Genomic DNA, 72,089 nt, shown 5'->3' with positions numbered 1-72,089 from the left:
ACAAGCTGAGACAGACTGTTGTAGCTGTTATCAGTCTGTCCCTCAAGCCTTAGTAAGGCGATTTTCATTCTCATATATAGTCTTCTCATTCTAAGGATAGAGAGCCAAAACAAAAGCTGCTACTATGTACTATATGACTTGTTAAAGTACAGATTTCTCAGTGCAATATATATCCAAAGAGTGGAGCTCACAGAATAGCAGCCATCTTCGTTCATGGTCCGGACACGCCCCCCCATCTTTTATTTTTCAACTGTTAATAGCTACATTTATACCTCAACAAACAATATCTCCTAGAAAGTTATAGTATTGTTATACAAAAAAAAATCTGTTATATGATACTTTCACATAAATTAATGTGTATTTGTATTTCTAGAAGTCGGGATATGATTTTATCTCATTTTTTTTTTATAAATGATTATGAATGCTAGAATTTGTACATACTGTATATCTTTGCACATACTTGTATATATATATATATATATATATATATATATATATATATATATATATATATATGTGTGTGTGTGTTATGTCAGAAATCTTTTGCAAACATATTTACATGTCCCTAAATTCCTTTTTTTGTTCTAAACAATGTTGTCTTTCATATCTCTGTGTTTATTTAAACCACTATATTTAGACACCCCTGACAATTTCCATGATTTTCATTTATAAATAATTGGGTGTTTGGATCAGCAATTTCATTTTGATTTATCAAATAACTGAAGGACACAGTAATACTTCAGTAGTGAAATGAGGTTTATTGGATTAATAGAAAATGTGCAATATGCCTCAAAACGAAATTAGACAGGTGCATTAATTTGGGCACCCAAACAGAAATATTGCATCAATATTTAGTAGAGCCTCCTTTAGCAGAAACAGCCTCTAGACGCTTCATATAGCCTGTAATGAGTGTCTGGATTCTGGATGAAGGTATTTTGGACCATTCCTCCTTGCAAAACATCCCCAGTTCAGTTAGGTTTGATGGTTGCTGAGCATGGACAGCCCGCTTTAAATCAACCCACAGATTTTCAATGATATTCAGGTCTGGGGACTGGGATGGCCATTCCAGAACATTGTACTTGTTCCTCTGCATAAATGCCAGAGTAGATTTTGAGCAGTGTTTTGGGTCATTGTCTTTTTGAAATATCCAGTTTCGGCGTAACTTTAACTTTTTGACTGATTCCTCAAAATTATTCTCAAGTATCTGCTGATATTGAGTGGAATCCATGTGACCCTCAACTTTAACAAGATTCCCAGTACTGGCACTGGCCACACAGCCCCACAGCATGATGGAACATCCACCAAATGTTACTGTGGCTAGCAAGTGTTTGTCTTGGAACGCTGTGTTCTTTTGCCGCCATGCATAAAGCCCCTTGTTATGACCAAATAACTCAATCTTTGTTTCATCAGTCCACAGCACCTTCTTCCAAAATGAAGCTGGCTTGTCCAAATGTGCGTTTGCATACCTCAAGCGACTCTTTTTGTGGCGTGTGTGCAGAAAAAGCTTCTTCCGCATCACTCTCCCATATGCTGAATTGTTGAACGATGCACAGTGACACCATCTGCAGCAAGATGATGTTGTAGGTCTTTGTAGGTGGGCTGTGGGCTGTTTTTGACTGTTCTCACAATCCTTTGCCTTTGCCTCTCCGATATTTTACTTCTGGCCTTAACAAGAACTGTGCCTGTGGTCTTCCATTTCCTCATTATGTTCCTCACAGTGGACACTGACAGCTTCAATCTCTGCTATAGCTTTTTGTAACCTTTCCCTAAACTATAATGTTGAACAATCTTTGTTTTCAGGTCATTTGAGAGTTATTTTGAGGCCCCCATGTTGCCACTCTTCAGCGGAGAGTCAAAGAGAACAACAACTTGCAATTGGCCACCTTAAATACTTTTTCTCATGATTGGATGCACCTGTCTATGAAGTTCAAGGCTTAATGGGCTCACCAAACCAATTGTGTGTTCCAATTAATCAGTGCTAGGTAATTACAGGTATTCAAATCAACAAAATGACAAGGGTGCCCAAATGTATGCACCTGTCTAATTTCGTTTTGATGCATATTGCACATTTTCTGTTAAACCAATAAACCTCATTTTACTACTGAAATATTACTGTGTCCTTCAGTTATTTGATAAATCAAAATGAAATTGCTGATCCAAACACCCAATCATTTATAAATGAAAATCATGGAAATTGTCAGGGGTGCCTAAACTTTTGCATACGACTGTATATAGTGTAAATGTATTATTATTCTGAGCAGGCATAATTGCAAATATAACATGTAATCAGGGTATCATATGTATTTATTTGCAATCAATGGGTATTTTAAGAGCTGGGCCAGTTTTCTCTCTGTACCTGTGTAACCCCTGCTGATTCCAATCTAGTTTTAAAAACACCCCTTCACAGGTGTTATAAAATGGGCTAGCATATAAGATGACATTTCTTACTGAAAAAGAAATTCAAGAGAAGAAAGAAATACACTGAAAATAGCATGACAGTAAAGAGGTGATTTTATTTCTGCTGTATCTGAATCACGACAGTTTAATGTTAGGTGGGCTATCCCTTTGAGCTATCAGTTTAAGATTATATTGAATCAAACATCAAATTGAATTTTAAAATCCTTGTCTAAAATATTATACTGTGTGTCCTAATGTCAGCATCAATGTTTATCTTTAATTCTAAATTCACATATACATACTTTCAAAGTATAATACACAATGTAACAAATGGCACTTACAAGTTCTGATGAGTGATCAATGACACAAATATCGAGCATTTTGATTCGTTAGTGATAGTTTAAAATGTATATTTGAATCAGATTGGCTGATGTCATAAATCATGTGAGTGATTATGATATTCCAATCAAAAGTGGTTAAAAAATTCACTAGTGTGTGGGTTGTTTAGGAGAGTTTGCGTCATAATTGGTGCGAAAAGTGTTGCGTCAAAATTGGTGCAAAGTGGGTGGAGAGTGGGACTTGTATTACATGGCTTAAACATGGTGCACATAGATTTTCACAAAAAAATAAAAAGGAAGTTAGCTATATTATCTCTATATCTATTAGTGCAACAAGTTTTAGGCAAAACTTTTTAACAAATTTGTATAAATAATATTGACCCCTTGCTTTGTAATGAGACAAATTTGTAGCATAATCCATATGTAGTAATGTATTTTTCAGTTTTATCCCTATATCACTAGTGCATCGAATGTGGAGCAATGATATTGTTTGATTTATAAAGCGTATACAATTTTAATAGAGTTTCTAATTTACTTTTATTATGTAATATACTTCATTCTCTTGCAGCATCGAACATAAGCTTTCTGTGTTTTCAGACTCCCATTAAGTTCTATGGCATCCGCGACCTCAATCGGAATAGATGCAAGCGTACCTGTTAAATGTTTGATAAATTGGGAAAAGTGTCAAATAGAGTCTAATGTGAATTCGAAACATTTGTAATGACGCACGGATTGAGATTGCAGGATCGTATTTTACTTCACAAATTTCAACATTTGCCGATCTTGATGATTTGATAACTACGGGGGATCAATCTCACAACAAATACGACGCGGAATTCAAACGTATTTTCAGTTGACGCTTTGATAAATTTACCCCTATTTGTTTTCTTTCTGTTTCATCTCCTTGTAGGCTCTAACAAATAAAACATCAGAAGGTGAATGACCTTATTCACCTCACTTCTCTCATCATCAAGACAATGTTTGTCCAAATGTTTTCTACATTTCTCCTGCCTTTTTTTGTTTTTAATCTCCAGAACTTTCACATAAAAAAAGGAAATATTATGTTGTTAGTTACTTAACTCTATGGCCTCTAGTTATCAAGCCGTCAACCGCAAATACGCTTGAATTCCGCAGCGTATTTGTGGCGAGCCTGATTCGCCTTAGTTATCAAACCCTACAGACTGGCAAAAGTAGAATATAGTGACGTAACATACGATCCGCCGGACTCAGTCCGACACAGATCGATGCTTACGTCACTACAGATGTTCCGAACGCAAGTTTGGCACAATCTGACTACTTTTGGAAGTTATGAAATACCTACCAGGTACGCTCGCCACTTTTCCGGCCCAGCGTACCTGGGCCGGAAAAGTGGCTTGCATTCTATTCTATGGTCTGCTGCTCATCGCCCCGTACTTGGTGCGCTGCATTTTGACAGCTTTTTTGATAATTTTGGAGAAGTATTAAGGTCCGCGGCAGCGATGTTAGGCGAACTTAGGCGAGTGTATTGGTGCCGTCGAATGCAGGTAAGTTGACGGCTTGTTAAATAGAGGCCTATGGCTTTCAGATTGGTCCATTTCTTCAGAGCAATTTTTCATTGGCCAGCAATAAATTTAAATCTATTTTTAATTAATTTTATTCTATACGTATTTTTTGTATTTTATTTTATTTATTATTTGAATTTAGATGAAGATTACTTTTTGTTTAAAAAAACAAAGAGAGAGAAAAAAAATTAAAAGAATCAGTAGTTTATCATTTTGCTTGATATGGAATTTTCAGCTCCCAGTGACATAAAGAATAACCCTCTGCTGTCAAATGAGCCATCAACCAGACAGAGAAATGTGTGCAAAACCCATCTTAGCTGATATCTTCTGTTATCTTGTCATAACTGACAGTTCTTAAAATATACAATTATTTTTTTTTATTATTTCTATGATATTCCTATCTACTAGCATAGTGTGGTTTGTACATAAATCTACTATGTCTGTTGTTTTTCAAATAGAAACATATTATTTCTCAAAAATACTAATACATGAATGAATGAAAATTTAGTAGGCTGAAAAAAAGGAATTGTAAATAATTGCATAATTAACGAAGAATACTTAACTGAAATTTAGTGTAAAAAAAAGAAAATTTTGGTAATATAATATATATGGTTTGCTCACATTGCCAGAGCACAATCCATAGCGATACCATTTTTAATTCCATATTACAAGTGGAAGGTAAAATGTAAGGTAAAATGTAAGCTCTTGAGCGAAAGGTGCACTAATATCTGGAGGTCAGAGAAGTACTATTATTTATTAATTAAATGTATGAAATACTCCATGCAATTTTTATGGGGAGTACATTGTGTCAATATAACTATATGGCAACTGTTTTTTTTTCTTCTTTATGGGTAATCGGAAATAAATATTCAAGATTATTGTGGGGATTTTTATTTCTTTCATACAGGTGGTAAGAGTCCACAATCCATTACTCCTGGGAATTACCCTTATTTACCACTTAGTTACCCTTAGTTACCACTAGGAGACAAATATTCCCAAATCCCCAGAGCTCTATAAAACCCCTCCCACCTCACTGGTAACTCAGTCTTGTCTTTGCCTCCGCTGGAAGAAGGGGAAGAAGGAAGATGTGCATTTGAGCAGAGGCCCATTTCCCCTCAGAGAGCAATTCTTGATGGAGGGATGTATTTTGTGTATGGGTAGTGGCATATTTTCTTTCATACAGGCCATGAGAGTCCATGATCTATTACTCCTGGGAATTACTCTTCTCTACCACTAGGAGTCAAAGATTTTCAAACCCCAAGAGCCCTATAAAACCCCTCCCACCTCACACATACCTCAGTCTTTACTTTGCCTCTACTGGAGGTGGTTGAAGAATGAAGATGTGCATTATTTAAAGAGAGGGGTTTGCAGTCTATATTAACACCCGATTTCCCCTCAGAGTGCAGTGCATGTTAGAGGGATGTATGTGGGGTATGGTTTTTGATCTTTCTTTCTCCTCATGTGAAATGTTTCATAAATGTTCCATAGTTGGTCGCAGGGACTTGTCTTTTGCCTCTCTTTATGAATCTACAATATACTCCTATTCCTTAACCTCTGCTGATATGTTTCAGTATTGGTTTGGCTGTCTGCGGCTTGTTTTCTAGTGGATGAGTGTCTATTGGTAAGTATCATTTCATAACATTTAGACACTCTATAGCTATGTTATGGGAACTTTTTAAGTTTTAATATATATATATATATATATATATATATATATATATATATATATATATATATATATATGTTTGCTAATATATATGGCCCTGGGACGGAATCCTTTACCATTTTCCCTTTGCGGTTTTGTTAAGTTTGTATTTCGCGCCACAGGCTTTTGGTTTATGCACATCAAGGTTGCACATGTCCCTTTTGTTTTATACTGTTTTGTCTTCAGATTGTGAAGTTTCCTCTGGTGACGAGGGATCTTCAACTGATGTTGAACCTGATATTTCTTTTTTTTTTGTTTAAAGTTGAACATAATTGTTCTCTTTTAAAAGAGGTCTTAATTACTTTTCCATATTCCTGATGCTGTCTCTGACTTGATTTCTAAGGAATGGTCTAAGCCAGGTAATTAATTTACTACTTCTGCAAAGTTTAAAACGTTATATCCTTTACCTGCTGCTAATATCAATTTATGGGAAACTGTTCCCATGCTGGATGGGGTTATTTCCACTGTGGCTAAACATACTACTATTCCTTTGGAAGACAGTACTTCTTTTAAAGACCTTTAGATAGAAATTAGAGTCTTTTCATTGAAGGGACTTTTTACAAGCAGGGTATTTGCTCAGGACAGCTATTTATATTGCTGATGTGGCTGCAGTTTCAACTTACTGGTTGTCTAGTCTTTAAGAACAGTGTTCTGATGATACTGCTAATCTTTTCGTTTTACTCAAAAGTGCCAATTCCTTTATTTGTGATGCTGTATTTGATATTATAAAAAATAATGTCAAAAGCATGTCTTTGGCAGTCCTTGCCAAGAGGGCCTTATGGCTTAAATTCTGGTCTGCTGATATGGTGTCAAATTCCAGATGATTATCTTTTTCCTTTCATGGAAAGAAGTTGCTTGGTTGTGATTTAGATTCTATTATATCTACTGTTACTGGTGTTAAAGATCTTTTCTTCCTGATGACAAAAGTCCAGAGTGAAATCTAAAGCCTCTATTTGTTTTTGCTCCTTTCGTCAGAATAAGGAACAAAAGATTGACTCCTCAGAAGCAAGGCACCTCTGGCTCAGTCTGGAGACCTAGTGCTAACTGGAACAAGTCAAAGCAGGGTAGGAAATCTATCCCTACTACCAAATCTGCATGAAGGTGCAGCCTGTGATCCAGAAATTCTGGTAGGACAGATTAAGCCTCTTTCAGGAGGTTTGGTTTTAGTCTGTTCCAGATACCTGGGTTCTGAATATAGTTATTTGATTCCTCAAACAAAGGTAACTTTTTGGAGTTTCCAAATATATTCAGTCTCCATGAGTCTCTCTAGCAAAGCAGAGAAGGTTAAAATTGGTGTCATCTTGTCTGAACCTTCAGTCTATGGGGTTGATTTATTATATGCCAGGCAGACATGATTTGCTGTAGCTAATCATGTCTTCCTGACATCACTAAATGCTGACAGCATAGGCCGTCAGCATTTAACATTGCACACGCATTTCTGCACATTCACAGCCAATTTGCTGCTAGCAGGGGTGTCAATCATCCCGACCATATCAGATTGGGATGATTGCAGTCTGCCACCCAAAAGGTCTCACAACCGCTGCTTCTTAACTTCAGTTTCCAGTGAGCCAGAAACTTCGGGCGGACACAGCAGCATCTGCTACTTGTTAAATCTGGCCCTCTGTCTTTCCCCTCGGTTGTTCTTTGTAAGGAAATTCTAGGTCTTATAATTGCAGCTTCAGATTCAAATTCTCTCATCGGTAGAAATCAATTCTTGTCTAGTTTTTGCGATTCAAATTCCAGTACTTGAAAAAGTATAAAGCGACCACAGTAGTCTGTGACATGGTCCAGCCCCCCTGTACTGTATATAGTGGTACTGTATAGTGACACTGTTTACCCCCCCCCCCCATGTAGTAACAAGGTCTGTAATTTGCTGGTTCCACAAACATACACAGACACACATACATGCATAAATACACACACAGTCACATACATACACACACACACCAATGGGTTAAACACTAACCCATGTAGTCAGAGACACTAGTGAAGCATAACATCACACTCACATGATATCAGTGCAGGCAGTGGCAGGTCAACGTTTTTTATTGAATTTTTTTTTAAGCTGGGCCCCCACCCTCAGGGGCCTAGTTGCAGTTGCGTACTCTGCACCCCCTGTAGTTCCGCCCCTGCAATTTACTCTAAGGATCACAAGATCCTCAGAAAACTTTGAGATTATAAAATTGTAAAAATGTACTAACATCTTACTGCATATGTTGCCCCAGGGTTGGAACTACCATTCCCTTTTTTATATTTGCCTACAAAAACTAAATATATATATAGATATATATATATATATAATTTTTTTTTAAATATTTCATGCAACTGTTTTTCTGCCAAAAGTGATCGTATTAAAAAAATCATTAACTTTTTAATTATTATTATTATTATTTTTTTGCATTGTAGGGATCCCTCATCAACCTTCCCACCTCCATGACCACCCCTAAACAGCTCTCTAACCCTCCCCCTCTAACTAGTAGCAGCCATACCAGGTACTGGCAGCTGCTGCCAGTACCCAGTTTATAGTAATTGTTCTTTTTTTTTTGTTGAAATCATTTTTATTACATTTTAAATATTTTTAAATTACCAAAAATAGTGCATCACAATATTGTTACAGTGTAAACATTAAATTCAATAAACAGAGAAATCAGTTTATGTCCTCCTTTGGGGTGTCTCTTATGAAGATGGTTACGATGCAGTCTCAATAAGCAGGGTAAGGAATGATGAAACATGTTATAGGTCTTACAAGCATATTATCAGTGATAACACTATTTCTGCCTGGGCCCTTACTTTTAATTCAGACGATGTGATCCTGCTATTTTCATGATTTTTTTAAATTATTTCTGTAGTGTAGCAATCCCCCCTAACCTTCCCCCTCCAAGTGATTGTTAATAAGGACCCCATCACCCCTATTATAACCCATTTCTGTAGCATAGGAAACCCAACCCTCCCTAACCAAATATTTATTTCTGTAATGTAGGGAACCCACCCCTTCCTCCCCCTTTGGCGATGCGCCACTTGCCTTCCTCCCTCCAACAGCATCTCCGCCCTTTATGCTACTTCAAGATACTTTCATAAGGAAGGTATCTTAAGTTTTTATTACAACTGAGTAATATAAGCAGGAAACTGTAATTTTCTCTTTGATAGTGTGCACATTTTGTTAAGTCATGCCTACAATTTAACAAATCGGGAGCATCATTAAGTAATTCCTTGTTTGCTAAATTAGAGCACCTAAATCTCACTGATATTCTTACAGTAAAGAAGATATAACTTACATTTAAACAATAAACTTGGAGCACCATTAGGCAAAGTATTGAGCTCCTCTGATATAGATAGATTGTTATGTATAGTTACAGTGAAGGTAAACAATAACTAATCAAATGCCATATATTTAATCTTTGCAATTAACAAAAATATATGTGTACCTTTTTGTTTTTAATCCATCCGTGAAAGGGTTACATTAGTGCATATAGTAATGATTCTATTGCAATGCTATGCCGGCCCACTTGTTTTTTTATGACAATTGAATATCCAATCAACGTGTGTGTCATATGACAATCTTGAAGTTCAGCCCCTTTAAAGCCCTTAGAAAGCCAATGTAGAGATTGGAGATGACTGCTCTATACATCACAGCCCAGCCAAAAGAGGAAATGAAGGGGGGGGGGCGGCGGCGGAAGAAAAGACAACAACAATTAGGATTATAAACCTTTTATTAAAATATATATACACTCTTTTTAAAAAAAAATAATTGTGGTTTTACTTGCAAACTAATATATTTTCCTTTACAACATTCGTATAGTCTGACATTTACCATCACTTTAAGGCCCTAATTAACAAAAAAGGCCCCATGAACACAATTTACTAAATTGTGGGCAAAATTTGCTAAAGAATGTGCACTACTTGATAAAAAAAAAATCATGGCCACTCTGGGACTCTTTAACTTTTAACAAAAGACTGATTTGTTAATTCTTGTTATTGTAAAATATCCAAAACACTGATATTTTAAATTTAAAGCTATATGTTACTTTGAGATGAAGACTGCAGTATTTGTCACTCACTCTACTCCACAAAATAACCCTAATACACAAAGAACAGAAATAGACTAAAGAAAATATAAGTGCATCATCTCATTGCTTAAATACAGTTCAAACAGTAGTAGTGCTGCTGGCAATAGCATCTTAGTAAACGAATGACCTAGTTATGTCTACATGTATTCATCTAGAGGCTGTTACACGCCGTCTTCATATCTTCATTATTATTATACTAATTTAAATGCTACAATTTATAAATTTAAAACAAATTTATGTACAGTATATATAAAATTGACACAGCATTGCAGGTTTTTGATTAGAGCATCCTACAACACAAAAAAAATCTCCAGCTAAAGGGTGATTTATTATATAAAACCAATGTAAGGCAAGTAAAATGCAATTACTAGAAATAAAAAAACAAATCGACTTCTAATTACATGTGAAAGTCCATCTGTTAGCTGTCTGGTCTTCCCGGGTTTGCTTTCTGTAGAATGGTGTCTTCAGCTTGCTGTTGTGGCTCCTACTGAAGGAAATGGTGCACAACGTTTGGCTATGTGATCTCGTGCTGCCCGTATTTCCGCTCCAACATTCTCACTGGTAAGCAATCACCTCTTAGGCCACCTCTACGCGTTTCATTTGCTTATCTGCAAATTTTTCCTCTTAAAAAAGTTAGCAGATTAAGTGAACAAAAACATGTAGACGGGGCTGGACTCTTAACCTAAGAGGGGGTTACTTACCCGTGAGCTCTTCAGAGCAGAGCTACGGGCAGCACAAAATTACATAGCTGAAAGTTATGCACATTTCCCGCAGCAGGATCCGCAACTGCAACCTGAGGATGAAACTGTACAGAAAGCACAAGATCAGAAACATAACTGAGAGACTTTTACATGTGATGAGAAGTCGATTTATTTTTTATTTCTAGTAAGTGCATTTTGTTTGCCTTTTACTGGTTCTTTTTGTGTTGTAGGATAAAATCTAGTAAGCACTGGTTTTCAGAAACGACCAAGTGGAGTATAAGATGCCAAAACGGGGAACTTCTCTATCCCTGCGGGGTCTGATGAACTGTATCTTACATCTGTATATGTGCTGGTGACTTTTTATTATTATTATTAGTATTAAATTCCTTTATTTTCTAAATGTTTTCTTACCATATGAGAGTTTTAGTTTATTGATTTTGGTAACAAATGATTTGACATGAACTTATATTTATGTTGAATGTGGTATTTTGAGTTATATAACATTCTAAATTCCCTTGGGGTGTAGCGCTTTAACAATAGCAGTTTTTCTCTTTTTGATCATCTCTTAGTAGTATTTATGTGTTATTGAGAACCCAAATCAATTTCAAGTATTCCAATACAACCATTGACTATACATTTTATATTTCAAACCATTGACTATACAAATATAAAAATTAACCATTAAAGGGACAATAAAGTCAAAATTTGATTTTCATGGTTTAGAATTGTAAACAACTTTCCAATTTACATCTATTTTCTTATTTGCTTCTTTCTCTTGTTATCCTTTGTTGAAAAACATACCTGGGTAGGCCCAGGAGCTAGCTGCTGACTGGTGGCTGCACATGTGTGCCTCTTGCTCACCCAATAAGCTCAGCTAGCTAGCTAGCAGTAATACATTGCTGAATAGCTGCATCTGAATCTACTGCTTTTCAACAAAGGATACTAAAGAAAAAATCAAATTAGATAATAGGCGTAAATTGGAAAGTTGTGTAAATTGTATGTATCTTAACCATGAAAATTTAATTTTTACCTTTCTGTTCCTTTAATGTCATGTTAACTGTTTAAAAGTTGCATAACGAATATGAAAAATACCTCAGCAAAAATATAGAGCTCCCTCTCTGTATTGTGCATGCTAAACTGAAGTGCATGTTACAGCTTATCAAGAAGACAACAATATCACTGTTCTGGGAAACTGCACCACTTCTGCACAGGGTGCAAGAATACTAAAATTCCAAGATGGCGACACCCAGTGTGAAGATGCGGAATTTCACTTTCCAGCACAATTGAATTGTTATGCAGGGGTTAAACACACAGTTATATACAAGCAATAGTGCATTCATAGAATGTTGTAAAATAGAGCATTTTTTTTTATACTTTTATATCCCTTTAAGCTTAGTTATGTGGTACAACATAAGGTTAAAGAATAAAAAAAAAGATTTTAATCAGCGACTTATGGTGCTCTATAAAGTTGTCATCTCGGATTTTCTGGAGTACAAGTGAACAAGTGCCATCAAGCATGACCTGTGCCTGACAGTGAGGTAGGTCATCCCTATTGCTTCATTTTAATTAGGTGAAATGGGGTTAATTCCAATGTAGTTGGCTGCTTTTGTTTGACTTTTTTTCAGCTCCTTTTTTTTTTATATCAGAGTGATCACTATACAAATGATAACACCATTCTCGTGATGGAAAAAATATCAGAAACTATACAATGTATGGACAGCATCACCTTCATCAATCACAATCTCCAACCAACCACAAGTTATCAACAGCAAAATTTACACATTGAATTCAACAGCCATTTGATAACCACTCAGCACCCAAAGGTTGACCGATAACACAGATTGGATAAATTATAACGATGTTAGCGACCAATCTGGAAAACAAAATGGCTCTGCCTATACCAACAATGATAACGCAACTTTTTGAATTGCACAGAATGAAAAAAAATAATATGGAATAAGTTATCATCATCAATTAAATGTATAAAAACAGACTTGTGGCATATAGACAGGAGACTGTCAGGAGAGACTGATGGACCAGCAGAATCAGTGATCTGGTTAGTTGGTGAAAGCAGCTGGGCAGTTTTATTTATTTATTGTGGAAAATAGGGTTTGTATATCAAATATCCTGTGAGTTATTAAGCTCATCTGAGTTAAACTCAGTAAGATTGGATTGGTTAAAGGGACAGTCTACATCTTAGTCATCTTAAAGAGACAGTCTAGTCAAAGTTAAACTTTAATGATTCCAACAGTGCATGCTATTTTAAACAACTTTCCAATTTACTTTTCTTATCAAATTTGCTTTGCTCTCTTGGTATTCATTGTGAAATGCTAAGCCTAGGTAAGCTTAAATGCTAATTTCTAAGCAGTTGAGCTGCCTCGTATCTCAGTGCATTTTTACAGTTTTTCACAGTTAGACACTGCTAGTTCATGAGTGTCATATTAGATAAACATTGTGCTCACTCCCATGGGGTTATTTATGAGTCCGCACTGATTGGCTAAAATGCATGTCTGTCAAAAGAACTGAGATAAGGGGCAAGTCTGCAGAGGCTTATATACAAGGTAATCAGAGGTAAAAAGTATAATAATATAACAGTGTTGGTTATTTAAAATTGGGGAATAGGTAATTAAAGGGATTATCTGTCTTTTTAACCCCTTAATGACCGAGGACGTACGCCATACGTCCTCAGAAAAAAGGCAGTTAACGCCTGAGGACGTATGGCGTACGTCCTCGGTTTGGAAAGCAGCTGGAAGCGATCCTCATCGCTTCCAGCTGCTTTCCGGTTATTGCAGGATGCCTCAATATCGAGGCATCCTGCAATAACAATTTTTACCCCTCCGGTGCAGAGAGAGCCACTCTGTGGCCCTCTCTACACCGGACATCGATGGCCGCAATCGTTGGTGGGTGGGAGCTGCAGTGGGCGGCCATCGATGGTTGCTGACACACAGAGGGGGGCGGGATCGGGGGCGGCAAAGTCAGGGGCGCGCACAGACACGCGCGCGTGCACGGGGGGCGGCGGGCGGCGGGCGGGCGCGTGCACGGGGAGGGAGCGGGTGGGAACCACTTACACTGCACTATGTAAGTGGGAGGAAGAGGGGGAATACATGCCCCAAAAAAAGTAATCTAAGGGATCTGGGAGGGGGTGGGGGTAGGGGTTGGTCGTGGGGAAGCTACACTACAGAAAACCATAGAAAAATAAAATAAAAAACAGAAAATATATTGTAAACTGGGTACTGGCAGACAGCTGCCAGTACCCAAGATGGCCCCCAATAATGCAGAGGGGGGGGTTAGAGAGCTGTTTTGGGGGGATCAGGGAGGTTGGGGGCTAAGGGGGGATCCTACAAAGCATATGTAAATATGCTAAAGATTTTTTTTATTTTTTTTAAAAAAAAACACGTTTATTTTAGTACTGGCAGACTTTCTGCCAGTACTTAAGATGGCGGGGACAATTGTGGGGTGGGGGAGGGAAGGGAGCTGTTTGGGAGGGATCAGGGGGTCTGATGTGTCAGGTGGGAGGCTGATCTCTACACTAAAGCTAAAATTAACCCTGCAAGCTCCCTACAAACTACCTAATTAACCCCTTCACTGCTAGCCATAATACACGTGTGATGCGCAGCAGCACTTAGCGGCCTTCTAATTACCAAAAAGCAACGCCAAAGTCATATATGTCTGCTATTTCTGAACAAAGGGGATCCCAGAGAAGCATTTACAATTATTTGTGCCATAATTGCACATGCTGTTTGTAAATAATTTCAGTGAGAAACCTAAAATTGTGAAAAATTTAGCGTTTTTTTTAATTTGATCGCATTTGGCGGTGAAATGGTGGCATGAAATATACCAAAATGGGCCTAGATCAATACTTGGGGTTGTCTACTACACTACACTGAAGCTAAAATTAACCCTAGAAGCTCCCTACATGCTCCCTAATTAACCCCTTCACTGCTGGGCATAATACTCGTGTGGTGCGCAGTCGCATTTAGCAGCCTTCTAATTAGTAAAAAGCAAAACCAGGGGGCGGAGCCTATGCTTGGAGCGGCAGGACGTGTTTTGGAGAAGCTCCTGCTTGTACTTTATAAACTTTGCTTTCTATTTTCAACTAAGAAGAACTATTCTACTAAAGATTGTTTTCTTTGGGAAGCTAAGACTGTCTACCTAATACATTTGAAGTACAGGAGCGATCGACTGACACCCTGACCTATGTTATCCAAGTGAGCTGCGCACACTGCTTGTGAATAGCGTGGCTAGGGCTGCTGCATATACTTCCCCTTCAGACCCCTGGGTCTAAAAGTACACAGATACGATAACTCCTACAATCCTTACATGGTTTGGTATTTTGTGAGCCTGCTATAGGCAGTGAATAGAGCTGCTTCACATTGTCTTTACACTTGGACTGAGAAAGATCGGAACACTTTACATAACTTCAGCATTATATATGAACAAGGGATCTTAACAGAGACTTTCACCTATTAAAGATGGCGTCTGGCGTTAACAACCTACTTGAGGCTATGACGAGCTTGTTAAATGAGCATCACGAGAAGTTAATACAAACCTGGACTGGGGTAGCCTTAGCGCACTAACTAAGCGAATTGGGCATCAACATTTGATTCCTGGAGAGTTGCTGGAGAAACCCGACAAAGCTACAAGTGCTCAGGATCTCATCCTAAGGTTGCCAAACCTTCCACCTCAAACCCAGGCCTCGGCTACAATAGCACAGAATTGGAGCTTACCCGTGAATACTCCCCTAGCTAATAATTCAGACGGTGGTCTGGACACGAAAGTGTTAAAAATATACCCCTCCATGATGCAACCGAGAGAACCGGAAGCTGATGCTAGCGCTGGCGCGGGTGTTACAGCCCCTGGCCAAGAGATGCCTTACCGTACACTGAACCTCAGTGTTATAATCGGAATGTCCCAAGATCTCAGCGACTGGAGGTTGACTATAAGGGAGCAGAAACAGTCAGGGGTAGCGCCGGATTACCATTTGATACTCACTGCAGAGGGGACACAGGATGCGGTGAAGAAAGGCCCCTTTACAAACCATAATCTTTTCCTGAAAAGTACGGCCTCGCATGGCGGTGCCTCAGAACAGGACACTCTACAAGGAACTTTATGCCTGCTTTTTGACCCTGGGGGCACATTTTATTCTCACCAGCCTTTGGATCCCGGGGGCTCTCACAAGCTTCTGAGTGGCAGAGTCAGCAAAAGGTGCGTTAGTCCCTGGATAGTCCCACATTGCTGCAAGACTGGTATTGGATAAGTTACTCCCAGTACAGAATCATCAGCAGTACGTATGATTTGGAAATGATCTAAGACATAACTACCTTCTCAGAACTGCCAAATATGATTATAATATTGGGACATATCTATATAGCCTAGCCTTATCCTAATGATGGCAATAATGCCGGATGTCTAGTGATAATTCATACCTAAGGCTACTTTGTTCTTTCCACAACCTATGGAGATGCAGTTATTTATTATTATGTTGACATTGTATGATCCCTATACTTATAACCTGAGACAGTATACCACAATACTTTAGGAGCACTATGGGTTAAAGACTTAGCGTCTGCAATTAAATATTCCTATGCCATAATGTATGGATGCGCAGATACTTGTTCTTATGTTATTATATGCTTCCCACACTAATCACCTAAAAAACTGCACCATATTACTTTCAGTGTGTAACTAGCTTACAAATTTATGTTTACCAATGAGAATTTATCTATGAGTTCACTTTTTCAAATCTGTGATTCAATAAGATAGTTACTTTAGCTTTATTATGAAAAGATCAAGATCTCTGAAATATTTCTCCATATATATGTATTTATATAGAACGTAGCCTAAGAGAAGAAGCTAACATTTATTTCCTGCTATTTAGACTATATATTTGCCTATAGTTATGTGAGATACTATATAGAATGAAAAATATGAATATCTCACATATAAGCTAGATCCTATTTAGGGTGAAATTTCAACAGTGCTCGTGTTTCTTTTTTTTTTATGTTTAGTTTTTTTTTTTTTTTTTTTTATAAGTTATTTAAGTAGGCTGGGATCACAAGCCTCTATGTCTGTTAGCACAGTTTAATGGTTTTATACTAAGGGCTCACTTGATCAGCTTCATAGGTGTCTATATTTACAGTGCGCTGTGAATTTAAATCTTGTCAATTGTATATCAGTTGGTACATTCATTATTAAATGCAGACTAATATAACTGCTATATGCTACACCCTTTCAAGTATCCTAAATTATATCTCTAAATTTGTTACACTTATAGTCCCCTCCATATATATATGTGTGTTATACTATGATAGGGTCTCCCCTATAACTGGATTACTATATTTTGACCCTCTATGGAAGACAACTAATACTACTATTACTATACAAGCTGAATATATATGCTGTGTTTTATTAAGGTTTTGAAGGTCCAAAAGAGACCTGAATATTTTAGAGATCTAGAAGTATAGAGCATGGTATTGATTAATATGGTACAATGCTATTTAAAAGGTCTATAAGGGACCTTATATTATTAACCCCCCTGCTATTTTCTTATAATAGATGTGTTGGAGGTCCAAAAGTGGCCTCACTTTTGTCATGGGGCAAAAAAAAAAAGAAGAAAAAATGAGGATTAGTATTGGATAGTTTTTGTTTTATCTTCTTACGCATATACTATTTAGATATTTCGGCTATGTTTTTGTATTCCATCTGATTGTGCATGTATACACCTATCTGCTCATATGTCATTCCATTGCTATGGAACATAATATGTGTTTGTTTGTATTATTGCATGTCAGAACTCCTGTATGTTTCTTTAATCCTCAATAAAAATATTAAAAATCAAAAAGCAAAACCAAAGCCATATATGTCTGCTATTTATGAACAAAGGGGATCCCAGAGAAGCATTTACAACCATGTATGCTATAATTGCATAAGTTTTTTGTAAATAATTTCAGTGAGAAACCTAAAGTTTGTGAAAAAGTTAACAATTTTTTTTATTTGATCGCATTTGGCGGTGAAACGGTGGCATGAAATATACCAAAATGGGCCTAGATCAATACTTTGGGTTGTCTTCTAAAAAAAAATATATACATGTCAATGGATATTCAGGGATTCCTGAAAGATATCAGTGTTCTAATGTAACTAGCGCTAATTTTGAAAAAAAGTGGTTTGGAAATAGCAAAGTGCTACTTGTATTTATGGCCCTATAACTTGCAAAAAAAGCAAAGAACATGTAAACATTGGGTATTTCTAAACTCAGGACAAAATTTAGAAACTATTTAGCATGGGTTTTTTTTGGTGGTTGTAGATGTATAAAAGATTTTGGGGGTCAAAGTTAGAAAAAGTGTGTTTTTTCCATTTTTTCCTCATATTTTATAAAAAATTTTATAGTAAGTTATATGATATGATGAAAATAATGGTATATTTTGAAAGTCTATTTAATGGCGAGAAAAACGGTATATAATATGTGTGGGTACATTAAATGAGTAAGGGGAAAATTACAGCTAAACACAAACACCGTAGAAATGTAAAAATAGCCTTGGTCCCAAACGGACAGAAAATGGAAAAGTGCTGTGGTCATTAAGGGGTTAAACAATATAAATTCTGTTGTAGACTGTCTCTTTAAAGTCTTACTTTAGATTAAGCTGCAAATAGCCTCCTGTAGCCGTTCTATATTGTGCAGCAGGAACAGTAAAAAAGTTATTTTAAAATAAATATTGTTTCTGGTCACTTTGAAAAGGCTGCCGAGCTCCGCCAACTGGTGACATCACAATCTGGGCTGCATCTATGCACTCTGCTGAAAAGCACTGACAGTCAGTTGAATCCAATTAGTGAGGTCTTTAATGCAGCCCAAATCATGATGTAAATAATAATAATAATAATAATAAATTATTATTTCTAATTCTAGAAAAGAGGGTACAATAAATAAAGACATCAGACAGTACCCACCAGGTTCTAGTAAAGGCAAGTTAAAATGTTAAAACAATGCTAATGAGATGTGTATATTTATACCTTTTTGTGCTACTGTCTTGTGTATATGTTTGATATGTTTGCATTGCTTTAGCTTTTGTAGATATTTTTCACAAGACATCCTGATATTTAATTAACACTTCATATTGACTCAATCTTTAGCTTATTGTAGTTAATATGACCTGCCATGGAAGTCAAAGGGGTAGATTTATCATAGTGCGAGCGGACATGATACGATGTAGCGTTTCATGTCCGCTGCACACCGATAAATGCTAACAGCATACACTGGGGGGTAGTTATCAAGCCGTCAACCTCAAATACGCTGGAATTCCGCAGCGTATTTGTGGCGAGGCTGATTCGCCTTAGTTATCAAAGGCTACAGACCGGCAAAAGTAGAATTTTGTGACGTAAACTTCGATCCGCCGGACTCCATCCGACACAGATCGATTCTTACGTCACTCCAGATGTTCCGCACACAAGTGCGGCACAATCTCACTACTTTTGCTAGTTATCAAAAAACTAGCAGGTACGCTCGGCACTTTTACGGCCCAGCGTATCTGGTTTTCAAACCGCCAGCCTGGAGGCGGCGGATCCCATAGGAATCAATGGGAGTCTGACCATAGCGAAAGTACAAGTTCGCTGCTGACAGACATCCCATTCATTCCTATGGGAGCTGTCTGCACCTAACACCCTAACATGTACCCCGAGTCTAAACACCCCTAATCTGTCCCCCCTACACCGCCGCAACTAAATAAAGTTATTACCCCCTAAACCGCCGCTCCCGGAGCCCACCGACACTATAATAAATATGTTAACCCCTAAAGCGCCGCTCCCGGAGCCCACCGCAAGCTACTCTATACATATTAACCCCTAAACCGCCGCTCCCGGAGCCCACCGCCAACTACATTATACCTAGTAACCCCTATCCTGCCCCCCCCTATACCGCCGCCCTCTATAATAAATTTATTAACCCCTATCCTGCCGATCCCGCACCTCGCCGCAACTAAATAAATAGTTTAACCCCTAAACCGCCGCTCCCGGACCCCCGCAACCTATATTAAATTTATTAACCCCTATCCTGCCCCCCTCTACACCGTTGCCACCTATAATAAATTTATTAACCCCTATCCTGCCCTCTTCTACACCATCGCCACCTATAATAAATTTATTAACCCCTAATCTGCCCCCCCTACACCATCGCCACCTATAATAAATTTATTAACCCCTATCCTGCCCCCCACTACACCGCCGCCACTGTAATAAAATTATTAACCCCTAAACCTAAGTCTAACACTAACCCTAACACCCCCCTAACTTAAATATTAATTAAATAAATCTAAATCATATTTCTATTATGAACTAAATGAATCCTATTTAAAACTAAATACTTACCTTTAAAATAAACCCTAATATAGCTACAATATAAATAATAATTATATTGTAGCTATCTTAGGATTTATTTTTATTTTACAGGTACCTTTCAATTTATTTTAACTAGGTACAATAGCTATTAAATAGTTATTAACTATTTAATAGCTTACCTAGCTAAAATAAAGAGAAATTTACCTGTAAAATAAAAACTAACCTAAGTTACAATTACACCTAACACTACACTATACTTTAATAAATTATTCCTATTTAAAACTAAATACTTACCTGTAAAATAAACCCTAATATAGCTACAATATAATTAATAATTACATTGTAGCTATCTTAGGATTTATATTTATTTTACAGGTAACTTTGTATTTATTTTAGCTAGTTAGAATAGTTATTAAATAGTTATTAACTATTTAATAACTACCTAGCTAAAAGAAATACAAAATTACCTGTAAAATAAATCCTAACCTAAGTTACAATTAAACCTAACACTACACTATCATTAAATAAATTAAATAAACTACCTACAAATAACTACAATTAAATACAATTACATAAACTAATTAAGTACAAAAAATAAAAAAAGCTAAGTTACAAAAAATAAAAAAAATAAGTTACAAACATTTAAAAACATATTACAACAATTTTAAGCTACTTACACCTAATCTAAGCCCCCTAATAAAATAACAACCCCCCCCAAAATAAAAAAATTCCCTACCCTATTCTACATTAAAAAAGTTCAAAGCTCTTTTACCTTACCAGCCCTTAAAAGGGCCTTTTGTGGGGGCATGCCCCAAAGAGTTCAGCTCTTTTGCCTGTAAAAGAAAAATACAACCCCCCCCCAACATTAAAACCCACCACCCACATACCCCTAATCTAACCCAAACCCCTTTAAAATAACCTAACACTAATCCCCTGAAGATCATCCTACCTTTAGTTGTCTTCACTCAGCCGAGCCACCGATGGAACTGAAGAGGACATCCGGACCGGCAGAAGTTATCCTCCAAGGGGCGCTGAAGAAATCTTCCATCCGATGAAGTGATCCTCCAAGCGGCGCTGAAGAAATCTTCCATCCGGGCGAGGTCATCTTCCAAGAGGCGCTGAAGAAGTCTTGTATCCGGGCGAGGTCATCATCGAAGCCGGGTCTTGAATCTTCATCCCGCCGACGCGGAACATCCTTCTTTCCCGACGAACTACCGACGAATGAAGGCTCCTTTAAGGGACGTCATCCAAGATGGCGTCCCTTCAATTCCGAATGGCTGATAGGATTCTATCAGCCAACCGGAATTAAGGTAGGAAAAATCTGATTGGCTGATGGAATCAGCCAATCAGATTCAAGTTCAATCCGATTGGCTGATCCAATCAGCCAATCAGATTGAGCTCGCATTCTATTGGCTGTTCCGATCAGCCAATAGAATGCGAGCTCAATCTGATTGGCTGATTGGATCAGCCAATCGGATTGAACTTGAATCTGATTGGCTGATTCCATCAGCCAATCAGATTTTTCCTACCTTAATTCCGATTGGCTGATAGAATCCTATCAGCCAATCGGAATTGAAGGGACGCCATCTTGGATGACGTCCCTTAAAGGAGCCTTCATTCGTCGGTAGTTCGTCGGGAAAGAAGGATGTTCCGCATCGGCGGGATGAAGATTCAAGACCCGGCTTCGATGATGACCTCGCCCGGATACAAGACTTCTTCAGCGCCTCTTGGAAGATGACCTCGCCCGGATGGAAGATTTCTTCAGTGCCGCTTGGAGGATCACTTCATCGGATGGAAGATTTCTTCAGCGCCCCTTGGAGGATAACTTCTGCCGGTCCGGATGTCCTCTTCAGTTCCATCAGTGGCTCGGCTGAGTGAAGACAACTAAAGGTAGGATGATCTTCAGGGGATTAGTGTTAGGTTATTTTAAGGGGGGTTTGGGTTAGATTAGGGGTATGTGGGTGGTGGGTTTTAATGTTGGGGGGGGTTGTATTTTTCTTTTACAGGCAAAAGAGCTGAACTCTTTGGGGCATGCCCCCACAAAAGGCCCTTTTAAGGGCTGGTAAGGTAAAAGAGCTTTGAACTTTTTTAATGTAGAATAGGGTAGGGCATTTTTTTATTTTGGGGGGGTTTGTTATTTTATTAGGGGGCTTAGATTAGGTGTAAGTAGCTTAAAATTGTTGTAATATGTTTTTAAATATTTGTAACTTATTTTTTTTATTTTTTGTAACTTAGCTTTTTTTATTTTTTGTACTTTAGTTAGTTTATGTAATTGTATTTAATTGTAGTTATTTGTAGGTAGTTTATTTAATTTATTTAATGATAGTGTAGTGTTAGGTTTAATTGTAACTTAGGTTAGGATTTATTTTACAGGTAATTTTGTATTTCTTTTAGCTAGGTAGTTATTAAATAGTTAATAACTATTTAATAACTATTCTAACTAGCTAAAATAAATACAAAGTTACCTGTAAAATAAATATAAATCCTAAGATAGCTACAATGTAATTATTAATTATATTGTAGCTATATTAGGGTTTATTTTACAGGTAAGTATTTAGTTTTAAATAGGAATAATTTATTAAAGTATAGTGTAGTGTTAGGTGTAATTGTAACTTAGGTTAGTTTTTATTTTACAGGTAAATTTCTCTTTAATTTAGCTAGGTAAGCTATTAAATAGTTAATAACTATTTAATAGCTATTGTACCTAGTTAAAATAAATTGAAAGGTACCTGTAAAATAAAAATAAATCCTAAGATAGCTACAATATAATTATTATTTATATTGTAGCTATATTAGGGTTTATTTTAAAGGTAAGTATTTAGTTTTAAATAGGATTCATTTAGTTCATAATAGAAATATGATTTAGATTTATTTAATTAATATTTAAGTTAGGGGGTGTTAGGGTTAATGTTAGACTTAGGTTTAGGGGTTAATAATTTTATTACAGTGGCGGCGGTGTAGTGGGGGGCAGGATAGGGGTTAATAAATTTATTATAGGTGGCGACGGTGTAGGGGGGGCAGATTAGGGGTTAATAAATTTATTATAGGTGGCGACGGTGTAGGGGGGGCAGGATAGGGGTTAATAATTTTATTACAGTGGCGGCGGTGTAGTGGGGGGCAGATTAGGGGTTAATAAATTTATTATAGGTGGCGACGGTGTAGGGGGGGCAGGATAGGGGTTAATAAATTTAATATAGGTTGCGGCGGGTTCAGGGAGCAGCGGTTTAGGGGTTAAACTATTTTTTTATTTGCGGCGAGGTGCGGGATCAGCAGGATAGGGGTTAATAACTTTATTATAGAGGGCGACGGTGTAGGGGGGGCAGGATAGGGGTTACTAGGTATAATGTAGGTGGCAGCGGTGTCCGGGAGCGGCGGTTTAGGGGTTAATACATTTATAAGACTTGCGGCGGGGTCTAGGAGTGGCAGTTTAGGGGTTAATACATTTATAAGACTTACGGCAGGGTCTAGGAGCGGCGGTTTAGGGGTTAGTAACTTTATTTAATTGCGGGGGGCTCCGGGGGCGCCGGTATAGGGGGTAGAACAGTGTAGTTTAGTGTGAGTGCTTAGTGACAGGCTAGCAAGAAAGCTGTCAAACAGCCGAAGAGCAGCGAGATCGGATGAGTGATAACTCTCACAGTCCGCTGCTCATCGCCCCGCGGCTTTTTGACAGCTTTTTTTGATAACTTAGGCGTATTTTTTCAGGTCCGCGGCGGCGAAGGTAGGCGAGCTTAGGCGGGCGTATTGGGCCGGCGAAGGCAGGAAAGTTGACACGTTGATAACTACCCCCCATTGTCTGCATTTATTATTGCACCAGCAGTTCTTGTGAATTGCTTGTGCAATGCTGCCCCCTACAGATTTGCGGCTAATCGGCCGCTAGCTGGGGGTGTCAATCAACTCTAACGTATAGGATTGGGTTGATTTCTGTCCGCAGCCTCAGAGCAGGCGGGCAAGTTATGGAGCAGCGGTTTTTAGACCGCTGCTTCATAACTTCTGTTTCTGGCGAGCCTGAAGACTCGTGCGGAAACAGGGGCATCAAGCTCCATACGGAGCTTGATATATCGGCCCCAAAAACTAGAAGAGAAGGATGATTAGTTGGTTAATTTATGAACATAAACGCTATTGAAGCTGGATCTGTGATTTACACTTCTTTACATATGTTCAGTTACAGTACAGATTTATATAGTAGAAAACAAGATTTATCACAACCATTAAATCTATAGATACTATAAAGCTGTACAAGAAAATCAATCTAATGAAAAAATGTTTTTCCAGCATTCAAAAACTGAAATTAATTTGAAGACATTTGTACATTCGTACAACATTCTAACATTCATAATAGTATTTGTAATGTCATCTTTACATTCAATATAAGAATTATTAACTATTCAAATTAGAACAATTTGAATCAATATATTTGTGGTGTTTCTAATGATCTCTTTAAATTTAATATTCGAATTGTGGAATATTCAAAATAGAAAAATTTGAATAATATACTTGGTATCTATTATCTATCATTTTACTAAATTTCCTTCCACATGAACTAATGAACTTACGCCTAGATTTAGAGTTCTGCGTTAACCGTCAAAACCAGCGTTAGGGGCTTCTAACGCTGGTTTTGGGCTACCGCTGGTATTTAGAGTCAGTCAGGAAAGGGTCTAACCCTCACTTTGCAGCCGCGACTTTTCCATACCGCAGATCCCCCTACACCATTTGCGTATCCTATCTTTTCAATGGAATCTTTCTAACGCTGGTATTTAGAGTCTTGGCTGAAGTGAGCGTTAGAAATCTAACGACAAAACTCCAGCCGCAGCAAAAAGCCAGGAGTTAAGAGCTTTCTGGGCTAACGGTGGTTCATAAAGCTCTTAACTACTGTGCTCTAAAGTACACTAACACCCATAAACTACCTATGTACCCCTAAACCGAGGCCCCCCCCACATCGCTGCCACTCTAATAAAAAATTTTAACCCCTAATCTGCCGACCGCACACCGCTGCAACCTACATTATCCCTATGTACCCCTAATCTGCTGCCCCTAACACCGCTGACCCCTACATAAAATTTATTAACCCCTAATCTGCCCCCCCAACGTCAGATTCAAGTTCAATCCGATTGGCTGATCCAATCAGCCAATCAGATTGAGCTTGCATTCTATTGGCTGTTCCGATCAGGGTTATTGAGGCAGGAGTGAGGCGGATTAGGGGTTAATAACTTTATTATAGTATCGGTGAGGTCCGGTTGGCAGATTAGGGGTTAATAAGTGTAGGTAGGTAGCGGCGACATTGGGGGCGGCAGATTAGGGGTTAATAAATATAATATAGGGGTGGGCGGTGTTAGGAGCAGCAGATTAGGGGTACATAGCTATAATGTAGGTTGCGGCGGTGTACGGAGCGGCAGATTAGGGGTTAATAATAATATGCAGGGGTCAGCGATAGCGGGGGTGGCAGATTAGAAGTTAATAAGTGTAAGGTTAGGGGTGTTTAGACTTGGGGTTCATGTTAGGGTGTTAGGTGCAGATTTAGGAAGTGTTAGATTTTTTTCAAGCTCAAACAGCCCCATTGTTTCCTATGGGGGAATCGTGCACGAGCACGTTTTTGAAGCTGGCCGCGTCCATAAGCACCGCTGGTATTTAGAGTTGCAGTGGCGGTAAATTATGCTCTATGCTCCCTTTTTGGAGCCTAACGCAGCCCTTCTGTGAACTCTAAATACCAGCGGTATTTAAAAGGTGCGGGGGAAAAAAACACGCGAAGCTAACGCACCCCTTTGGCCGCAGAACTCTAAATCTAGCGGTTAGTATTTGTTAAATCGAAAGTTACTTTTGAAATTTCGAATGTGGATATTTGATCTAATTATGAACATTCAAAAATGAAAGTAACATTAAAATCGGAAATAACATTAGTTTAACGAATTTTAAGGGGTTTTTCGTCCTTATCGACATTAGTTTGTCCAAAATAAATGTCCGCAGGACTATTCATCGACCAAACTAATTCTACTTTCGACAAATTTGCCCATCCTTAGTTAAAGGGACATTCAACACTGCCCTCAACATTAATCTATGTTGAAAAACTATAAATAAAGATCAAGCTGCAACGTGCCCCCTTTCTCTTACTTCCTGCCTTCACTGTTGAATCGTCTACGATAACTTAAAAATTGGTGTCCTAATATGGCTGCTTAACTCCCCCCACCGTGACTTATAGAGCTTCTTCTTCAAACTAGCTGCCAGTGATATCCCATCTCTCCTACTTCAATGCAAAGCGCGTTCACGGCCGTTAGCGCATGCGCGATACATTAGGAACACTAAAAGTGGAACCATAATAAGCCAATTTGTTTCCGTTCCGCTTATATTACTGCATAGTACTCTACTTCGTTCTATTAGGTAAAACCCCTATAAGCATCTGGGGCCCGATCCGATATGCAGCGTCGCCCACAAATGCCGGCGACGCAGAATTTTGAGCTGGTTTGGTATCCTATATACGGCGTAACCTAGAAGTTACGCCCGTATATTTCTGCCGTCGCCCGTAGTTTTTTGGGCCATAGGCAGGTATACCAAACCCACGCATTTTGGTATCCAATATACAGCATAAGGACTTACGTGGCGAAAATGGAGAAATCTTACTCCATTTTCACCTCGCCACAAAAAGCAGCTGTAGTAAGCCTTACGCTGTCTATTGGAGCCCCGTAACTCCCTAAACTACCTGCCAAATAAACCTAACACCTAATGCATGCGCAATGTCTATCTACCTGTCAACCGCGATCTGCTAAATAAAACCTAACACCTAACGCATGCGCAATGTCTATCTACCTGTCAACCGTGATCCCCCTTCGCAATCCCTAATAAAATATTTAACCCTAAACCGCCGCTCCCAGACCCCGCCGCCACCTACATTAACTACCCCTAATGTGATCCCCCTACACCGTCTCCAACTATATTAAACTACCCCCTAAAGTGAGCCCCTTACACCGCCGCCATCTACCTTACCTACCCCCTAAAGTGAGCCCCTTACACCGCCGCCATCTACCTTACCTACCCCTAAAGTGAGCTCCTACCCCGCCGCCATCTATTTTAAAATTATTAACCCCTAATTTAATCCCCCTACCCCGCCGCCACCTATATTAAATTAATTAATCCCTAATTTAATGCCCCTACCCCGCCACCACCTATATTAAATTAATTAACCACTAATCTAATCCCCCTACCCCGCCGCCAGCTATATTAAATTATTTAACCCCTAAAATACTAAACTATCCCTACCACTAAACCTAAGTCTAACCCTACAAATAGCCCTGAAAAGGGCTTTTTGTGTGGCATTACCCCAAAGTAAACTGCTCTTTTGCCAGCCCTTAAAAGGGCTTTTTGCGGGGCATGCCCCAAAGAAAACTGCTCTTTTACCAGCCCTTAAAAGGGCTTTTGGCGGGGCTTTGTCACAAAGTAATCAGCTCTTTTGCCTCTAATCTAAATCCCCCTACACAGCTGCCACCTATAATAAATGTATTAACCCCTAATCTAATCCCCCTACACCGCCGCCGCCTATATTAAACAGATTAACCCCTAATCTAATCCCCCTACACCGCCGCCAGCTATATTAACTATATTAACCCTATTTATATTAGGGTTAATATAGTTAATATAATTATTATATTATATATATATTAACCCTAATTATATTAGGGTTATTATAGTTAATATCGTTATTATATTATATATATATTAAGTATAATAACCCTATCTAACTCTAACATCCCTAACTAAACTCTTATTAAAATAAATCTAATATTAATATTATTAATGAAAATATTCCTATTTAAATCTAAATACTTACCTATAAAATAAACCCTAAGATAGCTACAATGTAATTAATAATTACATTGTAGCTATTTTAGGGTTTATATTTATTTTACAGGTAACTTGGTATTTATTTTAACTAGGTACAATAGCTATTAAATAGTTAATAACTATTTAATAGCTACCCAGTTAAAATAATTACCAATTTACCTGTAAAATAAATCTAACCTAAGTTACAAATACACCTACACTATCAATAAATTAAATAAACTACAAATATCTAAAATAAAATACAATTAAATAAACTAAACTAAATTCCAAAAAAACCCCCACTAAATTACAAAAAAATAAATAAAAGATTACAAGATTTTTAAGCTAATTACACCTATTCTAAGCCCCCTAATAAAATAATAAAGCCCCCCAAAATAAAAAAAAATCCCTACCCTATTCTAAATTAAAAAAGTTCAAAGCTCTTTTACCTTACCAGCCCTTAAAAGGGCCTTTTGCGGGGCATGCCCCAAAGAAAACTGCTCTTTTGCCTGAAAAAAAAACAATACCACCCCTTAACATTACAACCCACCACCCACATACCTCTAATCTAACCCAAACCCCCCTTAAATAAACCTAACACTACCCCTGAAGATCTCCCTACCTTGTCTTCACCCAACCGGGCCGAACTCCTCATCCGATCCGGGCGATGTCTTTATCCAAGCGGCAGCAAAGTCTTCTTCCATCCGGCGGCATCTTCCATCAAGCGGCATCTTCAATCTTCTTTCTTCGCTCCTCCGACGCGGAGCATCCATCCCGGCCGACAACTGAACGACGAATGAGGTACCTTTAAATTACGTCATCCAAGATGGCGTCTGTCGAATTCCGATTGGCTGATAGGATTCTATCAGCCAATCGGAATTAAGGTAGAAAAATCTGATTGGCTGATTGAATCAGCCAATCAGATTCAAGTTCAATCCGATTGGCTGAACCAAAAATTCGGTTTGGATCGATTCGAATTTCGGTTCGGATCGATTCGAATTCGGAAAAGAAAGCGAATGGATTAGTTTCGGATTCATTCGGATTCTTTCGGATTCATGAAAAATTCGGTTTGAATCGATTCGGAATTTTGGAATTTCGGTAAGTGGTAAGTGGGATGTGCTGTGTATTACACTAGTATACTGTACAATACTAGTGTAATACACGGCCATCCGAATAAATTCGAATCGATTCGGATTTATTCAGTAGATTCAGCACTACCGCAATTCGGAAATTCGAATTGATCCGAATTCGACAAATTTGTCCGAATTTCGATTCGGACCGAATCGAATTGCACATGTCTACTAAAGAGTGGTAACTATGTAAACAGGACTTCATACACATATATGTTTATTTGAAAGACATGTAAATGCATTACTAATATATTTATTTTGGTATAAATAAAGAATATTTTTTACCTTCAACTTTGTTGTCCATTTTTTCTGATGTATTAAAATATTTTTAAACAGCGCATAAATAGTGAAATACCAGAGGTTTAATATGTCTATTCTGTATTCTGTAATAGATTTTTTACATATTTTTTTTTCTGCTAACATTTTTGCACATAATTATGCCCCATTTTCATGTCTTACTGTCTACTTGCATAAGTAATTATTTTTAGCCAAGGTTCGGCAGCCATTAAATGATCATTTGTGCAGTGTAAATTACCATTTATTAGTTCCCAGTGATGTCATACTAAACCACTGGAGATTAGTAAGAGCTAAAAAAAAAAAAAATACATCTGTACTATGTAAACCGATGATAGATATTATCCATTTAACTGCACTTTTAATGGTTAACAGCTACAAAAAAGGCAATTAACTAGGTAAATGCAGCCTTAGTGAATATTGAGGACTGTAATTCAGATTCCTTAAAATGTAGGAAATGCATTGTTATATTTCTATTTTAAGAACTGCAATGGGAAGGTTTTCATAGGTTCATCCAAAAAAGTATTTTGAATAATTTTCTTGAATGATCAAATTGATTTAAAAAAAAATATGGCACAAACTGTGTCAATCATTCTTGCTAACAGAATTTTTATTAGAGAAAGATTTTCATTATTTTATGGAACATAGAAATCTTTCACATTTTATAGCCAACCTTAGTCTTCCTTTTTGTGCAACAAAGATGATCAAAGACAATATTACCAAATAAATCTTTTTTATTTATTTATTTATTGGGTATTGTGTCAGAGATCATTAAGGCAAGATTGTCAGCTATAAAATATCAAAGGGGAGTGATTTTTGTCACCCTCTTTGAAAGGGATTATTAGTTCAGAACTTTTGTTTGTTACGTTAAAGGGACAGTCCAGTTAAAATTGAAATGCACTTTGATGAATGACATAATTGAATAGAAACATATTTACAATATACATTGTGGTAAAGCCCTTGCAGGAATATTCACTTCAGCATGAAATATAGTTTTTAGGCTGTTTTATGTTTAGCAGCAGTTTTAAAGTGCCATAAAACAGGTTGAGATCTGTGCATATCCTAAAAGGGCTAATTAATTTAAAATAGTTTGCATAAAAACATTGTTTAAAAATTGCTGGCAAGTATTTTAAAATAATTTTCAAAAATAAGCAAAATTAATTACATAGCTAAACTGCCTGGAGCAGCTAACTCCACCCCTCTTATCAGTGTTTAGACACAGGCTTTGTATTTCAACAGCTTCTAGGCATGCCCATCAGATAATCCCTATTCACTTTTGAATTTTACCAAAAGACAATAAACATAGATACAGCCATAAAATGAATTCTGTGGGGGGGAGTTGGAGCTTTACAATTCAGAAACTAAAGAGAAATGGTTAATGGCATACATATACATAATATTATATTATTTTGTCTCTATCCCAACATGTTTTATGTCCCTTCAAACAAGGGGTGTACTTCCCCTTTAAATCAAACATAAAACAAACAAAAGAAGCCCGGCCGCTGACCGGGGTAAACGCGTCAGAGAATAGACAGACAAGCGGGTCGTAAGCACAAAGGGTCCTGGTATCCTGCACTCACATTAGCCACGGATCTAACTGACACGGTATCCGGATTCACCTGCTTTTATTTGTTGTTCTAGTAAGTGCATATATATCAGTGTGTATTATTCTGTTATTAAACGCTGGCAACATAACTAATCTGTGAATCAGAGTGTCAGTTTGTATTAAGACCATATGAATAAGGTTTAAATACACTTTTTTATATACTCAGTATATTTATCCTATAAATACCGTTAACAATAATTTTTTACACATTCCACATGTCTCTCTCTCTCTCTTTCTCTCTCTCTCCCCCTCTCTCTCTCTCTCTCTCTCCCCCCCCCTCTCTCTCTCTCTCTCTCTCTCTCTCTTTTATAAAAGATAATATTTACTTCTTTTTTATATACTCAGTATATTTATCCTATAAATACCGTTAACAATAATTTTTTACACATTCCACATGTCTCTCTCTCTCTCTCTCTCTCTCTCTCTCTCTCTCTCAGCATGGAGGGGGCATGACCTCTTGAAAAACTTTCTGCTTTCCAGGAAGCTTGCATCACTCCCCACCAATGTACAATGCATGCTGGGAATTAGAGTCTAGAACTGCAGTGACACAATACTGAGAGGGAAATAGTGAACTAGCTATTTCAGAATGATATGTAATTCCCAGAATTCTGTGCTTCTTCCTCTAAAACAGAGCTACATTTAGGGGACTGCAAGGCAGCAGTATCATGATTTACAGTTTAAATAATGTTAAAATCTATGTTAAGTCCTTTCCATAGAAACCTGTAGTTTCCATCTTGTTTTCAGTACACCCAAAATGGAAAAAGTGTTTTAACAAACAATAGAATTAAAGATAATCAAAAACAATACTTGTCAAAAAAAAAAAACAAGATATATGACACAAATATGAGCTAAAATTGTTGAGGTGTTAGCGGCTAAGACAGCACAAAATAAACTGGCATTGAAAAGGTGTTTTTACCATTTAGTTTCCCTGTTTGTTTGTTTTTTTAAAGCTGAATTAGCCTTAGAAGCCGCTGCCCTGCATTGTGCACCCATTTTTAGGTAGTTATCTATAAGTGCTCCCAAATCCCTTTCCTCCACTGTTTAGTCTAGTCCCTTTTAAATAATAGGTTGCCTGCTTATTTTTACTTCCAAAATGTAGAACCTTGCATGTTCCAGTATTAAATCTCATTTTCCATTTACCTGCCCATTCTTCTAATTGTTGTAGATCCCCTTGTAAATCCATTGGGAATGATAACCCCCAGAAAACTAAATAAGTGGGAACCTTGCCAAATATATGAGAAACAACTCATACATTTGGCACATGTATTTTCATTTTGTACTTTTAACTAAAAACAACATAGCTCTTAAAATAACATCTTCATATATTTACTCACAATAACTAAATCCTGCTGTTATCAATTCTAATAAAAAAAGAGAAGATTTGTAACAACTTAATCTTCTTTTTCTTTTCATAATTTTCAACCAACCCCTTATCTATAGGGAATAGAGAAACTACATTTCTTGAAGAAAAATGGATCACACATAAACCTACCATTTTATGCATCTTTATTTAACATTTTAAATAATATAGTGCATACTCACATGCAATAATGGATCTCTGTGATCAAAATGTAAAACTAAACAGCTTCGTTGAAATCAGAATAAAATTGTCTGATGTGCTGAGCATTTCTGTCCTTTTTTAATGTAAATTAATACAAATGTAGTATTTTTTCCTAAAATTTTAAGTTTTGTTCCCATCAATCATAGGCTGCAAGAATAAGCCCGTTGTTCCTAAAACACACAGGATTATGAAGACCCAAAGAAAAACCCTGTCAATAACCATAGCCACATACTTCCAATCATCTTCTTCCTGTAGAAAGAACAAAGAAAATCAATAAAAATCAATTTCTTCAATTACAATTAAACTTTAAACACTAATTAGAATGTCTTTTGTTTAAATACTTGCTTAAAGGGACATGAAACCTACATTTTTTTTTCTTTCATGATTCAGAAAGAGCATGCCATTTTCAACAACTTCTATTATTTAATTTTCTTCCTTCTCTTGTAATCCTTTGCTGAAAGGTTTATCTAGGTAAGCTCAGGAACAGCAAATAACCTAGGTTCTAGCTTCTGATTGGAGGCTGCATATATATATATATATATATACCAATTGTCGTTGGTATCATCCATGTGTTCAGTTAGAAACCAGTAGTGCATTGCTGTTTCTTCAACAAATGATACCAAGAGAATGAAGCAAATTTGATAATAGAAAGTTGTTTAAACTTGTATGTTCTACCTAAATCATGAAAGAAAATGTTTGGGTTTCATGTCCCTTTAATTCCTTCCATTCTGAAAAAAATAATAATATAATCACATTGAGTAAGACTATATTTTTCAGCTTTGCTCTGTGGTTGCTAGGTTTTTACTTGTGAACATTTTATCACAGATTTTTATTAATGTAAAATTCCTTTTCAAAACAACAAAGGTTTTGAAGGAAAACATAAATCTGTTGTGTTATAAGGCCCTATAAATCCTAGAATCAAATATCAATAAAACACCATATATATTATCAGTAGGCTCTGGTAAACAAGATTTACAAAAGTACACGATCACATAAAACATATCTTTCAACCCTCTATGGATGACAGGTTGGTAATATCTTTTGTGTGTAGCTGATATGTCAAAAATATTTCCAGTCAAAATGTTCCCGACATCAGTGAGCCGTCTGATAATGCTCAGCTAACAGGCAATTGCATTGTCAACGATATCCTGTGTTCTTCGTATATAGTACCATGAAATTAATGTGTCTTTTCCATATTTGAAGTGGGGCAAAAAAAGAACATATTTTTTTAAAGTATGGTATGTTGTGTACTATTACCATCTTATTTACTTAATTATTTGATCTGATTATTTATCATTCATTATTAAATGGTACATTTTGTGTGTGTGTGTGTAAATAATGAATATATTTGTGTACCATATGTCTATGCAAAGCATTATAATGTATGTGATTATGGATTTAAAAGTAAAATGTGAAGACATGAATAATTTAAACATATATATTTATTGGGTAGATATTGGTTTTGTTTGCTAATTGGTTTCACTTCCTTTAATGTGACCTACATTTGACTGAGTTCTGTTTTAAGCTCCTGAGAGCTAAAGGACGTTTTGTTTTCATTGTCTCTTACTTTGTTGGAAATCACAAACGACACCTTTCCAAATATTAACATTCAAACTAGTTATTTCTAAATGCTGTGGGACCAAAATTAAATCACAACATTTATCAGTAATATATATTAATGCTATTTTGGAACCACACCACTTGCTATTTGAATAATAATGTATTTATGTCAGTACTGTGTTCGAAAAATTAGATTTTCATAAATGTAGTTTTCCTGTTACAGAACTTCTGCCCAATACAGATTGACCTCAAATACAGTATTACCCACTTGAAGCAGATAATTTAATGGGCTTATCAGACTATCTGGGTGAATAATCAAAATTATTGTAAAAAAGATCCGGGCATAGTCACACTCTAAGGAAAGTACTATACTAAAATTGAATTTGACACAAACACATTAAGCAAGTAATTTGTAAGTAAATTTACAGGTACACACGGACAGATAAACGCCTGATGCGCGTTTCGCCTGAGCTTTTTCCAAGGCTCCTTTTTACAATAATTGTGATTACTCACCCAGTGAGAGATAGTCTGATAAGCCAATTGAAATCACACATTTGTGGGGCTCACAAAATCATAGCCGGTAAAACGCTTGGAATCTTTTTTACTCACTGGGTGTTTCACAATGGGCCTCTAAGTCTACTGTTGTTCTAGGAATTATTTTGATTATCTTTGTACTTACTAATTTTTCCAACAATGAGTGTATAGATACACTCGTTCATTAGTGTATTCTACCTTAGGTACTTTGGCAGTGCTACTTGTTTGTGTTTTTAATTGATTTTAAGCAAGTTTCTATATTGATACCTTTTTAACATTTAAAATAAAAGTAAAGTCTTAACCTTTGGCTACATTATTAGGTTTGAGATATTGAGCTACAAGTGTGTGCCAAGCAGTTATATCTTTTCTTATTATGAGGAATTATGTAAAACTACCAGTGTTTTTTTCAGATACTTTTAATTTTTAGGTCCTTCCAGATCTGCTCACTCAGTCTTAAAGGAACATATTTAAAAAGTATGCTTGTGCCCACACTCTCTAGAGAATGCAAAAAGCAAAATCTATGGGGTAAATTTATCAAGCTCCGTATGGAGCAGCTCGCCGATTGGCCGCAAATCTGCAGGGGGCGGTATTGCACCAGCAGTTCACAAGAACTGCTGGTGCAATGATAAATGCCGACAGCGTATGCTGTTGGCATTTATCGATGTGCAGTGGGCATGATACGCTACATCGTATCATGTCCGCTCGCACATTAGTAAATTGACCCCATAATCTTAAGTTTTCAAAATGTTGCAATCTGCATAAACCAGTTACTTGATTTGCAGGGTACATAATTTGCTTTTTTTGGCTTTTCTAGGGAGTGTGGGCAAATACACAATTTTTACAATGTCCAATTAATCACACTAAACCTGAAACATTAGTATGACATATGACCTGATATGCAATAATGCTAATAAACTTTTTCTTGCTCTACCTCTTTCCTTTCATTATGTTCTTTGATGTTTTCTGCCATGAACTGAATGCTGTCAACAACTTCCTTTAACTGGGGTGAAGATTCTTGAAGTGCAGATAGAGCTTCACAAGATTCCTGTTGTTGTCTTCTTCTGTTTCTTGTACTCAGCTCGTTTGATTTCATGCAGTGGTAACAAGTTTCTTCTTCAAACAATTCAACATCTCGACATTGTGAGTTCATTAATTTCCCAGGTTTAGTGCCGTCTCTCTTTTTGGTTCTTTTCGAGCAAGCCCTGGCTTTCTTTTCTACAGTTTTTCTCATCATTAATAATTTTGGTAAACATTTTAAAAATACATCTTTTACCCACCCGGGCATTTTGTGTGTTGTTGGTTTTCTGTAGTGAATGTTTAGTACAAATACTGTCACTACGATTGACAAGGTCACAAAGATCATGGTAAACAGAAGATATTCTCCAACAAGTGGAATGACAAGAGATGTTGAAGGGATTGTCTCGGTGATAACTAGCAAAAACACAGTCAAGGAGAGCAAAACAGAAATGCAAAGTGTGACCTTTTCTCCACAATCTGAAGGAAGGTAGAAAACCAAGACTGTTAAAAATGAAAGAAACAAACATGGCATTATCAAATTAATAGTGTAAAACATAGGCAGCCGTCTAATATAAAATGAATAGGTAATGTCTGTGTAGATCTCTTCACAACAGTTATACTTAATGTCATGTTTGTAACCAGAGGCATCAACAATTTCCCATTCACTGTTCTCCCAAAAATCCTTCATGTCAACTTTTGATCCAATGATAGCAAGATCAATTTTAGCTTTGTCATATGACCAGGATCCAAATTTCATTGAGCAGTTTTGATGGTCAAATGGGAAAAATGTTATATCCATTGGACATGAACTCTTAAAAATAGCTGGAGGTGCCCATGTGATCAAGCCATTGTATTTCAGCAATGCTTTTGTCTTTCCTTTTACTTGAAAGTCTCCAACAGCACTATGGGAAAATAAATGATAAAAATTGATAAAGCAAAATTCAATTTCATAGTCAATTGTGCAACATGTTGAAACATAATAGCAACTCACTTGTTGTATAAGACAATATCAGGCTTCCAGATCTTGTCTGGTGGGACACGCATAAATTCTATACCGTCAAATTCCTTGGGATCCCACTTAAGTTTGTAATCATTCCATATCTAAGTAAAATAAAATGTATTTCTTTAACACCCACATCTGAAAGGTTTCCTATATAACATATGTCTTTCAGCTAAATCAATCTACCTATAATGAACATAAAATACACGTCCAAATGGCTTCAAATTCCTTTTTTTCTGATTGCTATGTTCTTAAACGGATATAAAACCCCAAAAATGTATTTCATGATTTAGGTAGAAAGTACAATTTTAAACATCTTTCCAGTTTACTTCTATTATCAAATTTGCGTCATTCTCTTGGTATAATTTGTTGAAGGAGCAGCAATGCACCACTGGTTTCTAACTGAACACATGGATGAGCCAATGAAAATTGGTATATATATATATATATATATATATATGCATCCACCAATCAGCAGCTAAAACCTAGGTTCATTGACGCTCCTGAGCTTACCTAGATAAACCTTTCAGCAAAGGATAACAAGAGAAGGAAGCAAATTAAATAAAAGAAGTAAATTGGAAGGTTGTTTAAAATTGTATGCTCTGTTTAAATCATGAATGTCTAATATTGACTTTACCGTCCCTTTAAATTGCATTATTGTTTCTTTGTAGATATTTTAGAACACAAATGCATGCCAGGATATTAAAGGGACAATAAATACTTTGAGATGGTAATATCTATTTTTCCTGTAATTCCATTCTGAAACTGTAAGCATTTCAGTTTCTGATAGAAATGGAAGTGCAGAACAATGTTAAATTCCACACAGCCATTGTCTGCACACTCTGTTGCCCTATTTATAATTGTCCCTAATTGGCCACAGCAGAGAACGTAACCTAAGTTACAACATAGCAGCTCACATTGTTTTAAAGACGTTAACACTTATTTTCTCACTATTTAAACAACTAATGAAACTTTAGAAAATACATGTTATTCTGAGACTAATTCTTTCTTTGAATGCATCATTCTAGCTAGCATTTATTTAGCGTTTAATGTCCCTTTAAATGTAAATTATTTAATATCTCATACATGGAAAAATTATAGCTGTTTTTATCAACATGTAATTGTGAGCATTTCATCTGGGAAATGGGGTGTACACCTATATTTACATTTTTGTAAATAATCAAAACGTAAATGCTTACATGACGAAGCCATAGGTTTGTTTCCAAGATTTGATTAACTTCATCCTTAAAAACATCAAATTAATCAAAATTAGTAACTTCACAACAGAAAATTATGTTTCATTGTAAAGCATGAATTTTATGAGCAAATATCTCAGTCTCCTTCTTGCGCAGAGTGCTTTTATTTTTAGACTCAAATGTATTTGCAATGATAAACCCAGAAATATACTATTTCAATTTATTCTCTTTTTTATTTGTTCCTTTAAGTCTTTTCCCCTCAAATTAAAATTTCCTTGGTACAAAGAAAAAATTGACATCTCATCTAATATAGAGATCACATAGGCATGCATTATTACAAGACTAGCTTTATAATAAAGTCATTTTTGTGTTCAGTTTTGGCACATTTTTGCATTAAAGATGGGAAAGGTGCAAAGTTTTCCCAATTAAGAAAAGCACAAGTAATATTTTTTGCTTCTAATAAAAAGTATTTTAAAATTTAATAACGTGTTTTCATAATTTTATAAAATGGATGTTCCTGCATTGAAAAAACAAAATCTGTTTGTTTATGTGCTTGTGAGGTGTGCGAGGTATGTCACAGTCCACTAGACATGTGCATTCGTGTTTGTCGTTAGTATCCAAATGCGAAAGAAAGTACCACTAGATCTAAGTGTGTTACACCTTCTCTGAAAAGAGCCAGATGCCGCTAGCAACCACCTTCTTCTACATTCAGATACTAACAACATACACAAATGCACATGGGAATAAAGCAGTGGGAAATTTGTTTATCAGCCAGTGAGAAACCATTCCTTAAGGTCCAGTTGAAACATTTCCTGTAGCTTCAAAATTAAAAACAAACAGCTTTAAAGGGATATGAAACCCAATTTTTTTTCTTCCATGATTCAATGGATTCATGGATAATCTAGTGAAAATGAAACTTTCATTAAGCAACTTTCTAATTTGCTCTAATTTTTATTTGTTCTCTTGCTATCTTTATTTGAAAAAGCTGGAATGTAAGCTTAGGAGCCGGACCATTTTAAGTTCAGCACCCTGGGTAGCGCTTGCTTATTGGTGACTACATTTAGACACCAATCAGCAAGTGCTACCCTAGTGCTGAACCAAAAATAGGCCGGTTTCTAAGCTTACATTCTTGCTTTTTAAAATAAAGATAGCAAGAGAACAAAGAAAAATGGATAATAGGAGTAAATTAGAAAGTTGCTTAAAATTGCATGAATCATGAAAGTTTAATTTTCACTAGACTATCCCTTTAACTTAAAAATATTTTGCACGAAAAATGGTAAAATTTATATAATGCTATTTCACATGCATGATAGACATGATTGTATGTCCCTTTTCATCCAATTGCACATACTTCTCACTTGCTGAACAAGTAGTTGAATACAACCTTCGCCCCCAATACAAGCAACATTTAAAAATGTTGATTTTAAATAATATGATGATTATGTACTCAGTGCTACTGGATTATGACAATAATGATGCTAATGTGTTGCAAACACAGTGTGGAATTGGATACATTTGTGACCAAACACTAATACTGCAGTTTATATTTATTTACTTATGCTTACCAAGGGCTAGATTACAAGTGGAGCGTAAAATATCGCTTTCGTGAGGGCGATATTTGCGCTCCATTTAGGTATACCAGCGCACGCAAGCTTGCGGTAGCAATAACCAGCTACTTGTAATTGCTGGTTATTTATCACGCGTCTGTAAACAGGCAAATTTGCCCGTTTACGGGTTCGTGATAAATTAGCGCTCCACTTGTAATCTAGTCCTAAATGGGGGAGGAAACACAGGGACTGATTTAACAAAGCCCGGATGGACAGGGTTCACTTTCGTGAACTTTTCCGCCTGGGATTGCAGAAGCAGCTGCTAAGAGCTGTCGTAAAGGTTCGGAAGCAGCAGTCTAATGACCGCTGCTTCTTAACTATTGACTTGGCTTGCTCATGCGATGCTGTAGCGAAGGGCCTCCAAAGCTGTATATGCAGCATGATAAATGGTGCCCAAACTATTTGCTATACTAAAATGGCGAAACATTTATATCAGTGGTACCCAACCTTTGTTTCACATTATGCATGTGTCACCAATAATTCATTTTTATTACATATGATTTCCTAAGTACTTTAGTGTTAGAAAACAGTGATATAGAAATAAAAACCTCAGTAGTGTACAACAGCTAATATTGCATGAATGTGTATCCCTAATAACATTTTGAAATTAAGATATTATATTTAATGGGCACTGTTAAAGTCCACTAGAACTCACATGCAAAGTACCTTACAGAGATTTTCATGGGGTTTTTATATGTGAAGCCTTTTCAATTGAAATCACAACAGCCCACAGTCCACAAGCTTTGTGGTACAGTAACATCCTAGTACCTTACACTTACCTGCCAATATTTCCAAGAGGCTTCCAGGACTGGGGTTGATGTAGACTTGTGAGCTGGTCAGTTAGCTGTTTTATGGGTGGAGCTGTAAATGGAGGGGCAGTGTCATTGGTGTGCCATGGATGGGATTGGTTGTGGGGAGAGTCAGTCAAGCCATGGATGGAGGTAGGACAGACTATGGTTTTGCCTTGAAAAACTGGGACATTTACCTTCAAGGAAATGTTGAGCAGAGTTCCCAAACTGGGACAATCCTGTGCCTTACATAGAGACAGCAGTATTCAAATCCTTCAAAGAACAGTTTTTCACATTAGATTTTAAACTTGACCCAATAAAAACGCATTTTGACCTGTTTTACCCAGAATATCGTTCGTGACTACTTGCACAGTTTTTTCAAGTTATACCCTTTGTATATACTCAGTTCACATGTTAACACCATTATTTTGAATTTTAATAAAAAAACTAACAATATTGTTTAAGTTACATTTTTAAACTACGAAAATTGTACAAAATGAAAAAAAAGCCCTCAGAACCTTCATTGGTTTTAATGTTAATTGTAACATGACTGAAATTAAATTGTGAATTGCACACATCAAAGGTTGATATTAACGGTTAAAGGGAAAGTTAAATGGACATTAAACACAACATTTTTCTTTCATGATCCAGATAGAGAATACAGTTTTAATCAACATTCCAATTTACTTCTATTATCTAATTTGCTTCATTCTTTATCTATCCTTTTTTGAAGAAATAGAAATGCACATGGGTGAGCCAATCACACAAGGCATCTATGTGCAGCCACCAATCAGCAGCTAGTGAGCCTATCAAGATATGCTTTTTAGAAAAGTATATCAAGAGAATGAAGCAAATTAGATAATAGAAGTAAATTGTAATGTTGCTTAAAATTATATTTTCTATCTGAATCATGAAAGAAAAAAAATTGGGTTTTAATGTCCCTTTAAGTCCAAAAATAACTTTCATGATTCAAATAGGGCATGTCATTTTAAACAACTTTCCAAATTACTTTTATCACCAATTTTGTTTTGTTCTCTTGGTATTCTTAGTTGCAAGCTAAGTGAAATAAGGGGACAGTCTGCAGAGGCTTAGATACAAGGTAATTACAGAGGTAAAACGTGTATTATTATAACTGTGTTTGTTATGCAAAACTAAGGAATGGGTAATTAAGGGATTATCTAACTTTTAAAACAACAAAAACTTAAGTGTTGACTGTCCCTTTAAGTGAAAAGTTCTGCATTTCAATATTTTAGGCATTCATTATTAATAATCAATTTATTATGTGCCATGTCCTACTTTTGACTTTGTTCTCTTGGTATCACTTTTTGAGAAGCATACCTAGGTAGGCCCAGGATCAGCAATGCACTACTGTGATCTAGATGGTGATTGGTGGCTATGCATACATGCCTTATGTCATTAACTCAACAGATGTATTGAGCATTAATGTTCTGCAGGGGTTAAACTAATAATTATATGCCACCAATAGGTCTAACACTTGAAAGCATTTTCTTTTTACTCTTTTTTGTCCCTCTACAGACTGATTTTTCATAGCCTGATAAACAGATCTCCCTCTGGTTTATTTGTGGATAGTGATATTTATACCAAGGACATGAGCCCAAAAAAACAAGATTATTCTGGGAAAACAAGGAAATTATGAAGGTGTGAGATTGGAATTGATTTTAATTTTTTTTTTTTTTTTAAAAAAGCCTTAAAGGGATACTCAAGTCAAAATTAAACTTTTTATGATTCATATACAGCAATTTTAAACAACTTTCCAATTTACATCAATTAACAAACTGTGCAGTCTTTTTATATTTACACGTTTTGAGTCACCAGCTCCTACTGAGCATGTGCAAGAATTCACAGAATATACATATATGCATTTGTGATTGGTTGATGGCTGTCACATGATACAGGAGGAGTGCAAATAAACATAACTTTGAAATTTGTCAGAAAAAATCTAATATTTATTTGAAGTTCAGACTAAGAGGTCTATTTATCAAAGGTCTTGCGGACCTGATCCGACAGTGCGGATCAGGTCCGTAAGACATCGCTGGATGCGGAGAGCAATACGCTCTCCGTATTCAGCATTGCATTTATTTGAAGTTCAGACTAAGAGGCCTATTTATCAAAGGTCTTGTGGACCTGATCCGACAGTGAGGTTCAGGTCCGCAAGACCTCGCTGGATGCGGAGAGCAATACGCTCTCCGTATTCAGCATGGCACCAGCAGCTCACAAGAGCTGCTGGTGCAACCCCGCCCCCTGCAGACTCGCGGCCAATCGGCCGCCAGCAGGGAGGTGTCAATCAACCCGATCGTACTCGATCAGGTTGAATTGTAGCAATTCCTGTCCGCCTGCTCAGAGCAGGCGGACAGGGTTATGGAGCAGCGGTCTTTAGACCGCGCTTCATAACTGCTGTTTCTGGTGAGTCTGAAGACTCGCCAGAAACAGGGGCCATCAAGCTCCATACAGAGCTTGATAAATGGGCCTCTAAGTGCTATTGTATTGTCTTTTTATCATGCATTCGTTGTTTATGCAAATCTACTGTAAGATGGTGTATTTGAATGGGGGAAATAGACTATCGTCCATAAAGCATTCATATTACTATTCATGCTTCTCCGATTATCCCCTATTATATCCAGATAATTCCTCTTTCTGCAACCTAATTTATTCCACTTTTGCTTGTTTGACAGATATCTATTTTTTTTACATTGTAAATTCTATTTTCAGCAGGGTCATCATAAATCTCATGTATACCTACTGTCATATGTAATATAACCTGTATGTACTTCAATATTCAGCCCAGCGTGACCTCTTGGTGGTTTATAAATGAAAAATAATCATAATAAATAAGAATCATTTCATTGCATTGCTGACTTCCCTACATCCAACAGTGATAAATCCAAAATCTAGATCATGTGATACTGTGAGACAGAAATCCTTTAGTAATTCATGATTGGCTTCTTTGATAACCAGGTATTTTGAAATACATTGGGATTTAAATCAGACAAATATATTTCATAAAAAAACATTCCTAAGAATATAATTTGGGTATTGACACATTAAAAACTTTATCTTTTTTTTTTCTATAGTGAACTATTAATATTATTAGACCTGTATATCTCATATTATAGTGTCAAATAATAGTGAGTTTTTAATTCCCTTTTTTTACACAAAGGTGAATACAATTTATGTGAGTTTGATTGTAATATTTAGTCATTATTTTGGTAATTGTTTGCATTTATTGATAATAGGAAAATGATGTAGTCTGTTTTACAACAGTTTAAATATAATTGATAACGGGTGTATTTTAAAACTATGTTTCCATTATTTATAGACTATAATTATTCATTACATTTAATTAATACAACATATTGTATCACTTCTCTTTTACAAACAAAAGAAAACAGTTACCTGTGCACTATCCCCAAATTTATATGGAAAAACTGTTTTTTAAGTACTAAATTTTGACCAAAAAATGTAAGCTCACCTGCCAATCTCAAGGCAAACACAATACTCTATACTCTAATACATTTCAATATGTGATGCATAAAAAAACCCAGTTATATTGAACAGCCATACTGGGCTAAATTACAAGTGAGGCACAAACAGTTTTGCCCAAGCGGTATCATGTTTTCGTGACCCAATATAATTGTACTGATATGATATCACAAGTTGAGCAAAATCATGATTGCGCTAGCATAATCTTGATTTACGCTTCAATCCTTTCCGCGATTTTAGAGCTGTGGTTAACTGTTTTCCGAAAATAACATTTTTTGCACAAATCACTTCAAAAATATATTGCAAAGTACAGTTACACTCATAATACTGTCTTAACATGAATATGTATGTATATAGATATGTCTATATATGTATACATATGTATTAATGTATTTATATATGTATTTACAGACATATATACACATAAATATATATATGAAAAAAAGAGAACAAAAAAAGAAGGTGCTAAAACTTTGGGGAATGAAATACTGAGAGAACAGGTAGTTATTGTCCCACAGGTCGTCAAATGAGAATACAGGCAATTGTACGTAGCTAAAACCCAAATTAAGGTATTGCTAGAAAGAACTTATCCACAATCCTTGTAAATATGTAGTTTAAGAGGACAGAAAAGGGGTTTAAATAGCGCTAATCCTGATAATAACAGAGATGTACATATATATATAAAAAAAACGTATATTTGGTGATGTCACATTAAATACCTACGGCTAGATTTATAGTTTTGTCGGTAACAACCCGCGTAGCTAACGCTGGCTTTTTTCTGGCCGCACCTTTAAAATAACTCTAGTATTGAGAGTCCACAGAATGGCTGCGTTAGGCTGCAAAAAAGGAGCGTAGAGCATATTTAACGCCACTGCAACTCTCGATACCAGAGTTGCTTACGGAAGCGGCCAGCTTCAAAAACGTGCTCGTGCACGATTCCCCCATAGGAAACAATGGGGCTGTTTGAGCTGAAAAAAACCCTAACACCTGCAAAAAAGCCGCGTTCAGCTCCTAACGCAGCCCCATTGTTTTCTATGGGGAAACACTTCCTACGTCTGCACCTAACACTCTAACATGTACCCCGAGTCTAAACACCCCTAACCTTACACTTATTAACCCTTATTCTGCCGCCCCCGCTATCACTGACACCTGCATATTATTATTAACCCCTAATCTGCCGCTCCGTAAACCGCCGCTACTTACATTATCCCTATGTACCCCTAATCTGCTGTCCCTAACACCGCCGACCCCTATATTATATTTATTAACCCCAAATCTGCCACCCACAACGTCGCCTCCACCTGCCTACACTTATTAACCCCTAATCTGCCTACCGGACCGCATCGCTATTATAATAAAGTTATTAACCCCTAATCCGCCTCACTAACCCTATAATAAATAGTATTAACCCCTAATCTGCCCTCCCTAACATCGCCGACACCTAACTTCAAACATTAACCCCTAATCTGCCGACTGGAGCTCACCGCTATTCTAATAAATGTATTAACCCCTAAAGCTAAGTCTAACCCTAACACTAACACCCCCCTAACTTAAATATAATTTAAATCTAACGAAATTAATTAACTCTTATTAAATAAATTATTCCTATTTAAAGCTAAATACTTACCTGTAAAATAAATCCTAATATAGCTACAATATAAATTATAATATAGCTATTTTAGGATTAATATTTATTTTACAGGTAACTTTGTATTTATTTTAACCAGGTACAATAGCTATTAAATAGTTAAGAACTATTTAATAGCTAAAATAGTTAAAATAATTACAAAATTACCTGTAAAATAAATCCTAACCTAAATTACAATTAAACCTAACACTACACTATCAATAAATAAATTAAATAAAATACCTACAATTACCTACAATTAAACCTAACACTACACTATCAATAAATTAATTAAATACAATATCTACAAATAAATACAATTAAATAAACTAACTAGTACAAAAAATAAAAAAGAACTAAGTTACAAAAAATAAAAAAATATTTACAAACATCAGAAAAATATTACAACAATTTTAAACTAATTACACCTACTCTAAGCCCCCTAATAAAATAACAAAGACCCCCAAAATAAAAAAATGCCCTACCCTATTCTAAATTACAAAAGTTCAAAGCTCTAAATTACAAAAGTTCAAAGCTCTTTTACCTTACCAGCCCTGAACAGGGCCCTTTGCGGGGCATGCCCCAAAGAATTCAGCTCTTTTGCCTGTAAAAAAAAACATACACTACCCCCCCAACATTACAACCCACCACCCACATACCCCTAATCTAACCCAAACCCCCCTTAAATAAACCTAACACTAAGCCCCTGAAGATCTTCCTACCTTGTCTTCACCTCACCGGGTATCACCGATGCGTCCTGGCTCCAAAATCTTCATCTAAGCCCAAGCGGGGGCTAGACATCCATCATCCGACGGCTGAAGAAGTCCAGAAGAGGCTCCAAAGTCTTCATCCTATCCGGGAAGAAGAGTAGATCCGGACCGGCAACCATCATCTTCCAAGCGGCATCTTCTATCTTCATCCGATGAGGACCGGCTCCATCTTGAAGACCTCCACCGCGGACCCATCTTCTTCCGACGACGACTTCCCGACGAATGACGGTTCCTTTAAGGGACGTCATCCAAGATGGCGTCCCTCGAATTCCGATTGGCTGATAGGATTCTATCAGCCAATCAGAATTAAGGTAGGAAAATTCTGATTGGCTAATGGAATCAGCCAATCAGAATCAAGTTCAATCCGATTGGCTGATTCAATCAGCCAATCAGATTGAGCTCGCATTCTATTGGCTGTTCCGATCAGCCAATAGAATGCGAGCTTAATCTGATTGGCTGATCGGATCAGCCAATCGGATTGAACTTGATTCTGATTGGCTGATTCCATCAGCCAATCAGAATTTTCCTACCTTAATTCCGATTGGCTGATAGAATCCTATCAGCCAATCGGAATTCGAGGGACGCCATCTTGGATGACGTCCCTTAAAGGAACCGTCATTCGTCGGGAAGTCGTCGTCGGAAGAAGATGGGTCCGCGGTGGAGGTCTTCAAGATGGAGCCGGTCCTCATCGGATGAAGATAGAAGATGCCACTTGGAAGATGATGGTTGCCGGTCCGGATCTACTCTTCTTCCCGGATAGGATGAAGACTTTGGAGCCTCTTCTGGACTTCTTCAGCCGTCGGATGATGGATGTCTAGCCCCCGCTTGGGCTTAGATGAAGATTTTGGAGCCAGGACGCATCGGTGATACCCGGTGAGGTGAAGACAAGGTAGGAAGATCTTCAGGGGCTTAGTGTTAGGTTTATTTAAGGGGGGTTTGGGTTAGATTAGGGGTATGTGGGTGGTGGGTTGTAATGTTGGGGGGGGGGGGGTAGTGTATGTTTTTTTTTACAGGCAAAAGAGCTGAATTCTTTGGGGCATGCCCCGCAAAGGGCCCTGTTCAGGGCTGGTAAGGTAAAAGAGCTTTGAACTTTTGTAATTTAGAATAGGGTAGGGCATTTTTTTATTTTGGGGGTCTTTGTTATTTTATTAGGGGGCTTAGAGTAGGTGTAATTAGTTTAAAATTGTTGTAATATTTTTCTGATGTTTGTAAATATTTTTTTATTTTTTGTAACTTAGTTCTTTTTTATTTTTTGTACTTTAGTTAGTTTATTTCATTGTAGTTATTTGAAGGTATTGTACTTAATTAATTTATTGATAGTGTAGTGTTAGGTTTAATTGTAGGTAATTGTAGGTATTTTATTTAATTTATTTATTGATCGTGTAGTGTTAGGTTTAATTGTAACTTAGGTTAGGATTTATTTTACAGGTAATTTTGTAATTATTTTAACTATTTTAGCTATTAAATAGTTCTTAACTATTTAATAGCTATTGTACCTGGTTAAAATAAATACAAAGTTACCTGTAAAATAAATATAAATTCTAAAATAGCTATAATATAATTATGATTTATATTGTAGCTATATTAGGGTTTATTTTACAGGTAAGTATTTAGTTTTAAATAGGAATAATTTATTTAATAAGAGTTAATTTATTTCATTAGATTTAAATTATATTTAATTTAGGGGGGTGTTAGTGTTAGGGTTAGACTTAGCTTTAGGGGTTAATACATTTATTAGAATAGCGGCGAGATTCGGTCGGCAGATTAGGGGTTAATAATTGAAGTTAGGTGTCGGCGATGTTAGGGAGGGCAGATTAGGGGTTAATAAATATAATATAGGGGTCGGCGGTGTTAGGGGCAGCAGATTAGGGGTACATAGCTATAATGTAGCTGGCGGCGGCGTGCGGACGGCAGATTAGGGGTTAATAAGTGTAGGTAGCTGGCGGCAACGTTGTGGGGGGCAGATTAGGGGTTAATAAATATAATATAGGGGTCGGCGGTGTTAGGGGCAGCAGATTAGGGGTACATAAGGATAAAGTAGGTGGCGGTCGGCAGATTAGGGGTTAAAAAAATTTAATAGAGTGTCAGCGATGTGGGGGGGCCTCGGTTTAGGGGTACATAGGTAGTTTATGGGTGTTAGTGTACTTTAGGGCACAGTAGTTAAGAGCTTTATGAACCGGCGATAGCCCAGAAAGCTCTTAACTACTGACTTTTTTCTGCGGCTGGAGTTTTCAACGCTCACTTCAGCCACGACTCTAAATACCGGCGTTAGAAAGATCCCATTGAAAAGATAGGATACGCAATTGACGTAAGGGGATCTGCGGTATGGAAAAGTCGCGGCTGAAAAGTGAGCGTTAGACCCTTTTCTGACTGACTCCAAATACCGGCGGTAGCCTAAAACCAGCGTTAGGAGCCTCTAACGCTGGTTTTCACGGCTACCGCCAAACTCCAAATCTAGGCCCTAGTTTCTTACTATTTGCTAAAGGGCCATAATACCCAAATGTTTAAACACTTGAAAGTGATGCAGCATAGATGTAAAAAGCTGACTAGAAAATATCTCCTAAACAACTCTATGTAAAAAAGAAAGATATTTTACCTCAAAAGTTCCTCAGTAGCCACCTCCCATTGTAAATGATTTCTAAGCAGCATTTTAGTGTGTCTGTCCTGGGACAGCTGAAAGGATGAGCCTCGTGAACTCTCATATTATTTCACCAATCAGGTAAAGGAAGCTTACTATGAAATCTCATGAGAGTTAAGTCAATCTCATGAGATCACAGTAAGAGTTCATGACCTCAGCACTGCTGATGCTGATTGGCTGCTGTTCATTTCTTCATTTTTTTTTATTTTTACCTGCAGCTGGGAGCAGCTGAGTATAACTTTTTACACAGAACTTACTCTGCTGAGCTGAGGAGATTGTGAGGTAAAATATCTTCCTTTTTTACATAGAGATACTCAGGTGATATTTTCCTGTCAGCTTTTTACAGTTATACTGCATCAGTTTCAAGTGATTTAGCATATGAGTATTATGTCCCTTAATTGTTAGCATGTATATATGCTTATATTCGTAGTATATGTAGAAAATGTTAGTATGCTGAAAAGAATTATTCGGACTTGCCACAAAAAAAACCTTATTGAATGGTATTACAATACATTAAATAGGATTAAAAATGATTAAAAAAAAAAAAAAAGGGGATAGTTGATATAATGTATATAGAATACAAAGAATCAAATTTGGAGAATTAAATGATGGATTAAATATACAAGTTCATTCTTGTTCATAACATATAAACAAAATGTGCTCAACACCTCAGCGGGGTGTAAACCTTATATTCCTAGTGTAAATCTTCTGAATTTACTACTTACAAAAAATAACCCCAATCGTATGAGGTAAGTTGAAGGCTCAGGAGAGGGACGTTCTTAGACCAGCCCTTATGGATAGGATTATATCCGTGATCTGTTGGTCTGTTGAATCTTCTGTTCCAGGATACACTATTCTCCTTTGTTGATTAAGATCTTTAGGTCCCTCTGGTGTCTCTTGGGGTACGGTACTCTGTGGTTCTCCGTATGTCTCCCAATGGTGTATATAAATAAAGCAGAATAGTGTTATACCGTTTAAAACAAGTTTTATTAAACATATATCTTTAAAAAAAACTGCTTACATTTAAAACCCTCAATGAAATATGAGGTAATCGAAGAGCATAAAAGAAACAGAGTGACAATATCCACTGCAATTTCTGTATAAAGGGCGTCTTGTCCTGTAACACTCCTGGATACTGCACGGTATCAGAAAAAGTTTGGAACACTCAGTGTGTGCAACGGTCTGGTAGTTCTATGTCTTGCGCATTTCGAAGGTTAAATATAATATAGTCCTTCTTCGTCAGAGACTGTATATGGTATGCGGCTGTTGTTTCTGCTTTAAAAAGGAAGTTTGTGGTTAATTCTAAAATCCAGAAAGATATCGCTATTGGTTGCTACGGTCACGTGGGCTGATATGAGGCCGTCCTTTTGTGTATGTCAATGATTGGAGGCTACAAGATCACGTGATCGACTATTCTGAGATGCAGTCGATCAGCGTTAATTAAACTATTTATCACTATGATGTTAATACTAATTTCCAAGGAACGTTTTATTAAAAAATATATGATCCTTATCATTAATGCTGAAAGGGACCTATACCTAAAACATAAAAACATGTATAAAATTATGTGTGTCTTCTTCATTCAATCATAGGGTATTTTCTATACATTATTTTACATTTTTAATTGCATATATAGTAATATTCCTTTTTTTAATTTATTACTAGTAGCTTATATAATGTATTAAATATAACTCCCCCAATAGTGATGATTGTATTCAGTAAACAATGAAATGTAACAAATGGTGTTTTTGTATTGCAAATAGATCATATAGGGGCCTATCAATCAAGCTCTGTACGGAGCTTGAGGGACAGTGTTTCTGGCGAGCCTCTAAAGACTGCTGCTCCATAACCCTGTCCGCCTGCTATGATGAGACGGACAGGAATCGCCGGAATTCAACCTGATCGAGTACGATCGGGTTGATTGACACCCCCCTGCTGGCGGCCGATTGGCTGCGAGTCTGCAGGGGGCGGCGTTGCACCCGCAGCTCTTGTGAGCTTGTGGTGCATTGCTGAATACGGAGAGCGTATTTCTCTCCGCATTCAGCGATGTCTGTCGGACCTGATCCGCACTGTCAGATCAGGGCCAGACAGACATTTGTTAAATAGGCCTCATTGTGTACATATATTTATTTATTTTCTCAACATTGATAAGACTATTTCGCTAGAAGTTTTTATGTTTTAGATATAGGTCCCTTTCAGCATTAATGAGAAGGATCATATATTTTTTTAATAAAACGTCCCTTGGAAATTAGTATTAACATCATAGTGATGAATAGTTTAATAAACGCTGATCGACTGCATCTCAGGATAGCCGATAAAGTGATCTTGTAGCCTCCAATCATTGACAAATACAAATGGAATTCCTCATATCAGTCCACATGACCGTAGTATTTCTGGACTTTAGAATTAACCGCAAACTTCCTTTTTAAAGCAGAAACAACAACCGCATACCATATCCAGTCTCTGACGAAGAAGGACTATATTACATTTAACCTTCGAAACACGTAAGACATAGAACTACCAGACCGTTGCACACACTGAGTGTTCCGGACTTTTTCTGATACCGTGCAGTATCCAGGAGTGTTACAGGACAAGACGCCCTTGATACAGAAATTGCAGTGGATATCGCCACTCTGTTTCTTTTATGCTCTTCGATTACCTCATATTTCATTGAGGGTTTTAAATGTAAGCAGGTTTTTTGAAGATGCATGTTTAATAAAACTTGTTTTAAACGGTATAACACTATTGCGTTTTTTTCTGCTTTATTTATATATACACCATTGGGAGACATACGGAGAACCACAGAGTTTACCATACCCCAAGAGACACCAGAGGGACCTAAAGATCTTAATCAACAAAGGAGAATAGTGTATCCTGGAACAGAAGACTCAATAGACCAATAGACCAACAGATCACGGATATAATCCTATCGTCCCTCTCCTGAGCCTTCAATTTACCTCATACGATTGGGGTTAATTTTTGCAAGTAGTAAATTCAGAATATTTACACTAGGAATATAAGGTTTACACCCAGCCGAGGTGTTAAGCACATTTTGTTTAGATGTTGTGAACAAGAATGAACTTGTATATTTAATCCATCATTTAATTCTCTGAATTTGATTCTTTGTATTCTATACAGTATACATTGGGGCATATTTATCAAGCTCCGTATGCCCCAGAAGTTATTAAGAAGTTATGAAGCAGTAGTCTAAAGACCGCTGCTCCATAACTTGTCCGCTTGCTCTGAGGCGCCGGACAGAAATCAACCTGAACGAATATGATCGGGTAGATTGACACCCCCTGCTAGCGACTGATAGGCCGCAAATCTGCAGGGGGCGGCATTGCACCAGCAGTTCACAAGAACTGCCGGCATTTATCGATGCGCCACGATGTGCAGCGGACATGATACGCTACTTCGAATCATGTCCGCTCGCACATTGGTAAATATACCCCATTATATCAACTATCCCCTTTTTTCTAATTTTTAATCCTTTTTATTGTATTGTAATACCATTCAATAAGGTATTTTTTTGTGGCAATAATTATTTTCAGCATACTAACATTTCTACATATACCACGAATATAAGCATATATATATACGCTAACAACTAGCAAATAAGAAACTAGGGCCCAGATTATGAGTTTTCGTTAGAGGCTATGCGGTGCTAACGAGCAGTTTTCACTCACCGCTCACTTACATGCAGCGCTGGTATTACGAGTTTTCAGAAACCCGTCGTTAGAAGACTAGAAGTGAACGTTGAGCAAAATTTTGCTCATTACTGCACTCCAATACCAGCGCTGCTTAAGTCAGCGGTGAGCTGGTGTAACGTGCTCGTGCATGATTTCCCCATAGGGATCAACGGGGAGAGCCGGCTGAAAAAAATCTAACACCTGCAAAAAAGCAGCGTAAAACTCCTTAACGCAGCCCCATTGATTCCTATGGGGAAATAAAATGTATGTTTACACCTAACATCCTAACATGAACCCCGAGTCTAAACACCCCTAATCTTACACTTATTAACCCCTAATCTGCCGCCCCCGACATCGCCGACACCTACATTATAATATTAACCCCTTATCTGCCTCTCCGGACACCGCCGACACCTACATTATATTTATTAACTCCTAATATGCCACCCCCAATGTCACCACCACCTACCTACACTTTTTAACCCCTAATCTGCCGCCCCCAACGTCGCCGCCACTATAATAAATATATTAAACCCTAAACCGCCTCGCAAACATTAGTTAAATATTATTAACCCCTAATCTGCCGGCCCTAACATCACCGCCACCTACCTACATTTATTAACCCCTAATCTGCCGCCCCCAACGTCGCCACTATATTAAAGTTATTAACCCCTAAATCAGCCAATAGGATTGAAGTTCAATCCTATTGGCTGATCCAATCAGCCAATAGGATTGAGCTTGCATTCTATTGGCTGTTCCAATCAGCCAATAGGAATTTTTCTACCTTAATTTCCGATTGGCTGATAGAATTCTATCAGCCAGTCGGAATCTAAGGAACGCCATCTTGGATGATGTCACTTAAAGGTACCTTCATTCTGTTTTAGTCGTCAGAAGAAGAGGATGCTCCGCGTTGGATGTCTTAAAGATCGAGCCGCTCTGCGCCAGATGAATGAAGATAGAAGATGCCGTCTGGATGAAGACTTCTGCCCATCTTTAGAACCACTTCTGCCCAGCTTGGATGAAGACTTCTTCCCGTCTGGAGGACCACTTCGCCCGGCTTGGATGAAGACGTCTCCCGGTAAGTCGATCTTCATGGGGTTAGTGTTAGGTTTTTTAAGGGTGTATTGGGTGGGTTTATTTTGTAGATTAGGGGTTTGGGCTTGCAAAAGAGCTAACTGCCCCTTTAAAGGCAATGCCCATCCAAATGCCCTTTCCAGGGCAATGGGGAGCTTAGGTTTTTTTAGAAAGTATTTTATTTGGGTGGTTGGTTGTGTGGGTGGTGGGTTTTACTGTTGGGGGGTTGTTTGTATTTTTTTTTACAGGTAAAAGAGCTGATTACTTTGAGGCAATGCCCCGCAAAAGGCCCTTTTAAGGGCTATTGGTAGTTTAGTTTAGGCTAGGGTTTTTTTTTATTTTGGGGGGCTTTTTTATCTTAATAGGGCTATTAGATTAGGTGTAATTAGTTTAAATTTCTGTAATTTGTTGTTTAATTTAGTGGGGTTTTTTGTACTTTAGCTAATTTAATTTAATTTATTTAATTGTATTTAATTTAGTTAATTATTGTGTAGTGTTAGGTGTTATTGTAACTTAGGTTAGGTTTTATTTTACAGTTACTTTTGTATTTATTTTAGGTAGTTATTAAATAGTTAATAACTATTTAATAACTAGTCTACCTAGTTAAAATAAATACAAACTTGCCTGTAAAATAAAAATAAACCCTAAGCTAGCTACAATGTAACTATTAGTTATATTGTAGCTATCTTAGGGTTTATTTTACAGGTAAGTATTTAGTTTTAAATAGGAATAATTAAGCTAATGATAGGAATAATTATTTAAATTTATTTAAATTATATTTAAGTTAGTGGGTGTTAGGTTTAGGGTTAGACTTAGGTTTAGGGGTTAATAACTTTAATATAGTGGTGGCAACGTTGGGGCGGCAGATTAGGGGTTAATAAATGTAGGTAGGTGGAGGCGATGTTAGGGGTTAATAATATTCAACTAATGTTTGCGAGGCGGGAGTGCGGCGGTTTAGGTGTTAATATGTTTATTATAGTGGCGGCGACGTTAGGGGCGACAGATTAGGGGTTAATAAATATAATGTAGGTGTCGGCGATGTTGGGGGCAGCAGATTAGGGGTTCATAGGTACAACTCACACACAACTTACTACATAAATCACTATTATCACCAATCACATTTACTAAAATTATCTATGAATGATACAATCTAAATAGTTCCTTTTTGGAATTCTTTTTTTTTTTTTTTTTTTTTTAATAGGAGAAAGAAAATAATGGTACACAGGGACAACCCCTCTTTGTCACCCAATTTAATTCGAACTTTAAGGCAGTTAATAGAGTATTAAGAAAGCACTGGCCCATCCTCCTTAGAGATCCTATATTAAAGAAAGTATTGACCTCTCAACCTAGGATTGTATACAGGAGAGCACCAAAACTGAAACAAAAACTGGCTCCCAGTAAGGTTGTTATGACCAAAAAATCTATTAAAGCCCAAAAAATTAGAGATAAGAATCAGAATTACAACATTAGGAATACACACAACAGTTATGGTACTTATAGATGTGGACATAGTCGCTGCCACATGTGCAAATCCATTACCCATGGTACACAATCTATAATGTCACACACAACAGGTGAAGAATATCGTATTATGGAACACCTGTCTTGTAATTCAAGCTATGTGATATATGCACTTAGTTGTGCATGTGGGATCCAATATATTGGACGCACTTGCAGAAAGGTTCGACTTAGATGGGGGGAACATAAAAGGAATGTCATTAAAAAATCAACTAAGCACAGTGTTTCTAGACATAGATGCAATAAAAGCATTCAGGGTAGGTGTCAATTTAAAATCACACCCCTGGAAAGTGTCCCCAGTAGTCATCATTATAATAGATTTACCCGTCTTAGACAAAGGGAGACTTATTGGATTTTTAAATTCCAAACACTCTTCCCTCTAGGGCTAAATGAAGTTTTGGATTCCACTGCATTTGTCTAGCTTAGTTTAATAAATAGATTTTTATTTGCTTGTATATTATAGTTATTAACTATAATAATTCCATACATTGATTGGTAATTGTGCATATGTTCTCTCTTGGACCTTTTTAGATTATGTCATTGATTGCACACCAGAGTTTGGTGACATCCCCCCTGCTACTAAACAATTTTTCACATTTATTGGAAATTATGATATTCACTTAGTGACATCCCCCCTGCTGCTAAACAATTTTTCACATTTATTGGAAATTATGATATTCACTTAGGATTTTTTATACTCACTAGCATATATTATTATTTATATATATACGTGTAGTATTATACACCATTTTAAATTATTTAGATTATACACTTGGTATTATAATGATGATCACATTAGTCATCAGTCCACATATGAACTAGTATATTTAATAGTACATTACCACATTCCCTATTGGGTTATGGTAAATCACTTTATAACTAGGAGAGTTTATACACCTATCTTTTATTATTATCATTATTATTATTATTATTATTTTTATATTATGGTTCCTTGGTTGAACCTCTTAATATGGTTTATATATAAAAAAATCATACAGCTTGATTATTTCACTTTGAAGATTGTTTATATATAACAATCTGAATAGTATTGGGAGAATACCCCAAAGATTCATCCACACACACTTATTTAATTGTTAGTAGAATCACTTTATAAAGGGGATGATGTAGAACAATATTGGCTATCAATGGTGCTATTATTAGGGGTTTCCTTCCTGCTGTCACTACCACATTAGGTTAACATCTAATAAATATTCTAATAGAGATTGACTATATATGTATAAGTATTTTGATCTGTCCTTTTTCTTTACAATATGAGACTATTGGATACACTTATATGATTGTTATATGGATAGGTGGATAGTGATTGTTCTTATTCGGCTTGCGGGGACGGCATTCTTTGTCTCTTAGTATGAGTACCAATGGGATCCTTTGTTTACATCGGGATGGCCAATACGTAAACGAGTGCGGACAGGGAAAGAGGTGTTGTCTGATCTCGGGAATCCCATTGGTGGCACATTCAGTTATGGATTCGATATAGAATCTAGTTGTTGTTTCTTGATTGACGGCAATATCGGCCAATTAGACGGCACCTCTTTCTATGTTTATACTCGTTGTTTTTTTGCCGCGCATAATAGTTGATTGACGGCAATATCGTCCAATTAGATAGTAGTATGGACGGCCATTTTTGGAACTATTGATAGACAGCTATAGCAACCAATTAGGTGGTAGCATTCACGAGTTAGGATAATTTTAGTCATTCAACTATAAGAATAGTGCAATATGCACCAAATATCAATTTACATATAAACAACTAGAGAAACTATTGAACAGCTCTACATATATAGCTTACAATAATGTTTTTAGCAGAATATTATTTGATACTCCTGCAGCAGGGTGGGTGCTGTCCAAATGAAGGTTTGTGATTGGTCCTCACTGTCAATATTGCAAGGGGTGGGGTTTTAGGTGTTTGTAGTAGCGTAGCCCTATATAAGGATGTTAAATATTGATGAGAAACATGCCTGAGGAAACAGGTCATCTGAGAAACGCGTCGCACTGTTTCTCTATTTGCCATACTTGTTCTGGCACTGAGATGAGTGTCAAATTTTTATACTTTTAAATAAATATATATGTTTTTATTTTTATTCACTCATAGTGCTATGTATGGTTTTTTGCTACGCTACATCTAGGGTGTGTATTATATACACCAATTCACTGCCTTTCTTTCATCGTATGGATCAGCCAGCTGGATTGCTGTTGAAATCCAGCCTGTCCCTATAGGCATAACAGATTGCCTCATATACATGTGAGTACCCTGTGTATATAATTGGATATAAACACTTACAAGTTACTATTGATCTGCACTATTGGCGCCTCTATATATTGCTTATCCCATTAAAAAAGTTTAAATGTGTGATAGAAAAATCTTCCCTATGAAATAAATTGTGAAAAATTCTCCCCATGAAACAAATCAATAAAAACAAGAGAATCAAAAAGTAAAAAGTTACAAAAATAAAAAATATTTATTTATTTTAAAATGATGAAAGTGACAAAACCAAAGTGTTGGACATACATTATGAAATAAAATAAAACATACAGAAAAGCAACAAATTGGACTATTTCATATTGTTGAAAGTCCACCTTAAATATATAGCCCTTAATAAAATAGCCCTTAATAAAATAACCACAAAAAAAGACATAGGAATATATGGCAAAAGCCAATACCTCCTTAAATAAACTGAGCAATTCATTACAGATCCCAATAGGCTGCCTAGAGAATATGGACACCCGTAATAAGCCAATCACTATATGAAGAGAGGTGGGACTTCCACCAACGTAATGACATAAATATTTTAAACCACGGCGGCCCGGCGCCTTTGATAAAGCCAAGTTTATATATATATATAATAAGATAGAATAACCGCTATTAGACCACCCAATGGGAAATGCTGTAAATAACGATATTGGGTAGCAACAAACCAACCATAGAAACAGAACGATTGCATACTTGTGATAGATTTAGGACCCAAAGCGGGACAAGCTTGCATATTACTTCTACTATATGATAGAGAAACTGTGTGAATATATAATATAGAAAACGTTACAGATTGACTATTGTAGAGTGTTAAAAGCTCCAAAGAAACCTGTAATATTACTACTGCTACATGGTAGATAAGCTGTATGAATATACAATACAGAAAACATTACAAATTGATTATTATACAATACCTAATGCTTTAAAAATACCTGTAGATTATTACTATTATATGGGAGATAAGCTGTACGAATATAGAATACAGAAAAATGCTATAAACTGATCATTGTAGAAATGTCCAAAGTTTTGGAACCTGTGACAAACGAACAGTATGAATACACAACATAGCACTGTGGATTTAAAGACAAAGTATTCAGTGGTATTCACACAATAATCCTAACGCCAACTACCGAACATAATCACAAAAGATTCAACAATTGATAACAGCATATACAGTATATACAATTAGTGGCGCTTACCAAGCAAATAAATGCTGTGGATTTAAAGATAATATATTCAGTGGTATTTACATAATAATTAAAACGTCAACTAACAAAAACAATTCAGGTGATCCAATAATTGATACTGGCATATATATACCATTAGTGGTGTTTACTAATGAAATAAATACTGAGCCAAAAATATATTTGATAATAAATACATCTACTAAGAACCCCTTAATAAATACAGCATTTGAAAATAGAGTACAGACAATCACAGTTGAAGTAAATTGAATGAGAAAACAAGCTCAATATATATTTGCATATACAATTCACCCCATAGCTGTAACATTTAATTATTATTGAGTAACAAATAAACTAACAATATCAATGCAATTATTGTTACAGTATATATGGAATGACACAATAATCAACTGTGGATTCAAAGTTATATAATAAATGATATACGATCATTCAGTAGGAATAATTAAGCACAAGCTCAGTAAATATTGTTAATTTCACACATACATACAAATACGTAAATAAGGATTAAAGGCAACGTATAAGAACATAGTTGAAGCATAACTATTGAGCCAGGGATTTGAGTATAACTCTATATATGTAACAAATCCCGCAATTGATGATGAGGATTGCGGACAAAATAGGCAATATAATTTAAGTAATACCATCAATTCCCAGATCAAGGGTAACACAAGTATAAATATAGAAGTTAATTGACCGATAGATGCTAACCCAAAAATAGGGCTTTTGATAATGGTCAAAATCCATTAACCAAATGATCACAGCTAATCTGGTAAATACAGCGGTTACTCTGAAATTACACAATCAAAGTGTCCCCAACACATTATATAATCACAAAAGGCCGGATTGGATAAATAAGTTAGACACCTTATGAGAGTAGCACATTGTCTCTGATATGGATTTTAATCACTTTTTGTATTGTCTACCCATCTTTTAAATAAATTAATAAATAAAAGTTAAATTTTAAGCATCTTTTCCTACTTTTACATTAGTCTGGGCACAGAGTGCTGTTTAAGCATTTCTATTTGTGGAACACAGTTCAACATACTTTTTTGAAAGTTGAGTAAACAAATGTGAGCACCACTCCTCAAATGTAAATGAGAATTAAACCTGGACAATATATACCCCATAATTTAATTAATTTTGAAACAGGAGGAGATTGCCTTTATAGTGCCTTTGTCAAACTCTTGGGTGTGTAAATTAGAATGCAAGCTCAATCCTATGGGCTGATAGGATCAGCCAATAGGATTGAACTTCAATCCTATTGGCTGATTGCATCAGCCAATAGGATTTTTTCTACCTTAATTCCGATTGGCTGATAGAATTCTATGAGCCAATCGGAATCTAAGGGACGCCATCTTGGATGACGTCACTTAAAGGTACCTTCATTCTGTTTTAGTCGTCGGAAGAAGAGCATGCTCCGCGTCAGATGTCTTGAAGATGGAGCCGCTCCGTGCCGGATGGATGAAGATAGAAGATGCTGTCTGGATAAAGACTTCTGCCCATCTGGAGGACCATTTCTGCCCAGCTTGGATGAAGACTTCTGCCCGTCTGGAGGACTACTTCGCCCGGCTTGGAGGAAGACATCTCCCAGTAAGTCGATCTTCAGGGGGTTAGTGTTAGGGTTTTTTTAAGGGTGTGTTGGGTGGGTTTATTTTTTAGATTAGGGGTTTGGGCTTGCAAAAGAGCTAACTGCCCTTTTAAGGGCAATGCCCATCCAAATGCCATTTTTAGGGCAATGGGGAGCTTAGGTTTTTTTAGCTAGTATTTTATTTGGGGGGTTGGTTGTGTGGGTGGTGGGTTTTACTGTTGGGGGGGTTGTTTGCATTTTTTTTACAGGTAAAAGAGCTGATTACTTTGGGAAAATGCCCCGCAAAAAGCCCTTTTAAGGGCTATTGGTAGTTTAGTTTAGGCTAGGGTTTTTTTTTATTTTGGGGGGGCTTTTTATTTTAATAGGGCTATTAGATTAGGTGTAATTAGTTTAAATTTCTGTAATTTGTTTATTATTTTCTGTAATTTAGTGGGGGGGTTTTTGTACTTTAACTAATTTAATTTATTTAATTGTATTTAATTTAGTTAATTTATTTAATTATAGTGTAGTGTTAGGTGTTAGTGTAACTTAGGTTAGGTTTTATTTTACTGGTACTTTTATATTTATTTTAGCTAGGTAGTTATTAAATAGTTAATAACTATTCTACCTAGTTAAAATAAATACAAACTTGCCTGTAAAATAAAAATAAACCCTAAGCTAGCTACAATGTAACTATTAGTTATATTGTAGCTATCTTAGGGTTTATTTTATATGTAAGTATTTAGTTTTAAATAGGAATAATTTAGTTAATGATAGGAATATGTATTTAGATTTATTTAAATTATATTTAAGTTAGTGGGTGTTAGCTTTAGGGTTAGACTTAGGTTTAGGGGTTAATAACTTTAATATAGTGGCGGCGATGATGGGGCGGCAGATTAGGGGTTAATAAATGTAGATAGGTGGTGCCGATGTTAGGGCCAGCAGATTAGGGGTTAATAATATTTAAAAAATATTTGGGAGTGTGGCGGTTTAGGGGTTAATATGTTAATTATAGTGGCGGTGACTTTGGGGGCAGCAGATTAGGGGTTAATAAGTGTAGGTAGGTGGCGGCGACATTGGGGGTGGCAGATTAGGGGTTAATAAATATAATGTAGGTGTCAGCGATGTTGGGGTCAGCAGATTAGGGGTTCATACATATAATGTAGGTGGCGGTGGTGTCCGGAGCGGCAGATTAGGGGTTAAAAAAATTATTTTAGTATTTGTGATGTGGGAGGGCCTCGGTTTAGGGGCTAATAGGCAGTTTATGGGTGTTAGTGTACTTTTTAACACTTTAGTTATGAGTTTTATGTTACGGCGTTGTACCATAAAACTCATAACTACTGACTTTTAAATGCGTTAGGACTTTTGACAGGGTAGGGTGTACCGCTCACTTTTTGGCCTCCCAGGACAGACTCGTAATATCAGCGCTATGGAAGTCACATAGAAAAAAGACTTTACAAAGTTTACGTAAGTTGTTTTGCGGTAAGGCCAAAGAAGTGTGCGGTGACCCTAAACCTGCAAGACTCTTCTCGTAATAGCAGCGGTAGGGAAAAAGCAGCGTTAGGACCTCTTAATGCTGCTTTTTTACCCTAACGCACAACTCGTAATCTAGCTGTAGGTATTTAATGTGAGATCACCAAATATACTTTTTAATATATATATATATATATATATATATATACATCTCTGTTATTATCAGGATTAGAGCTATTTAAACCCTGTCCTCTTAAACTACAAATAAATATATATGTATACATTTTTTTAATATTTTCATGTCATGTATGCGCATATTACAGCATGCGATCAGGTATGCACATATTACAGCATGCAATCAGGCATGCGAATATTACAAACAAACATGTTAAAGAACATTGGAATATGAAATATTCGGGGTTTGCACTAATGAGAATATGTCATGGTGTTTGCGCGAGAGAGTGGGTGTTTTTTTGTCAAATTTTTATCTCCATTCGGGTTACCACTTGTGCAAAATAAAAAAATGGTTAACTTTTAATACAAATGCAACCCGACTGGAGCAATACTAGCAGAGCTTTCGCAATCACGGTAAAAAATACTGTGCCACTTGTAATCTAGCCCACTGTGTTTCTCTCTTCAGCCTATATATTGTTTGTTTGTTTTTTAAGAAGAGAAATATAATTGTGATTTTCTGTGAATTGTATTTCTTCTTGTCAGAATAGAAGATCTGGTACAAACTTAGTTTTTTTATGACAAAACAAAATGTCTTCATTATATACTAAATTATCTTACCACATTAACAAGCTGAGTTATTGCCACCTCAAAATGCACGGTAACAGGATCAGATACATTTTCGACTGGTCGTATGAAATGGTTGTAATGGGTAAAAAGCTTCTGAAAAAGTCTTTCTTCTATCTCACACTGTGAAGAACCTGTTATAAAACAACAAGGATTTTTTGAGTAAAATGAACAATAACAATCTGAATATTGTAGATTAAAATCACAGTAATTTTTTTTTAGTAACATTTCTCAAATATTCATTTCCTTTGTCATTGCTATATTTTTTCTAGTACCAGGCATAGTATTGCACATAAAAATTCATAAATGCTGAACTGCAATGCAGTAGGATTAACGTATAGCTTATCTAAACGGATTATATTTTTGCAGTAGAAGATGGTTTGCACACAGATGAAATTTAGGTATTGCAGAATGGTAAAAGCCTGCAATTTTATCATAACAAAATATACTTCTTAACTTGGGATTCATTACAAAAAAAATCTATTGTCTAATTACACCTGAAAACTTTTATTTGGTAAAATATATTCACACAAAGCACCACACAAGTGATGTTGCTTTTAAAAATGTTATTTTATTAACGTAACCCCAATTTCTTTCGAGTTGAACTCTATTACTGGATTTCCCTGCAAGCTTTTTTAAATATATATAATTTACTAATTCAATCTGTCAATTGTAGCACATCTTTGAAATAGGCATAACATTAGGGCGCTGAGTTAAATCTATAATTAAATGATTTTCAGTCCTGGAGGGAGAGATTGTAGAAAATATGTTACATGAACATACATTAAAATTTTTCCATTTGTATTATCACATAACTGAATGTTTTTTTAATAGTCTTATTCAAAAGTTTCAAAATTATATATTAGTTTAATAATAGTTAATATTATGTTCTAAATGTCATACCGTTGACAGAGGTGTTTGATAAAGAAAAGAGAAAATGTTGTCCCTCTACATATGGTATTCCTGCAATCTTGAATATGATCTTGTTTATTTGTTTAATTACAAATATATCAAGATTCATATTCCAAGCATACAGGCAAATATGCGTGGAAATATGGGCACCTGCTATACAAAATCATGTGCATGTTGTCACAGTCGAAACACATCTATAGACACATTGATGGTTGCAGAAAACAAAATGGCTTGCAGTTTTTCATACCTTAGGCAGCTGTATGGGCCGAGTTATCAGAAAGCAAGCAATGTTCCCAGCTATGAAATGCAGACCATGTTTGCTATTAAACAAGCAGTTTCCTGACCTTAAGTGACCAATTAAGTGAGAGAAGGGCCTGTTTATTATCTCTAACAAGCAAGTTTCGGGTGATTGAACTCTGCCCCTTCTGAGGTGGCAGAGAGATTATCTTAAACCCCAATTTTTTATTTTATGATTCAGATAGAGCCTGTGATTTGAAACAACTTTCTAATTTACTTCTATTAACAATTTTCTTTTTTCTTTTGGCATCTTTTGTTGTAAAGCAGGGATGTATGCTTAGGAGCCGGCCCATTTCTGGAGCACTTTCTGGCAGCAGTTTTGCAAGAATGTTACTCCAAATTCCACCTTAAGTCAAAATGGACAACAATTTACATTGGACCAATAACAGAACACATAGGTCTTTAAAAGCACCACCTTCCTGCCTAAAACCTATCTTGAAAAAGCCCAGAACTGGGTGAAACGCGTTGACATTTTAGAGGCAGTGTGTTTTGCAACAGTGGTAAGGAAAACCACATGAAGAACCTTATCTAAGTAACGGACAAAGTTTTGTGGATGAGAATCAACCTATACAATCGACATAACCTGGGTTATATTGTGACCAGCATCTAACATCGATATATACCACCTTGGAACTGGTGTGACAGCTTGCGTGTTTCTAACACTAAGAGCAAGCACTACAAACTAGGTAATACTATTGTATCTATTTTGTGTATGGGAACTTAGTCCGTTACTATTTACAACAGCCTGTGACGAAAGGGAAATAAGTCACATGACGGTGAGCGGCCAATTGGAAGCCTAACATCGCAGCAGCATAAAAGAAACAGCGCAGGTGTAATAGGAGGAAAATTGATTATATCTGATTCTAGGACAAACTAAGGTACACAAGTAAGATACATAAAAGACTGTATACTATTGCCTAGAAAAGACTATATTGTGATACCATCCAGATCACCAACTACACTTACCACTTAAGAATATTCTCTGTTTAGAGATCTGTGTATAAAACTACTATCATAAAATGTGGATGCAATATATACAGAGGTGGTTGTTCTTTCTAACACATTTTTAAGCGTGTTTTTTTCAGCTTTTTTTCTCCTCAAAGTTTTTAAAGTATTTAAGGATCCAGTGATTATTATATGGTATTAATCCAAAGGTGTTTTTTTATATATACTGTACTTAGTGAGTAAATATAGTCTCTTTTATATATGTATTTCTAAGGGAGACATCATGATTTTTATTGATTTTTTATTGATAAAACAGTCAAATATTAAAATAAAATAAATTTTGTTTATAATATATATATATATTGTTCGATACTGTTATTATACACGATTTTGGGAAACTTTAGCTATTTTTAGTGCCCTCCTAATACCCCCTTGCATCTTTGTATATATACTTTTAACACAACATAGAGGAAGACACCACCAAGGAATCTCTTCAACACAAAATATAATTGGAACAAAGCAAATTTGATAATAGAAGTAAATTGTAAAAAAAAAATGGTATGTTCTGTCTGAATCACAAAAGACATTTTTTGAGTTTCACATCACTTTAACTACAGGTTTGCTGACTCAAATGACCGAGCCTGCGTAGCACCTGCCTCCATAGCTTGATACCTTTTGCCCAATGTACAGAGTTGCTATTCAAAACCCACTTGGATTTGTCTCAGCCACATAAAAATTATTGTTTTCCTCAAAAAACCTGAATGATCATTTTTTCAATTTTTATGTGGTTTTCACACAAAGAAACAAGCTTATTTTGTGGTTTTCTTGCTAATATACAAGCTTTAAAATTAAAAGGGACATTCCAGCCAAAATTGGAATAGAAGCATATTTGTAATTTACATATATTAGCAAAAATGCTTCTAATAAAAGCTATAGCTGTCTCAAAATTGTATTTAAGTATGCATCGTGCACTAGCATTTTAAATACAGCACTAGCTAAGAGAGCCTAGGGTGCTGGCATCATCTGGTAATGGCTGAATTTGTTAATTGGTGACATCATACAAGCCCCACTGGTGCTCTGAACAGCTATAGTATTTAAAATGCTGGTGCACATAGAATATCTAGCTGTGCTTCACATGCACATGCAGAGAAAAATGCTAACACTAAAACAGAGAGATAACTTTTACTAGAAGCATTTTTACCAAAACATGTATATTGCAAATATGTTTCCATTCAAAGATTGTGCATTTAAAATGTTACCGTAATGTCTCTTTAACTTTGTGCTTAGGGCCTGATGAAGTCAGCACTGCAAGGTCCATCAAACTATTTTAAAATGGATTTATTTATTTTTTAATTGTGATAAAGATTTTTTTTATTTTTTTTTAAAAAGGAAGATTTTAGCAATGCAGGTTCTTGATGTGAAGGAGATACATATACATTACAATATAATGCTTACAAAAACAAATATTTGGTGTGATTTATTTCCGTGCCTGCGAGCTTTAGATAATCTGGCCCTTAGTGTTTTTATTGTTGTACAATATGGTTCCTTAAAAAATGTGAATACATGACAAACTTTCATGCAGTTTTCATGCTGATATATAAACTTTTACATATTGTGCTTCGTGTATCAGTTGTCAGACGGGTAAGGTTCCTGACTTGGGAACTTGCTTGCCTTTGTGAAGTCCGCTGCCTGGATGTACCATTATCATTTGCGCAAAAGCAGGGCCTGTCAATCACCACAAGCAAACATGTTCATTGTGTTTAGTTTCTGATAACTCAGAGATGGCAGAAAGGGCATGAAGCAGTGGTCCATTGCTTAGTATATTGTGGAAAAGCAGGCTTGTATGTGCACACCTGCCCTGCAAGGGCTCAAAAGCAGTATCCGCTGCTTAAAGCGATACTCAGGTCAAACTTAATATATTAATAATATATTGGATATAGCCTGATGAAACGGCACTCAGCCGAGAAACGCATTGCTAAGCAACAATTTTACTTGTTTTAATAAAGTGTTGTAATACTTTTAAACCTAGCTCTGGGACTTTCAATATTTTATACATCCTTTGGGAGATCCGCCTGGTTGGGTTTCCTTCATTTCGCTACATGTTTGTGAGTGCCTTTGCCAGCGTCTTGAATTGGGACACGAAACCGGAAGGGGTTGGTCGCTAGGAGCCTCGTTCTGGTAACAACAGTCTCTGCCTTAGGGAGTTAGCCGAACGGCTCTGAAGTTTCGGCTTGTTCAATATTGCACTGGATGTGCAATGTCCTTTGTGAGTATTTGACTACCATCGTTTTACTATTAGTGTTTGCTTAGAACTTGCTGCACCAAGAACGCCTCTCGTTTTTTGTCTTTCAGGACTTGTTATTATCAAAATTAAACTTTATTGATTCAGATAGAGTATGGAATTTTAAACAGCTTTCTAATGTACTCCCATTAACAAAATGTGCGCAGTCTTTTTATATTCACAGAATATGCATTTGTGATTGGCTGATGGCTGGCACATGATACAAGAGGAGTGGAAATAGACATAACTACTACTCATTTGAAGTTCAGACCATGAGGCCAATTTACTAAAGTGCGGACGGACATGATACGATGTAGCGCATCATGTCCGCCGCGCATCGATAAATGCCGTCAGCATACGCTGTCGGCATTTATCATTGCACAAGCAGTTCTGGTGAACTGTTTGTGCAATGCCGCCCCCTGCAGATTTGCAGCCAATCGACCGCTAGCAGGGGGTGGCAATCAACCCGATCGTATAGGATCGGGCAGATTGAAGACCGCAGCCTCAGAGGCAGCTGACAAGTTATGGAGCAGTGGTTTTTAGAAACAGGGGAGCTTGATAATTCGGCCCCTAAGTGTTATTGTATTGTCTTTTTATCATACATTTGTTGATTATGCAAATCTACGGTATTTACTTATCCTTTAAAGGACCAGTCAACACATTAGATTTGCATAATCAACAAATGCAAGATAACAAGACAATGCAATAGCACTTAGTCTGAACACCAAATGAGTAGTAGATTTTGTTATAACAGATTTCAAAGTTATGTATATTTCCACTCCCCTTGTACCATGTGATAGCAATCAGCCAATCACAAATGCATATACGTATAGTCTGTGAATTCTTGCACATGCTCAGTAGGATCTGGTGGCTCAAAAATTGTAAATATAAAAGACTGTGCACATTTTTTTTAATGGAAGTAAATTGGAAAGTTGTTTAAAATTACATGCTGTATCTGAATCATGAAAATTTAATTTAACCTGAGTGTCCCTTTAATACATTGAGTGCATAGTCCTTAGTTCTATTGTAGTAAAATATGCATCCATATATGTCCACACATGAGAATTACCCATTGTGACAGGCAGCAGGCCAGCAGCATTTCTTTTTTAATGAGCAAAAAAAAATTATGTGTATGGCTTGACCCGTATTGTAGCAAAATATGTGAGCAGTGGATCTTTTTTAATCTAGTTTAGCAATTACTATGGAGCTGTACATAATAAATATAACTGAAGAAAAGTGGCTATAAATAGTGTCTGTGTATTAACCATTTGTAAGGAAACTAGGAGTTAGTTGTGATTCTCTCTTTAAGAACTAATCATCTGAAGATAATTATTGCTTTAGGTCAAAAGAGTTTTGTGATCAGGGTAATTTATTTCCTTCATTTTGCCTTTATATAAGGACAGAAATGAGACTGAATCATATCAAAGAAATGAATATTTTGGCCAATCTAATTGACGTTTATAAATGATTAAAGAGAAAAAAAAGATTTAACAAAATGAGAGCATCTTTTGTGCCCATGTTTCCTCCTATATGCTCTGGTTTAAAAATCTGCACCTTAAAGTGACAGTCATGTCCAAAATAAACTTTCATGATTCAGATAGGGCATGCAATTTTAAAAAAAACTTTCCAATTTACTTTTATCATCAATTATGCTTTTTCTCTTGGTATTCTTAGTTGAAAGCTAAAACTAGGTAGTCTCATATGCTAATTTCTTAAACCTTGAAGGCCGCCTCTAATCTGAACGCATTTTGACAGTTTTTCACTACTAGAGGGTGTTAGTTCATGTGTGTCATATAGATAACATTGAGCTCATGCACGTGAAGTTACCTAGGAGTCAGCACTGATTGGCTAAAATACAAGTCTGTCAAAAGAACTGAAATAAGGGGTCAGTTTGCAGAGGCTTAGATACAAGGTAATTACAGAGGTAAAAAGTATATTAATATAACAGTGTTGGTTGTGATTTTGATTTTGAGAGTTCTTAAGTCAGGAGCTGCAAATCTTTTATCTGCACTGAAGTATTACTATAAAATGATGAACTAGTCGTGCCAGTCTAATTTCTTGAATAAGGTTTGATAAAAAATAAGGAACGAATATTTTATAATAATAATAATAGTAATAATAATAATGAGTAATGTAAAAATATCAGACCCCTGGCCATATAGGGCACTCTTTCTGCTCCTTGCATTCAAGGGACATGAAAACCAACAATTTTCATTCATGATTCAGAATACAAATCTAAACAGATTTTGAATTTACTTCTATTATTGAATTTGCTTCATTCTCTTGGTATCTTTTGTTAAAGGAGCAATGAACACATGGGGTGAGCCAATGACAAGATGTATATTTGTGGAGCATACCAAGAGAACAAAGCAAATTCAAAGGTAGAAATAAATTGGAAAGTTGTTTAAAATGTCATGCTCTTTTGGAATCATGAAAGTTTAATTTGATTTTAACATCCATTTAACCCACCAGCGCCGTACCCTGTACGTCACTGCAGTCCTGGGCTTCTCTCTGCCGCGATCTCACTCAAAATAGCGAGATCGAGCTATTTCTGCATGCCCCACAAGTGGAGAACTGCAGAAATAGATTTGCAGAGTTACCGATGCAGAGAGGGCCACTCTGTGGCCCTCTCTGCATCAGACAGCGGTGGTGCCGATCATTGGAAATTTGCAGCAAACTGGGTACTGGCTGACAGCTGCCAGTACCTAATATGGTGGCAAATAGGTAGAGGGGGGAGGGTAAGAGAGCTTTTTTGGGGGTATCAGGGCGGTTGGGGGGAACCTACACTGCAGCAAATATATTAAAATATATATATATATATATATATATATAGATGCAATGATGAATAAGCACTCACTGGACTTTAGCCATCTGTGTAAATAAATAATTTTTATTGTGACGTTTCGGGACACAAAACAGTCCCTTCCTCTGTTCCTTTGTTTGGTGTCCCGAAACGTCACAATAAAAATTATTTATTTACACAGATGGCTAAAGTCCAGTGAGTGCTTATTCATCATTGCATCTATGGATATTTTTTACAGCACCCTGGCAGTTGAACATGGATGGTGAGAGTGCATGCACTGAATATATATATATATATATATATATATATATATATATATATATATATATATATGAAAAAAAAGGCTTTATTTTCATACTAATGCAAGAGAAAGGAAACCCAGAATATGGTCGGTAGTCCGTAATATATAGTCAGCAAAAAAGAGATATCTCCTAAAGTGCAAAGTGCTAAAGCATGAACTACAATGTTCCTTAATGTACCACTCATTCACTCGCTCCTATGCAGATAGTGGAGCTCTCACTCACCCAATCCGATGGGGAAGGCGGGTATCGCCGTTCGCGGCTGTAGGTTCTGTCCGGACGCCTCTATGGGGGCACGGCCCAATCCTGGCCAATGAAACACACTCTGGAACGAGGCAGAGATCCCTTGCTCCGCCTCAACTTATTCCAGACACTTGTTCCTCCGGTAAAACCAGTATCCCTCCACCAGTGACGTAGCAGAAAACAGTTCCTGTTAGCAATAGTGAACTGCTGGAAGTAGGACAGCACACAATGCACTCTTTTTTGCGAAGTACACAAACTTGTAATGCACAGCAGGAAACAGCCAAACTCCGGACAATGACAGCTTCAATAAGAGAAAGTGGAGGCTGCTTCCATAAAACAATTCCTTTATTGATTTAGTTTAAAAACGGCAAAACACAGCAAGGATAGGACATGGTGTAGAAGGCGCAGCACAGTCTGGCTTACGCGTTTCGGATGAAATCCGTAGTCATAGCCTACTGTGCTGTGCTCTACACCTGTTTAAAACTAGTTAAAACAAGTGTGATTGGTGCACACATAAAGACACGCCTTCAAGTTGTAACCAATGCCTACAATGTATAAAATTAACCCACTGGTGTCTGGACCGCACCTCATAATACATAATAATAGCTTATACAATCGTAATATAAACACGGCAACAAATATGTGCAAAACCAATATTGTAGTATACTACTATACACAAGATGTCAAATCTTGGGGATTAATTAATAATAAATTCTAAATTATAGATTATATTGCCCTAATCCTGCGCATACAGGACTCCATTGGTAAAATTCTCAATATGAAAGAGTCAAATTATCCTTCCTGTCTTATCTAATGCGCTGGTGGGCAACAAAATCCAAGTGGTATACATAGTAAAAAAATAATATACTAAGAAAATATACTACAATGAATGGATATCGTGTGACAAGTGAATGAATATATTAACAAACTAATGAACATACAGTGAATAAGAATGTCATAGGGGGAGGGACCTGATGAATATAGGTGAAATAAAGATATCTATGCAAACTGACATCATAATGACATCAGATGGGAAACCCTAAACAATCAAATGGTGCCTCCCCATGTGTAATTTGTAATATTATACCGGTTAAGCACACCTGACCACCCGATGTGTCTAGCACTATTGTTAACAAGGGAGATCTGTTTGTTAATGTGATGAATGTTACCCTACTAATTCATTCCCACAGGTTCATTACATCATATCTAGAATTTAAACCTTCTGGCACCCGAGTGCCCAAGGTGAATATCCAAAAAGCCTCGCGTCTAGCGAGCAATTGGTCCAAATTGCCACCCCTAGCAGGCCTGGAAACGTTCTCAATCGCACACCATGTAAATCCCTTAAGGTTATTGTCATAGTAGACTCCAAAATGTTGTACTATTGGAGTCGTGGATCTCTTTGTCGAGAAAGAGGAGAGATGTTCCCTAATCCTAGAATTCAGGTCTCTAGAGGTGAGTCCCACATATTGAATCTGGCACAATGTGCATTCAATCATATAGACTACCGATTCCGTTTTGCAATTCATGCACGAATTGATCTTATAGCTTTTCTTTGTTTTTACACTCATAAATTCTTTGGTCACCCTGGCAAAATCACAGGGCTTGCATTTTCTGTGACCGCATCTATACATCCCAGTATGTTTCAGCCAAGATCCCTTCTCATCTTTCTCAGTTCTTAACAAGGTTGGCGAAAGAATGGAGCCCAAAGTGGGGCTTTTTCTGTACGCACATCTGAGTCCTTGTCGGACTGTATCAACCAATTTGTCCTCAGCCTTCAATATTGGAAAATGTTTCCTAATTATCTCACATACCTGTGGATATTGGGTACTATGTGTAGTGACAAAAGTAATTCCCTGTTTGGTTGTACTGTGCTTATCTTTTGTTTTTAATAAGCTCTCTCTTGGTATTACTTGTACAGATTCTTTTGCCCTTTTAATCACTTTTTTGGGGTACTTTCTTTCCTTTAATCTCATCTCCAATTTTTTTGCCTCATTATGAA

At 36.6% G+C, this 72,089-nt stretch overlaps 1 protein-coding gene across 1 annotated transcript; it reads right to left on the bottom strand.

Moving 5' to 3' along the window:
• Positions 1–32,596: 32,596 nt before the first annotated feature.
• Positions 32,597–65,892, bottom strand: CHRNA6 (cholinergic receptor nicotinic alpha 6 subunit; the record flags this gene model as incomplete). The annotated part of the gene is made up of 6 exons (XM_053700150.1): positions 32,597–32,725; positions 35,502–36,489; positions 36,579–36,688; positions 37,787–37,831; positions 62,305–62,438; positions 65,859–65,892. Coding segments are annotated over 6 exons (1,440 nt in total), but the record flags the coding sequence as incomplete, so codon positions are not given.
• Between the last annotated feature and the right edge of the window lie 6,197 nt (positions 65,893–72,089).

Source organism: Bombina bombina, chromosome 2 (genome assembly GCF_027579735.1).
Source record: "Bombina bombina isolate aBomBom1 chromosome 2, aBomBom1.pri, whole genome shotgun sequence".
Classification (NCBI taxonomy): Eukaryota; Metazoa; Chordata; class Amphibia; order Anura; family Bombinatoridae; genus Bombina; species Bombina bombina.
Note: the sequence above shows the minus strand (reverse complement) of the source record. Positions and strands in the feature narration are given on the sequence as shown.